Here is a 71,312-nt window from a genome sequence, read left to right as displayed (position 1 = left end):
GAAAAAGAATGTGAAGACAAACATAGGTGTATATATATATATATATGTGACTGAAACATGTTGTACACCAGAAAATTGACACATTGTAACTGACTATATATCAGTAAAAAAATAAACAAAGCAAGTGTCGTAGATGTAAAGCACCACTTTCTGTATTAGTGGAAGGGGTCACTCACAAGATAGGTTCAGCTAGCAGTGTAATTAGTATTTGTAATTCTTTTGCCTTCATTACATTTTTGCATAGAACAACAATGCAAAGAAATGCTTATAGGAGGCCATCAGGCAAAAGAAGATGCCCTCTGAGAAAGCACTGAAGTTTAAGGTACGTACCTCTTCTCTTGTTAGATTACATTCTGAAAATAGAAATGAAACTAATGAGTAATTGTTACTAATTCAATGTTTCATTGAAGGAGAGCTTGAAAGCCATTGAGAAGGTGAATGAACATTTGAATGACATCATTCAGATTGTTCGAGCTAAGCTGCAGGCAGTGAGGGACCAGAACGCCAAGAACCCACACCTGGTGAGAGCTGCCACGTTGACCATAGCCGGGCTTCTGAGGCTTTTTGTGCCCTGGGCGAGCTGCGTGCTCCTGCTCCTCCTGCTTTTGACCACAGCAGAGTGTGAGAGCCCAGGAGCGGAACCTCCCTGTGAACAATGACCCAGAATTTCATGGACTAAAACCTCTGTGACTTTTTCTATTTCAGAGACTAGGAAATATGTCTTATTTTCACAACCTAGAGAGTTTTCTCACCACTCACACTGCCCTCCAAGTTACACAGGAGATGCCAGGAAATACCTGAGAGGTGAAGGAATTTACTAGACTAGGTGCACAGCTCCTTGCCCTGTTGATGTTAAACAGAGAATTTTCCGTGTGAATTTGGGTAAACTTTGTTTATATTTCACCAGGGACACTCATTTGTGAGCTCTTTGACATGAGCAGTTTCTCACCCTTGCTTCCCCTTGTCGTCCAGTCGTGCCCTCCATTGTCCAGGGAGGAGGAAGCCTGTGGAGGCGAGGAAATATCTGTGCCTGGAGGTCTTTTTTCCACATTTCTTTATGGGCTTGACATTTTTCCTGGGCCCAGCCTGGATCAGCTGCCATCACAGGAAACTTAGGGGTAGTTGTGGGTACTGGCTGAGAAGGGACAGGATTCCAAAAGGGTTGAAGAGAAGCAACTGCCCATCAGAACAAACCAAGACTTTCTGGAAGAGATTGGCAGGCTGGCAGTGGAAGAGGACCAGCTGAAGAAGGAAATGCAAGGTGCAAAGGGTTGCTAGGATGCCCGGTGCTACAACTTGAAGGAAGAGGCCCTGTCTGCTGTATGCTAGGATGCTAGGATGCCCGGTGCTACAACTTGAAGGAAGAGGCCCTGTCTGCTGTAAACTCTCAAATGGAGCACTGTCTTCAGCCCCAAACCAAAATTCAGGGAAAGTCTCAGATGCTTTCAAGCATGTGTAAGGGAATGTATAACACTTGCTTTCCTTTCTTTATAAAATTTATATGTTCAGAATCATTTCACTGCCTTAATATCTTCTGGAGAGAATGCTCATCAAAGTCTTTGGACATGTACCAGGGCTAATATATTTATTTTCTATGGTTTGTTTTGCAGTTAACAAAATACTTTGTTTCTGGGAAAAAAAAAGTTACACTTTTTAAGCATATCACCCTGAGTTTTCATTGAAATCTTAGTACATACTTTATTTCTGTCCTGTGTGAAGATACTGGAAAAAGGAACATCTCCAGAGAACTTGAAAGGTGCTGTTTCAATGAACACTTCAGGAATTTGAGGTAAATGCCTCCAGTTGCAGCAGGATTTCCACTGTACACATTAGCTTTCACAAGGAACAACAATCTCATGTCTTAGAAGATTAAATGTTGATATCTACTCAAATTATTTTTCTTGGGAATTTAGTCACCAATGAGAATGTTTTAAGTTGAAATTGCTCTTGATAAATCTCATGTCTGTGAAGCCACAGTGAAATCTGAAGAAATGCATGTGTAGGAGGACGTTCAGATCAGCAGCAAGAAGAGAGTAAGGGTTGTTACTCACCCCCAGAGATGCTTACCTCAGAGAACCGAGCATCACTGAGTCAGTGTTTAATTGTGCTGTAACGCACGGAAAGCAGATGGCCCATCTTAGCTGATTCCAAGCGTATGATTCCTCTCATGTTAAGTATGTTCACATTGCTGTGGATCAGTACTTCTTGAATGTCTTCTCATATCTACCTTACAGCCAGGTGTTTCGAAGACCAGATCTGAGGATTCGATGCAGCGAGCTGTGACAACTGGGGACTGCAGCCTGGAAGGTATGTTGCTTGTTGGGAAGAAAACCTTACATACAGGATTCCTGGGAGATGTTGTGGCTTCAGTTCTAGACCCCTAGAATAAAATAAATATAATAAAGAGAGTCAAATAACTTATTTTTTTTTGTTTGTTTGTTTTTGTTTTCCAGTGCAAATAACAGTTAAGTTTACACTATACTGTAGTCTATTAAGTGAGCAATACCACTGTGTCTAAAAACCCCAATGTTCATAACTTAATGAAAATACTCTTTATTACTAAAAACTTCTAGCCATCATTGGAGCCTTTAGTGAGGTGTAATCTTTTTGTTGGTGGATGGCCTTTTTTTTTTTTTTAACTTTTTTTTATTGAGTTACAGTCATTTTGGTGGATGGTCTTGAATTAACGTTGGTGGCTGCTGACTGGTCATTGTGGCAGTTGCTGAAGATCGGTGTGGCTTTTGCAATTTCTTAACATAAGACCACAATGAAGTTTGTGACAGGATTCTCTCTTCCTTTCAGGAACAAGTCCTCTGTCGCAGGCAATTTGACACATTTTACACACAGTAGAAATTCTTTCCAAAATGGAGTCAGTCCTCTCAAACCCTGCGATAATTTATCAGCTAAGTTCATACGCTCTTCTAAGTCCTTTGTTATTTCAACCTTTTTCACAGCATCTTCACCAGTAGATTCCATCTCAAGAAGCCAATTTCTTTGCTTGTCCATAAGAAGCAGCTCCTCATTCATGCACATTTTATCATGAGGTTGCAGCCAATCAGTCATATCTTCAGGCTCCACTTGTAACTCTAGTTCTCCTGCTATTTTCAGCACATCTGAAGCTCCTTCCTGCACTGAAGTCTTGAGCCCCTCAAAGTCACACATCAGGATTGGAATCAATACCTTCCAAACCCCAGTTCATGTTGATATTTTGACTTCTTCCCATGAATCACGAATGTTCTTAATGGCGTGTAAAATGGTGAATCCTTTCCAGAAAATTTTCCATTCATTTGCCCAGACCCATCATTGGTGTCACTGTGTATGGCAGCTAAAGCCTTCCAAAATGTATTTCTTAAATAATAAGACTTGAAAGTCATAATTACTCCTGATCCATGGGCTGCAGAATAGATGTCGTGTTAAGCATGGAAACAGCATTCATCACATGCATCTCCATCAGAGCTCCTGGATGACGTGCATTGTCCATGAGCAGTAATATTTTGAAAGAAAATTCTTTTTGTGTTTTGTTTTGTTTTCTGAGCAGTAGGTCTCAACAATGGGCTAAAATATTCATGTTGTAAATAGATGTGCTGTCATTCAGGCTTTGTTCTATTTATAGAGCACAGAGTAGATTTCACTTGATTCTCATGGGACATAGGATTTTCATAATGTTAAATGAATATTGGCTTCGTTAGCCGCTAACGGGAAAATCAGCCTGTCCATTGAAGCCTTGATGTCAGGCGCTGACATCTCTCCAGCTGTGATGGTGCTGGGTAGCCTCCCCTTGCAGTTCTCTGCATTGAAAACCTGTTGTTTAGTGCAGCCACCTTCATTAGCTGCCTTAGCTTCATCTCCTGGAGCACTTGCAGCAGCCTCTGGGTCAGCTCTTCTCGCCTTACCTTGCACAGGTATGCAGTGGAGATGGAATCTTGCCTTAAACTTCATGGGCCAACCCCTGCTGGCTTCACACTTTTCTTCTGAAGCCTCTTCACCTCTCTCAGGATTTATAGAATTGCTGAGAACTAGGGACTTCCGCTGGATTAGGCTTTGCCTTAAAGGAATGTCATGCCTGTTTTAATTAAAATGATAAAGAACCAAATATTTCAGGAACTACCAAAATGTGACACAGAGATAAGAAATAAGCAAATGCTGCCAGAAAAAATTGTCACCAATGGAATTGCTGTACTCAGGGTTGTTACAAATCTTCAATTGTTCAAAAATATGCATTACCAGGGAGGGCAATAAAATGAAACATGCCTGTAATAGCAATGAATTTGCACTGGGAAGGTAAAAAGTGGATTCCTGCCTTCAGAATTCTCTCCTTTCTCCACTCCCCAGCACAGCCAAGCTCTTGAGTGCACATGTGCACACACAAAGCCAGTTGTTTTATGTTTATAGAGGGTAAAAAGAAAATGCAAGACCACCATGCTGCATCGGGATCTCTGAAAGAATGTGAGGAAGACGGTTTCCAAAGGCAGGTGAAGAAAGTACGCGTCCTTGATGAAATCAGTGGACAGAGAACTATGGACACTGAAGGGTAAGACGTTCCCGTGTTAATTATGACAATGTGTGAATGAATGTGTGGAGTTATGTGGATATTGTAATATGTTTCAGAGTACTTACCACCATATTTTCTTTACCATATTCAATCAGTACAGATGTGCATTTATTTTTCGACCTTGATTTCTGTAATCTGCTGCTTCTGTTCATTCTAACTGGTTACCAGAGTCTTGTTTGTACTTAGTTTGAGATTTTAGCAGGTTCTTGGACCAGATTTAGTCACTTCATTATCTGGATCCCCCTAGGTCCATTTTTATTTTCCTTAGGTTTCAACCACATCAAAGTGTCATGACTTGCCATGTGTCTATCATTTTTAATAAACTCTAGACATTGGGTAGAAAATAGAGAAAATTTGAGGCCTCGTGTGAGGTTAACTTGCTGCAGAGAAGGTGGGCATTACAGCTGGCAGGTGGTCAGGGAGCCAGCAGTGCTACATCCTGTTAACCTGGTTAGCAGCTGAGATCAGTCAGTGCAGCCAGCTTTCGTGAGGCCCGTGTGTCTCCTGTCCACCTTTGTTTCTGGCATGTAGCTCTCGTGGATCCCAGCTAAGTCCTGTGGGTCTCTCTAGGGATCACCTTCGCTGACGGACCGTGAGCTCCAGCTGCCTGACTGTGGTGCCCGTGCGTAGGGGACACCGGCTGCTGGGCTGCTCTGCATCTCAGTGGTTTCCTCTGCAGTTATCGGTTGACCCCCGGAGAAGGTGGGCCCAGTCCTGGGCTTTCTTCTTCTCCATCTTGGCCTCATGTCCCTTTCTGGCTTGTTAGCAATTTGGTACATTCGATCATGGATTTCATAATTTGTTCAGAGTTTCCTGTCATTCTCAGGGAGAGGTCATGGACATCACACCCATTAACCCGCTTTCAAAAACAAACATTTTCTTATATTTCCTAAAGGATCAGGTTTTGCTCCAGGTTTTGACTGAAATCTGGGCTCTCTGTGGGAGAAATCAAACAAGTCATGAACGCTTGTTTACCCTAATGTGTTTGGTTGTGATGACTTGGTCAGACCCTGATTCCCACGTTGAAACACAGTGAGCTCTCGCTGTCCCAGGCACAGGAGCCTGAGCCTGGTGGGGAGGCGTAGAGCACACCTCACGTGGGCTTTTCCTGTGTGTTTACTTTATGCATAAATGATTAGGGGTGGGGACGCTGAAGGGAAGCCCGGATACCAAACACTTGCCAGAGGCCTGGGTGTAGTTTTTTCATATTTATTAGTGGGGGTACTTTAATTCTTTCCTGTGTATTTATCAGCCTGAGCATTTATGGGGAAGGGCGAAAGGAACATGGAATTCTTCCCTTCCAGTTTCTGGGAGGGAAACTGGCAGAATTTCAGAGTTTCTTTCCCCTCTCAGGAAGGTGGACATGAACGGATGTGAGCTGGTGGGAAACCAGCAGCTGTTGGCAGCAAAGGAGGAGGCAAATTTGGCTGAAGAGGAGACAAGATGGTACAAGTGAGTTCAGCTCCTCTGCACCTGCGGCTCTGAAAACACCTGTTGGATTTTTTGAAAACTTTTCTAAAATGTTTAGACACAATATCATAAACCGACCCAAACAAAAGACATTTGTATACATGGCTTCACACAGGAGGAAAAGTGTTAAGTTTTACACATGTTAAGTTAAACGTTTAACTTTAAAAAGTATTAAGTTACTAAGAATTTCCTGGTCCCAGTGCTGGCCAGACTGAGAGGAGAGACAGTTCACAGAGATGTTTCTGAAGGTGCTATAAACCGTTCTCACCCTGAGGATAGCAGTTTAGTGTAGAGTCAGTCGGACCAATAAACATTCCCGTGCTGCTGGGGAGACCCAGGGGTAAGAAGTAGGGTCAGGATGTAAGGAAAGGAAGAATCAAGCTTTGTGATGAAAGATGCTCAGCACAGGACACGTGAGGGAAATGCTGAGAACGGGAGGGGGAATTGTGTCAGGGCAGAACCGGGCAGGCGTTCAGTAACAGTGACGGAAGGAGTGGCTGCAGAAACAGCTTTGCACCTGCCGTGCTTCTGCAGCCGTGTGCAGTGTGTCTTGAGCGGTGAGATGATGTGTGTGAGTGTGCAGTGCAGATAACGTGGACTGGGGCAGGTTATTTAACAGCATACCCAGCATTGTGTCTTCTCTGATGGAACAATTTGTAACTCATAGGATAAGACTTGAAGAATGTCACGGGCAAATGCGGGAAGCAGAGATCACTTGGAGACACCAGGTAACCTGCCTTCCTCCTGACACAGCGAGTCCTCAGCACCTGATGCAGACAGTTATTGTGGCCCTGAGAACCCCTAGCCATGGGGTATTTCTTGATGTGTTGACTTTTTCAGGTCACTCTTGCCGAGAAGAAGGCCCAAGACAGCTCGGTAAGAATTTGTTTCCTTCCTTCCCTTTGTGCACAGTCGGCCACAACTGAACGTGGAGGTGTTTTTCTCCCACAGCTCAGGGCTCAGGAGCTGGAGAGGGAAATCTCTGAATTGAGAAGGGAAAACTCTGACCTGAGAAGGGAAAACTCTGACCTGAGAAGGGAAAACTCCTCTGAGCTGAGAAGGGAAGTTGCCCACCTGAAACAGAGGTACAGAATTTTGACACATTTTTACGGGTGTTTTGAGATTTTTAAGGACTGGTTGTTTTGTGCCTAGTAGAGGAATTGGTGGTGTAATTTGTATTGAAGCCATTCTTTATCTTTAAGATTGGATGCAATCTGCAGACGGAGGCAGACAGAGGAATACATGAGGCAGGAGCCCACCCCAGGAAGACCGTACAGGCTGCACCCTCCCCTGAGAGGTAAGGAGCGCACTGTGAAGTGCGGCAGCTCCATTTCTGCAGCAGGAGCCGCCCAGTGGGCTGCTTGTCCCCATGGGTAGTTGTCGGGTTTCCTGGACACCACACCACACACTCACTGTGGGGAACAGGTTCACAGCTAGGTGACAAGATGCTGTTTTCTTTACATGCCACCAGCCAGCAGGGCTCTGTCCCCTGTGAGCGGTGGAGCTCACGCCCCTCCAGGGACTGCGGGCCGCCCCCCAGGCTCTTGGTTGCCTGGCGTGGCTGGCATGGCTGCTTTCTGTGCACTAGAAGACGTGAGCGTCAGCCCTCTATTCCCGCCTGGACACGGTTTTGAAGGCTGAATTTTCTTCTAATTTCAGGAAAATAACATGGATGAAATTTTAGAATGAAGGCAGTATAACGAGAAAACCATTTTTTTTCATTTGCCTTGGTGGTTAAATATTCTATTCAAGATCTGCTTTAAGGCAGCAGGCATTTCTTCACTAATTTTGCAGGTCCCTTCGTTCTTATAAAAAAGCTTGCACAGTGACCTAGAGTAGCCAGTTAGTAAGTGACATGACTACGTAGCCTCCCTCTCCCAGAGTTAACGTGTAACTCTAAAGTCTCCCACCAGCTACTCCATGTAACTCACCATTCTTTTGCCGATTATTACAACATGAGTCATTGAGTCCATTTCTTTCATAAATGTTTACGTGACATCTGGTCACTTATACAAGACATGCGCTGTCAGAGAGAAGGCTTTTAACAGTTTACCAACAGGCTGAGGAGGAAGAGGTGGAGCTCACAGTCAGGGGTTGTTGATACTCTTCCTACGAAAGACACTTCTTACTTTAATGTATAATCTGAATACAGACTGATTTGCCCTGAAGTGTGCTGGGAGTCCCCTGTGTCAGTGTTGGTTGCCAGGGATCTGAGCCCTGAGACCCCATCCAGGGTGATTAGCTACGAAAACACCTGAATCAAGGCCCTGTGGTGTCCTCGTCATGGGACAGGGGTCCAGTCTCCCCTCGTCCTCGGGGTCACCTGAGGTGTGAGGGAGACCTGCGGACTCTGTGAAGAGCCCGGGGCGTGGGCGGAGTGAGAGCTCCTGGAGGAGGGCACGGAGGGCTCGGCTCGTGCTTCCCCCGCACGGAATCTGTCAGATAGAATCAGCCTTCAGCGCTGCTCTCCCTTTACAGCTTCAGGGCCGGGTGGCAACCCTGTTAGGAATGGCACCGCCTTTCCGGCTCAGGAGGAAGAGGAAACCAAAGTAAGTAATTGTTTTCAGCTGTGGTCCAGTGGTCATTTTGTATTGAATAATACCTGGAACTAGCATTTTCCTTTTCAACAAACTTTTCCTGGCTTTGCCTATGGATTGGGAATTAGGGGATAAGTATGCCCTGTCATCACAGTGAAGTTTGATGAGAGTATTTTATCCCCAAAGCCTCCTGTGCAGCCCAGGCTGAAGGCAGGCCCAGGGCTGATGGAGTGCATGCAGCGTAGCTGCCAACTGGGCACCCAGTGCAGGGGAGGGTGCCCGGTGCCGACAGCTGCTGCATTGGGTTTCGGCTCTTGTCGGTGTTGGCGCTTTTGTCTGTCATCCAACCCAGCCCTCCCTTCTGTCCTGCAGGTCACCCCGTGGGCCGGAGGGCACCAACCTTTCCGAGGACCAGCCCACGTGGCCTGCCCCGTGAGCGGCCCATCGTCGCCCAGCTGGGCACCTGCACCTGGTCCCCCTTGGTGCCCTGTGCAACCTCGCCCTCCACCGCCAGCTGCTCTGCTCGGTAAGAGGAAAGCATAGTCCTCTGTTTCTTCCTTGAGTCACTGCAGAAGAAGGGCAGATCGCTCTCCGGGGCTTCCCGGTGCACGGGCGGCCCTGACTGGGCTCACAGCCTTGTCCCTCTGGTCCCTTAGCAGACGCACTTGATGGACCGCGTCTTCCCCGTCCTGCCCTGGGGAGGGAGGTGTCTGTTGTAGAGGGAAAGAGGGTCCTCTGACGGAGGGCAGACGTGTCGGTTCTGCACACGGGCCTTCAACAGACACCACGTTCCGGGCTCCCTGGAGGAGAAGCCCGCCCCTGTCACTGTCTGCAGCGAGTGGAGCCCTGACCTTCCACAGCCGATGATCGGTTATGGAAGACACACCCGAACCCGGGGCCTGTGGTCTCTTCAGTCAAGGGTCCTGAGACCTGTCTCCCACTCGGTGTGATATGAGAGCGATTGTCATATGGGAAAGAAGGCTCAAATTTTTGTTTTGCTTGAGTATATTCTACTCTGAAAAGCCTAATCCTCCAACCTTTCTGTGGTTTTTTTCCGGTTCAGAACCTCGTGTGTCTCCGGTGTTCCCCGGTAGCTCCCGCCCTCCTGAGGCGACCACGGAGGCCCAGATAAATTGGGAGGTCGTGTTCGGTGGATGTCTCTCTGGGATATGTAATGTTTTTTTTGCAGCAGCAGCCTCTGTAGGCCTCGTCTGCAGACTGTGTGTTCTGTTATGAGTCTGGCATGTCTTTCTGTTTTCAAATTCATACTCTTGCCCAGGGTCCATTGGTTTTTCCTCTCCCCCTGTCACCTTGAGTGTTACTTGCAGAAGCCATCAGCGAGGGAGTGCATGAGGGCTGAGGACCTCAGGCTTTGACTGTGTTTTTCTTAAAATAGCATAAGAATTGAAAGCCCTTGCTCCATACTGACTTCTCCTGGCTTGGCTAACTCCTTTTTTCCTCCTTCTCTTGGGATTGCTCCTGGGTCACTGAGACAGGTTCCTGTTGTCATTCTTTGAATGGTTTCCTGGCTCAGGCTGTGGGATTCTCCTTTGTAGAATGCCCATTCAATTCCTCGTAACTGAAAACTGAGCTAAGCCACCCCTCCAGCCTTACACCTTGGTGTTTGTGCTACTTTGAATCTTCCTGGGTGTGGTAAATATCACAGGCCATCACTGTCTCTTCTGGGGAGGTATAGGTGCCTTCCCCGCTGCCTCCAGTTGTACTCTTGGGCAGAAAAGCCTGACTCTCAGAGATGGTGCATTTATAGTAGGGAATTCAGTCTAGAAGGGAAAGTGCCCGCCGTGAAAATGCCTACTTCCCTGCAGGACCAATTTGCACCACAGTCCTGGCATCATGTTCTCCATCCCGCGGTGGGTTGGTTCTGCCCTTGATGCTGTCAGAGCTTCTTCTCTGTCTCATCACACACCATGGGATTTTCCACATAAGCTAAAATCCCGTTGGTGTTATTTGCAGGATTGAGACTTCCCCCTTCCCTTTCCCATAGGACAAACGTAGTGTGCTTTTCCTAGCGAACTTAAAATCCAGACATCCCTGCGTATAAGGATGATTGTAGCGGAGACTGACTCCCTTCTGAGGACAGCCTTGTCCCCTCAGAAGCACTTTGCCAGCTCCCCCACAGGACTGCAGGATGCCCAGCTCTTCAGAGCTCATTGCGCCCAGGGGAAGCTCCTGCTGGCGGAGGAGGGCCCTTTGTGAGCAGGGAGTAGAGAGGGTCTGGCAGGGTCCTGCAGACAGAGCAAGTACCCAGGTGCGGCTCTGATTCTATGTGGAAAACCAGGCCTTCACTTCCTTTCTTTCTCTGTGTTTCTGGTTCATGCAGACCATGCTTCTGTGGAGCTGGGGAAGGTGTCAGGGTGGGTTGTCCTGCACAGAGAGGCTTCCTGTTTGGGAGGTCCTACTTTATCAATTTGCTGGAACCTCTGTACATCGTCTCAGGCAGGACTCTCGCCTTCCTCCACTTACAGACACCGGCGGTGTCGTGTGGCAACAGTGTTTTATCCCCAAGGTCGAGTGTGTGGCCCTGTGCTGCTGTCTGGGCACCCGGTGGAGGGGAGGGTGCCCGGTGCTGACAGCTGCTGCATTGGGTTTCAGGTTCTGTAGGTGTTGTTCCTTTTGTCTGTCATCCAACACAGCTCTCTCTTCTGTTCTGCAGGTCACTGTGGATTCCTGATGTCCCAGTACTTGTGCAGGACCACTTGGTGTGCCTCGCCTGATGGGACACCCAGCGTCATTTCTCAGAGGCTATTCATCACCGCCACCCCCACCTCTGTTGTGGCCTATGCCGTCTCACCCACCGCCACCCCCACCACCACCAGTTACAGCACTCGGTAAGATGAGAGCATGTGCTTCTGCTCCCTTGTCGAGTCTTTGCAGAAGGGGAGATGGCACTCCAGGGCCTTGCGATGCCTGAGGAAATCTGACTTGGGACATTGTGATGTCTGTCTAGCTTCCCAGCACACACATCTGATGGACTGTGTCATTTCCCCATCCTGACCTGGGAAGCAGGTGTCTCTTGTATAGAACAGAAGAGACTTTTGACAGAATATCAAATGAATTTGAAGTCCCAGTTTGGCAGATGTGCCTCTTGCATGGACCATGTGATGTGCTCTGTGAGGGGTGAAGCACACCCCTAACTTCAGGGGCTCATGGGGTTGCCTCGAGGAGTAAGGGAGCGAGTGAGGGAGAGAGATATTCACAGCAGACAGCTTGTCACCATAGCAGATGTGCCCGTGCAGGGCCTCAGAGTGCAGAAGAGGGACACATGAGACACACAGGAGTGAATAAGAGGGTGTGGAGGGGAAGAAAGAAATTGAGGGGCTGCCCAGTGGGCGTTTGTTGGGTTCACTCAGATGGAGCTGGAAGGTCACTCCCGGCAGGGCGGGCAGCTCAGGCGGGCCGTGCGAATGCAGCGTGAGGTCCACTCAGAGCCACGTGTGTGTGCAGGGGACTCAGTGCAGCCATGCACGTATCCCCTTCAGAACCCAGTGCCTCCAGAAAGCCCTCAGTTCACAACCTCATATAAAGATGATTGTTCTCTTGGATTTCTGAAAGTTCTGGGTCTGGATGAAATTTCTGGATATCAGAGAAACTGAAATTTAGCTTGTTTTTTTCAGGGTATTTTGTGTGGCTGAAGTTTTCTTTTGCCCCAGTGATTTGAAAAGTGCAGGCAGGATTTAGATCAGCTGAGCAGGTGCCTTGCCCTTCAGCATGAGGCCGGTTCTTTGGGGGAATTCAGGGGTGATCAGGAGACACCCTGTAGGACCCCTGTCCCTACACCCCTGCTCCCTCCTGTCACCATGCCCACTGTCAGCTTGGCATCTCCACATTTATGTCACAAGATCCAATTTCTGATTCTATGAGTTCTTGCAGTTCATCCCCTAACACCAAGACTCAGTGGGACCCCCACAGGGTCTCAGCGTTGTTGTCTGTGAGCCGGGGGATAACGCTGGTCCCTGACGTCATTGTGAGAAGGGTTGGGTCAAGCACACACATTGTTTTGCAAAATGACTGGGACATATTTCTCACTCAGCATTCTCATAGTTTAAAAGAAAGTGTCTGCACACAGAATCATCAAAAGAGACCTTAGGAAGTACATTAAATTAAACTGAAGATATAAGAGCTCAGGCCCAGAGCTTACCATTCTCTGCTTTAAAGATAAGGCAAAAGGTCCCTTTCTTCTATTAAATATTAGGTCTTACTAGTTAAAGAAGGAAATATAATAATGAGAATGTGCACATTTTGAGATCTGTGTCTGAGATGTGAAAATAATTATTTTCATTCTGTATAGACACGGAGATGCACACACAGACTACAGTGTCCGTCAGAGGCCATACATACATTAGAGAAGACAAAATCAGGAAAAAATAAGATCCTATTAAAATAAATAACTCTTTTTGCCTTACAGCACAGTCCATTTGCCAACTGAAGGGGCCCCTCAGCTGTGGCAATGATGTGTTTAGAGAAGATGTCAGAGGTGCATTACGGCCCGAATGTTTCCCTGCTCCAACCTGCCCCCTCTGCTGTTCTCTCCTATTGTCACCCCTAATGAAATTGTCACAGTTCTCTCTGTGTCGGTGTCTGCTTCCTGGAGGACCAGTGGTCACACCCTCTTGAGGGCACGCAGTGATTCACGGGCACACAACTCACAAACCAGCAGGAACTAAGATGACAGGGCAGATGCAAAGTTACCCCTTCAGGGCAGCAGTGACCACAGGGGCCCCGGGGCTCCTCCTGGGTGGTGGGTACAGCCTGTGTCTAGATCTAGTGATGGCTGTGCTGCTTCAGTCTGTAAACACTCACTGGGCATGTGGGGCCTGTCAGTCACAGGGGTGTCCGGTCGTGAGCTAGATGACCAGAATGAAGTGGCCGTGTCTCATGGTGAGGAACGGATGAGGTGCAGGGGGGCCATGGGCGTCCAGTGAGAGGCCCTGCACTGACCAGGCCCGTGCCCCTGCCCCGCGTCAGCTGCCCGGCAGCCCCGGCTCCAGGCAGACCCTGAGGGGGGCTGAGGGCAGCAGTGCTCTCAGTGGGCCCCATGAGCACCCTTCATCCTCCCACAGCCTCCTGACTCTGAGGTGGGCGGGGCAGGGTCAGTTGTTGGGGTGCCACCACTGCCAGGGAGAAGGTGTTGGGTATAAAAAGAGTCCACTCCACTCTGTGCCAGCTGTCCCTGGAGCCCACAGGGCCCTCCCTCCTTCCAGGTGGGAGAGGCAGCCAGCCCTGCAGCAGCTCTGGGGTCCAGGCTGGGCCACAAACAGGTCAAGGTGAGACTGCTGCGCTGCCCGGGAAGTGGGGGGATCAGCGATGCAGCAGCAAATGCCAGCAGGAGCAGCTCTGTAACCGGGCTCCTCCACTGTGAGCAGAGCTGGGGCTGGAACATCGCTGTGAAGGTGGGAGGGCTGGGAGAGATGTGGCCCTGTGGCTCTGTGGTCCTGCACAGGGCTAGACCTGAGCTCAGGGCCTGAGGGCCTGGGGGAGAGGCAGAGAAAGACACACACAGGGAGAGACAGTGTATGAGTGAGAGAGAGAAAGGTGGGGGTCAAGTCCTAGAGAGGGACAGGAGGTGACAAGAGAGGGACACCAGGTGGGGGGAAGCAGAGACAAGAGGAGGCAGGAAGGAAAGAGGGAGCCAGCCCAGGGTGCGTGGTGGGGGACGATGGACCAGGGTGACTGGGAAGGGGAGTTGGCCCATCCTTCACCAAGCCGTGTAGCTGCCACTGTCAGGGCCGCAGGGACCAGCAGCCCGCCCAGCTAGACAGGCACCATCGGCCCTCAGGAAGGGCCCTCCGGCCACTTCCAAGGTAAGGAGGACCAGGAGGGCTCTCCCCAGCACCACAGCAGCACCATCTCTAGCTTCACAGAGACCCTGTGAGCAGGCGCCGTCCCGTCCCCCGTTCCACAGAAGGGAAACTGAGGCTCGGCCAGCCAGACAACTTGGCCCTGTCTGCAGGGTTATTCACTTTCCCGATGCTTCTTTCCCAGGCAGGCTTGTGCACCTGTCCTAAGAAGGGTGCCTGTGACAAGCCCGAAGGCCTGGGTCCCACCCGACTGCCCTCCTGTGCTGGGTGACCTGGGCAGGTCTCTTCCCCTCCTTGGGCCTCGACTGTATGACCAGCGGCCCTTCTCCCCATCTTCCTGGGTAGTAGGACCCCAGCAGGGCCAACACTCCAGGCCTCCCAGGCCCCTGGGTGGGTGTGGGGTGAGCTCTGGCTCTCGGGGGAATTCCTTTCTGGGCGAGGCGATGGCTCACGTGCGCTCACCACTTTTTACGGGGTCACATCCTGCTATTTCCGTCTGGAATGGGACTTATCTACCATGGAGCCTGAAACTTGGTTTTCCACATTTTTCTAAATTAGCCCTTGTGCAGAAGAGAGGCTCCCTTGGCCGGGGTGACAAACTCAGTCCTCGTGAGGAGGCCCTTCTTACTCCCCTCACTTCACTGCTGCTGGTCACCCCCAAACTCCAGAGCCGTGCTCACCCCCTTGGATTCCCTGCTCCCCCTCCCCATGCCAAACCCAGCCACCTCATCCTGCCCCAGAGACCCCTCCTCCTGAGGGAAGTTGTGGGGCCCTTAGGGTCAGGACTCCAAGCCCTGTGTCATGGCAGGGAACACCCCAGCTGATTGGTGACAGGCCTGGAAGCAAGGGTGGGGCCCTGAGCCCCAAGATAGGCTGTGTGGCCTTGGTCAGGTCACAGCCTCTCAGCCCAGCATCACAGCCTCGCACACCCCTCCAGGCCCACGTGCCTGAAATGTCACTCAGTCACACACACAGGCTTCAGCCCCACTCCCCACCCCCATGCAGGCACATGGAGGGCACACATGCACACACAGGGACATGTACACACATACAGGAACATACAAACATGCACAGGGACACACACACAGGCTCATCCCCCAGCCACCAGGATGCCACTTTTTCATTCTTACATGTTGCTGCTGTAATAAAATAATTAAAACATGAATATTCAAATGGTAAATGCTAGAGAGGGTGTGGAAAACAGTGAACCCTTGTACACTGTCGGTGGGAATGTAGTTTGGTACAGCAGTTATGGAAAATGGCATGGAGAGTCCTCAAAAAACTAAAAATACATTTACTATATGATACAATAATCCCACTCCTGGGCATATATCCAAAGGGAGCCTTAATACAGAAAGACACCAGCACCCCAATGTTCATAGCACTATTTACAATAGCCAAGACATGGAGACAGCTTAAATGTCCACCAACAGATGACTGGATACAGAAGCCGTGTCATGTATACAATGGAATACTACTCAGCCATAAAAAATAATATCATGCCATTTGCAGCAACATGGATGGCCCTGGAAAACATCATTCTAAGTGAAGTAAGCCAGAAAGAAAGAAAAACACCATATGACAACACTCATGTGGAATCTAAAATTAAACAGACATAGAAAACAAACTCATGGTTACCAGAGGGGAACAGGGTGGGAAGGGATACACTGGGAGTTTGAGATTTGCAGATAGTGACTGGTAAATATAAAATAGAGCAACAAGTTTATACTACACAGCACAGGGAACCATAGTCAGTATCTTGTAGTAGCTCATGGTGAAAAAGGACATGAAAATGATTATACGTATGTTCATGTATGACTGAAGCATTGTGCTGTACACCAGAAATTGACACAACATTGTAAACTGACTATACTTCAATAAAATAAAAATTTAAAAACCTGAACATTTAAAACGACCCTTGAGAGAAATGGCCCCATCTCACCAAAGGCAGGAAAACGCTGAGACACTATGGGGAGGAGGAGGGGAGATGGCGCTGAGAGGCCGGGGGAGCAGGAGGGCAGCTATAGAGGGGCACCAGGCAGGGGGCAAAAGCGGAGAAGAGGGGATAGCTGCTCTAGCCCAAGGAATGCTTGCCAGCCGGATGTGTGTCATGGCCCTGTGGCATTTGGACAGGCCAGGGTGGAGCAGGGCTGAAAATGGGCCACGGGCTGACCTGGGCCTCTTTCTGGCTTCCAGCTGGGCTGGGGATAGAGGGACAAGTGTGACGCGGCCTCCCCTAGCCAGTGTGAGCTGCAGACCTCCCTGGGCACAGGCTCAGCCAGGAAGGTCTGAAGCTTGGCCCCTGCCTGGGTCAGCTGTGTGCTTTCTGAATGACTGCTGGACCTCTGGTCTAAGTGCCACCCCACACTGACACACGTGCACACACACACACACACACCCTCCCAGTAGAGTGCCTTGTAGGAGATGCTCCATTTGGGGCCACCAGGTGACATAAGCTGGCAGTTGGGAAGAGGTACACACAGTGTGTTTGTTCCATTTGTACTTTTTGTTTCTTTGGTCAGGTTGGATATATTATTTGTTATGCGCCTCTTTGTCTTTATGTACTGAAATTTATTTATTTATTGAATAGAAAACATGACAATTAGGCAAGTTAAATGGCTGAGGGGTGACACACACACACACCGGGGTGCATCATGAACCTCCTGGATCTTGGCTAATGATGGAAGTGGACACATGAAGGATTCCCTGGTGTGACAAGTGAATGTGAGCATCTTGAAGCCCAGTCATGTGATGTTTCTACCTTAATGTTCTTTGAAATAAATGATTGCCTCCCCATGTTCCTGCTTTACTGAATTACCCACTGCGTTGGTGAGTCAGCCTCAGATACCAAAAGCTGCAAAGTAATATACCACATCATATGCTTTCACTCATGAAAAATAAATGTACTAGCTTCCTTTTTTTGAAGTAAATCATTTTAAATTTGCATCTTATATTTGGTTATCAAGAGGCATGCAGAACCCTCCGATTTTAATGAGAACAGTGATTTTGTGTCTTTTTATCACATATCTGCTTAATGTTAGGTGTGGTGTTGCTAAGTCAGATCCACATCTAGTTGGTTGTTTTTTTTTTTTTTTTTTCCGCATAATAGGAAAATCCTGCTTCACATAGGTGCATGGTAGTAAACGAAGCAGTACACAACCTGCAAGCATTGCAACGCTTGTCTACTCCTGACTCAGGCTGCTCCAAAAATCATTTCATGAAAGTTCAGTGAAATTTTGCTTCACCTGGGAATCAGATGTTAAATCAATCAGGCTCTCATAGTCCCATGACACTAATGAGGTTGGGTTAGGTTACTGTAAATAAATTTCTAACCCAAGCATTATTACCTTTTGTTACAGGAAAATATTAACAGAGTAGAATGCAAATCCCTGCGGTGCTGCACAGCGGCCCTGAAAGTATCTCCATCAACCATAGGATTAATTTGAGTCAAGTCACTGAGTGTAGGAAAACAAAGTTTTCTTTTGATGACATTTTATCAAATACTGTAAAAACTGTCACATTTTCCCCTTGCATTGACAGATTAACCTCATTTAATTTAGTAAAAATATCTGCAAGATATACAAGTCTTAGCAACCACGATGAATTTGTTAAACAATCAGATCTTCAAAAAGCAGAATCCATGAAAACCAATCGTTCACAACGAAGCTCAAAAAGGCTTACAGGCTGCTCCAAGCTCATGTTGACGGAGTAGGGGGCAGGAAAGAAGCTGGACTGGAAGGTCTGATGGGGAGTTGGGGTCACCTCTTCCAGCCTAGTCCCTCCTCGGGCCCCAACCCCGGCCCGAGGCCTCAGCTCCTTCATGGTGTTGATGGCGGCGAAGCACGTGGACCGCCAGTTCTGCATGTTCTCACCCGGATCCTCCTCCTCTGTCTCTTCTGAGATGCCCTTCTCCTTCTCCTTCTTCTCATCCTCATCAGCCTGAAAGGCTGGCCAAGTCTGGAGTCCTGCATACATCCCCGCACCCTGGTCATTCCCAGAGCCCTGGACCATCTGGGAGTCCCCCTTCCATTCTGACCATCTGCTTCCCGGAAGCCCTGGGCTCCAGGAGGCTCTGGGGGGCCCCCAATGTCAAAGGGGCAGGGCCTTGATTTGTGGAAATGGATGCCACGGCCCACAGAGGGTCATGACCTGCCAGCATGAACCACCAGCCGAGGCAGAACCAGCACCCGGGGGCCCTGCTCCCCAAGCAGCTCTCTCCAGCTGCCTCTCCGGGGCTGCATGCTGGCCGGAGTCCCAGGGGCTGGGGGTGTCTCAGTCCCTGAAGCTGCTCCCCTTGGCCTGATACCTTGCATGGTGTAGGGTCTTCTCTCCCCAGAACCCCCTGTGGTCCCCACACTCACCACGTCCACCGTGATGGCTGCATCAGAAGTCTGCAGGGGGGAAGCATGGAGACAGGGACAGGCCTTAGCCACAGGGCTGGACGTGGAGGCAGTGGCCCAGCCAGGGAGGGAGGAGGAGAGGGAGCTGACGCAGGGATGCTCCCTGTGCGCTGCGAGCGCCTGTCCTCACACAGCCAGTTCTGAGGCCGTGAAGGCTCTGCCTCACAGATGTTTCCTCAGACCTTCCAGGGCGGTGGCTGGCAACCCTGGCTGCACATTAGAATCACTGGGGGCTTTCAAAAGTGACCGGTTTCAGGGCTCCACCGAGTCTAAATGGGGGTGCTGGGCCCCGGGATGGCTGCGCACGGCCAGGGGATCCCTGCAGCGCACAGGCCGCATCAGAAGGGGAGGCTGACAAGGCACGTGGCCGGCGCTCGGTGATGTTGGCTATGGGGGGGTGCAAGGGCCTCAACAGGGAAGTGGACGCTCAGTGACACAGCTGAAGAGGATCCTGGTGACACGGCCCCACAGAAGCCCAGGGCCTGTGGGATGATGGGGAAGTTCGGGCCAGTGCTGTCCTCTGTTCACTGATGGCCTGGACACTCTCAGAGGGAGGTCAGGAGGCTGGGAGCTGAGGGGGGGTTGGGGTCTCCAGGTGCTGCCCCAGAGCCCTAGCCATGCCACCCGGGCCTGTGGGCCAGGCCTGGGCCTCAGCTGCTCCCCTTTCCACAGAGCCACACCCGCACTAGCTCAGCTGGGACTCTCTGGGGACCAGGATGATGGGGGTAAGGGAAAGTCATTTCAGACCCAGCTCAGGCTTCAGAAGCTAGGGGGCACCCCAGGCTGCATGAAGCACACGATGTGAGGAATGGGGTACAGAGCAAGTGATGGGGTGCTGGGGGAAGGCCCGAACTCTTTCTTCCACACTGTCTGGATTCAGGATGGCCTGTTCCAGGCTAGCCTCCATCCTGCCCTCCTTGGCAGAGGCCACCTCCACACCTGAATCCCCAGGTCTCCCTCTGGCGGATAAACAGCCCTAGTCCCAAAGGACGAATAAGGAGCTTCCACCTGGAAATTCGTCCCCAAGCCAGGCATGGGGAGGGTCTTTTGTGAATGGCTGTGAAGGAACCCAGGGACCCTCTGGAAAGAACACTGGTATTCACACAAGGAATCCAGTGCTTATGGTGTTTGTTGGAATAAAATAATTGCAGGCTATGACTTCACATGGTCACTGTTCTCCCTGCCTCTCACATGTGTACCATGTGTTCAGGCATGTGTCCCCAGATGCATGCCATCCCAGGACAGTCTAGGACAGGGCTCTGTGCACATGCAGTCAGGGGAGGCCCTGTCCCATCACATGCTGAAGGGGAAGGGACTTAATGTACTGTCTCACAGGTGGACTGGCCTGGCTCTGGTAAAGTGTCACATGCAGGTGCACATCCGCAGCCAGCGTGGGACTGACCCCAGGCACCTCACTGCGTCCAGCTTCACCATGGTCTCCAGCTTCTTGACAGGCACCTCTGGCTCCATGTTCACCACGACCTCCCCTGCGGGGTGAGAGGAGGGCCCCCCCATTGTACAGCACACGGCAGCCCTTGGGGAGTCTGCCTGGACAGAGAGATGGACAGACAGACAGGGAAGAGCAGGAGTAATGGTGAGAGTCATGGGTGGATGAAATGACCGGAGGTTAAAGCTGATTCTGGAGCTTTATGAGGGGAGAGGGAGGGAGGCGACAGCTGAGGGAGAAAAGATTGGCACAGGCAGAGGACGAGGTGGCCAGAGAGGAGGGTGGGCTGCAGTGAGTGACACAGTGGAGGCTGGGAGGGGTCCTGGGTCTTCTCAAGACCTGGCAGAGGAAGTCATCTGCCCTCAGGCCCTCTAAGGACACCTGGCCCTGGACCTTTCTGGCTTGAGAGTGAGGGGCAGCCCCAGGCAGCCTTACTTGGCCCCTGGGTGGGTCCTCCCTCCTGGCCTCCCTGACTCTGACTAGGGGATGAGCCCAAGGAAGAAATCCTTGGAGCCCCATCCGTGGGCCTCTGGGGCATGGCCGTCCCTGTGCTGTTCCAGGTGGGGGCTGAGTGGTCTGGGGGCCGGGAGAGGAAGCACTGCAGGGAGCTGATGGCTGGGAGCCCCCCAGGGTGCTGCAGCCAAGGCCCGGCAGCCGCCACGCTGATGTCCGAGGGCAGCTGCAGGAGCTCGTTCTCCGGGAGGTCCTGGGGGTGGGGGCTGGCACGGCCTGAGCCCAGAGAAGGGCCAGAGGCACCCGGCCCTGCCCAGCTGCCCGGCTGCACCCAGCTCTGCCCAGCGACCCCGGGGCCCAGATCTACCACTTCAGACCACTTGACGAGGGTGCTGAATTTGGGGTTCTTCTTGTAATTGTGAATCAGGGACGATGGCACCCCCTTCCCCGCACACTCGATGTCCACATTGGCCGGTCCACCTGGGCCAGGTTCATGTCCTTGAGGTCCCACAGGCCCCAGAACAGCACTTGCGTGAGTTGGAGGGAGGCGGGGGAAGAGGAGAGCCCCTCAGTCAAGGGCACCAGCTGTGGGTGCCAGGCCACCTAAGGAGGCCTTGGCCCCTGGGTGGGCAGTGCGTGGGAGGGGGCTGGGCGCAGACAGCTGACGAGGGGCGGATGTCCTGAAGGGGCTTCAGGGTGAGGGTGGGTGTTGTGGGCAGATGGAGGGCTGGGATAGGTCCTGGATGGCAGCAGTGTGATGGTGCAGAAGGGGCAGGCACTGGATGGGCAGCAGTCTGGGTCTGCTGCCGGCTCCTTGGTGTGACCTGGGGCCAGTCACTTCCCCTCCTTGGCCTTCATCACCCTTATCTGGAAAATGAGGCATGGCCTGAGGTTGCCGAAGACCACTGGACTCTGATGCCAACCATATAATATGTGCACAGACCCTTGATAGGGAGAAAGCGAGGGGGCCGTGAAGCCAAGCACATCAGGGCCTGTTGCAGGCAAGGACGGGCAAGGTGTGCAGTCCTCACACACCTCGTCTGGTACTTGCTGAGCTTTGGCCAGATGCCAATGGGCACAGGCATGATGGGACCTCGGTCCACGTCCACTGGACCATTGATAGGCAGCAGGTCGGCCTTCCCTGCTGGTCCAATCTGGGAAATGGGGGACATAGTGTCCTAGCCTGGGGAGAGCTCCCTCTCCTCATGAGTTATTTGCCATGTGACCTGGGGAGACAGGGAAAGCTGAACAGCCTGGGTTCCCAAGAACCACATCCTCAGCTTCCATCACAATGGGCCTCACAGCAGGATGGGGAGGAGACTGGCCCCCACTCAGTCCCCTCTTCCCTGCAGCCCCACCTGCCAGAGCTCGAAGGTGGCCAGCAGGTCCCCCACGGTGGCACTGCCCCGGTAGATCTGGTAGGACTCAAGTGGGGGCGGGAAGCAGGGTGGGCAGTATGCCTCACTGGCCAGCTTCACCACGGGCTTGGCAGTTCCGGCCCATGTAGTCGGCTTTGCCCTGACACGACAAACAGCCAGGGTAGCCTCTCAGCGCTTGAATTTACCAAGCATGTTGACATCCTGGATCACATTCAGTCCCCCACAGCATCATGTAGCTGCAGGGGTGATCATCCCATTTTACAGATGGGGAAACCAAGTCTCAGGCTAGCTCAGGCCAGGTAGGTAATGAACAGCAGATGCAGTACTCAGACTAGAAACGGGTGCGCCTGCCTCTAGTCCAGAGCTCACTCGGGGCACCCCAGTCCTCCACTCCCCCACTCCAGCGCTCCTGTGGAAAGCTGGGCAGATGACTGTGGTAGGTGTGGGCAGGGGCCGGGGAGTCCCTGGGGTGGGGGAGGCAGGGGACAGCAGGCCTTACTGACACATCTCTTGAAGATTCTGGGCCTGAGTTTGGGCTGTCTGTGCTGGGAGGCGGGTTGCCCTGACCCATCTCCTCCCTGAAGCCCCAGAGTCCCCGAGCATCAGGAAGGAGTCAGACTGAAGTGACAGGCCAGGGGACACCTGAGGTGTCCTGGAGGGGCTGCCCAACCTTCCAGCTTCCCAGCAAGCACCTGGCCGAGGGGCTCAGGGGAGAGTGGGGGAGGGGGCCACCATTGCGGTTGTAGTGAGGGGACGTTGGAGTGGTCCCTGGTGCCGAAGCCCACCTACACCAGTGTCCTGGCCATAGATTTCAATGACAATGATTGGGGGGTCGTCCAGGAACTCGAGCTTCCCCATAGCACTCAAGGGTGTCGAACACCAGCACCTGGTCCCAGGTGGGGCACAGGGTCTCATTCAGCACCTGTAGCTCAGGGCAGGGGGGATGGGTAATCAATGGTGGTGGGCGGGCAGATACCCGAGCAGGAGTCACCCCCAGCCACTGTGGTTTCCAGGGGACTCGGGGGCGGGAGGGACATATTCCCTGACTCTTCTGGGAATCTTAAAATTAAGGTTGATGTGAGGTCTGCTCCCGACCCTGTTCCCTCAGCCCCTGCCAGGTCTTCCCTGTCCTCCATGCAGAATGTAACTGCATTAAAGCCTCCTCCATGTGGCCCGGGTCCCCAGGTATCTGCCAGGCTTCCCTCTGAGGGTCTAGGGTGCTGGCTGATCTGTCTCCCCAGGCCCTAGAAGCTCACAGGCCTCCCCCAGTGCCTGCAAAGCCAGTGCCACTCCCTCCTCCCCCAGCCCTCACTTCCATGCACCGACTCTGGTCGATAAAAAGACTCAGGTGAAGAGTCTGAGAGGCCACTGCAGTCAGCTGTGCAGAGGCTCCGAGCCTGGTACCTGCGGGCAAGGGGCTGGAGGCCTGCTTCTCTGTGGGGAGCACAGGCCGGGAGGCTGGGAGCAGGTGGCCGTAGTGCTCTCCCAGGGTGAGGGCTGGAGCCAGGGGCTTCCCTGGGCCTGGCTGCAACCTGCCTCACTCACTGGTGCATACCAGGCTCCTGGGCAGGAGGGAGTGCAGGCCCAAACCCAGGGCCGACTGGACTCCCTCAAAGCCACAGTGCAGGCCCCACAGGAAGTCCCTGCACTGCCTGCTGTGGCCCAGCTGCAGGCAGGGCTCCAGCCTGGCTTGCACTGCCCAGCCCACCGCGCCGAAGCCCCACTTCCCAGGCTGCTGGGGGTGGGCACAGGGTCAGCTGCTGGAGCCTGTGGGGTGAGGAAGGGGCAGGGGGCTGCAGCAGGCCGTGGTCAGAGGGCCTCTGTCCCTTTGCAGCCATTCCACTGGGCTGTGGGTTTGGGAACAGAGTGCCAAGGAGGATGGGTGGGATGGGACCAGCTGTCATTTCTGCTCTCTCCACCTCTTCTCTGAGCACCCCATCAGCTCAGGCCAGCCAGACCCGGGGTGGGCACGCTGCTCCCTCCAAGGGGAGACTGACCCCTTGAACAAAGCCCTGACCCCACCACCCTCTAATCTCGCTTCCCTTCTGGCACCTTGAGGAAGAGTGCCTTGATCTGGTGCGGTCCTCACCCAGCTCCTCCCCCACGATGGAGAAGAGCAGGTCCTGGGGGGGCACCAGGCTGAGGCCATGTGCTTGTCGTCGCTCATCATCCATATGAAGACATCGGGGATGCTGTGCGAGCCTGCGGTGGGCAGGTGGGGGCCCGTAAGGGAGAGGTCCTGCCCCTTGGCCAGCCCTGGACCCACGGAGGGAAGGACCCCTGATGCTGGGGTTTCCTTCTCCTCCCACGGACCCAGGGGTAAGAACACCCAACAGGGTGAAAGGCTTGGTCACCCCCGTCCCCTAGCGGCTGTCAGAGCAGGAGGGGCCTCCTGGGTGGTCTGGCTCAACGCCTCCTGTGCAGCCCCACTTCTGCCTCGGGTCACTTGGGTTTGGGGCTGGCATCCCCTCTGTGCATGCCTTCGGGGGGCACACCTCGTCTGCCAGGAAGTGCAGCTTCTGCAGGAAGTTCTGGCTTAGCCTCAGCTTGTCCCACACTGTGTGCCGCTTCACCTGTGCCCGCAGGGACTTTGCCTATTGCCCCATACTCTCCTGCGGGGTCATGGGGTGTATGTTGGGTTTAGTCCATGACTTGTGATGGAGGCTGGCCCTAGGGGCTGTGACTTCAGAGCAGATGTCCCCCCACCTTGAGTTCCCTTTCCACCTCCAGACCCTGCCCTGTCCCCCATGTGGTCCAGCGGCATCCGCACCAGCTCCTGCACGCGGGACTTGAGGCACTCTCTGTCTACCCTGGTGTGGGACGAGGAGCCCTGGTGCTTGTCAGCCAGTGAGAGGAAACGGCTGGGACAGAAAGTGGGGAACAGGGCTTAGCAGAGCCCACCTGCCAGCAGGAGGCCTGCAAATGCCTCCTTCACTGCCAGCCCCCTCTTCTGCATGCCGCGCCACCCCCGGCCTATTCAGCAGCCCTGCGGCTCACCAGCAGCCACAGCTCGGCTCCTGCAGGATGCCACGCTGTCGCTCAGCGTAGGACTTGTCCGTTTTGATCATCATCCAGGCCCTCTTCCTGTGAACCAGGAGTGTGAGCCCCAGCCTCCATCAGCTCCCCCAGATGTCTTACCCCGTTCATAATGGGGACAAGGGGCTAGCGCCCTAGGACCTCCCATGAGCACTGTCCCTGGAGTGTCCCATCGTCATAGGGAAACCACCAGTTTCTCTGTTTTCAGAGCCTGGAGGCCTTCATGTTCACAGGGCTTCAGTTCCTGAAGGAAGAAGCCACTTCTGGCCTGAGTCTGTGGTCTGGTGGACTCACAGGGGCTGGGCGGGACTCAGGTCTAGATGTGAGCGGTGGAAGGTATGCAGGCCAGAGACAGAGGGATTGGCCAGCCGCCTCCAGTGATCACAGGGGCTGGGTGGCCCTCAGGCCCTCTTCCACTCTTAGGACTTGGGTGGGGACAGAAACTCCTGCTGAGGCCGTTCCTGCAGAACTTCACCCACCCGACAGCAAGCTGCTGGGCAAACAGGCCTCTTGTGTTGCGAGGGAAACTTCCAGGCTGAGGGAGGTCATCCGAAGCATCCCCCTCCCCAGCTTTCCCCTCCCTCCCCGGCCTGGCCACGACCAGCTTGTCTGCGATGTGTCCACGATGCTGGCTCTGCAGAGGCAGTGGCACTGGTCTGGCCATCAGCTTTTGATGCAGATGCAGGGCTTGCACTCCAAGTATGGCAGGTGGAAGTAGTTCCTGGGGGGTGGGGAGCAGGTGGGAGGTTGAGGCCTGGGAGCCCAGGGAGGTGGCAAGGGGAGCGGGCCATGAGAGGATGGGGGCAGCAGGCAGGGCCTCCCAGCACCCTCTATCCCGCTGGCTCACCAGTTGGTGGTCTGGGGCCGCATGGGTGGGGTGGAGGAGACTGAGGCTAAGTCCCCAGCCTCGTCAGACTTGTCATCACTGTTGTTCTGGATCAGATCAACCTCCTTTTTGTCCCCTGGATCCTTCCGAGGCCAAGGCCGCTGAGGGCGTGACAGGCCATCAGCTTCATTCCCATAGTTGCCTGGAGGCAGAGGAGGGCTTGCGAGTACCTAGGGTCCCCACCCTGCCCTCCAGTCCCAAGCTTTGTGGAAGGGAAGAGGGAAAGTCAGGGAAAGGGGAAGGTGCTGGGGTCAGAGCCAGCAAAGACAGGACAGAGCACTAGCCAGAGAAAGAGACCTCCCTGGGGCCCCGATGACCGCTGAGCTCAAGATCCCGCCCGGGAAGTGCCCCGGACTCCCACCCTCTCCTCGCCCACCCAGCAAGGCCTTGCTCCCTTCTGCAGGGGGCTTCTTTCCTGCCCGTGCTCCTCACACAGCCTAGCCCTAGGCGGAGCTAAGGTGCGCCCGGTGGGGCGTGTGTGCACTCAGGGACGGACGCTGTGTGCTGTGTGGGCCCCTGAGGACACGCGAAGGAAGTGGTCAAAGTTCCCCTCCCCCCAGGGCTGTGGCGCAGGGCCTGGCAGTGACCACCCAGCACCCCCCACCCAGGCCTGAAGACCCCTCTGTGAGCCCAGCTCTCACCTAAGGTGACCTCACAGATGATGGGCTTGTCTCCATTTTACCAATCAATCATTGAGGCCTCCAGAAAGGTTCCAAATAGAAAGAATTCTCCCACTTTCCACATGCAGCTCTGTGGAGAAGGTGGTTCAAAGTATCCTGAGAACTTAGCCGGGATGTTGGGCCTGGGGCCAGGCCTCCTCCTACCATCTCACAGACAGGCCCTGGTGGCTAATGGTGGGGGATATGCTACCCAGCTGTGGAGCTGGGAGCCCGGACACTGAAGGTCCAACTCCTTTTGCCTCCCAGCCTGGATGTCCCTGGGGGAAAGGCTGCTCTGTCCAACACGAGGACAGCCACCGCCAGGAACAGGGCAGAGGCAGGGCTCCACCTCAGGACCTCCAGGCAGAGCAGTCGCAGGCACTGGAAGGGGACACTGCTTCCTGGGCAGGGAGGTCTCATCCTGGGGTCCAGCCCCCGAGGCAGGCAGGGTGGCCACAGGCTGAGCCTGGGCCCAGGCTGCTGGGGCAGGAAGGGGACTGAGCAGGGGGCTCCAGAGGACAGCACAGCACCCCCCCCCAGCAGGGGCCTCACCTCTGAGACAGGCGTGGCCTGCTCCCCCTGCACCTCCGAGGGGCCGGTGAGCTCAGGGTTGGAGGTATCCAGGACTTCCACCCCCGGGCCCCGCATGAGGTGGGTGAGAAAGGACATGGCCTCCCCCAGGCCCTCGTTCTGGTCCTGGTGCTCATCGGGCAGCATGTGGTTGCATATGGAGCTGCAAACGCTCACCCAGGAGGGCCCGGCGTGGGCAGCACGCCTGCGGGCGGGGGCAGAGGGTGGAGGGGCTTGCTCGGGGTGGGGGGACCTCTTTGGGGGGCTCCCAGCCTGCACCTCCTGGTTGCTGAGCTGAGGACCTCATGCCTGGCTCAGGGAGTCACCCGAGGCCAGAGAGGGCCTGGGGGGCGGCTTGAGGCTCTCAAGGGGCTGCGGAGAGAGCTTGTGTCTGCTGTGCGCGGTGACGGGGTGGCTTTCTCACATGCATGGGGCACTGTCATATGTCACCTTATTCCCTATGGGGCCTGAGCCAGCGGTGGCACCCACGTACACCCACATCCAAGTCTGTGCAGCGAAGTCGTGCTGCCCGCTGCCTGGTGCCTGCTCCCGGGCCACCAACAAGCCACTTAAAGGACGGCTGTGTTCCACCACAGTCTCACCTGCTTCCGCAGACCCCTCCCCTCCTCTCCAAAGGTCCTTCCTCTCTGCCTCTGCCTCTGCCTGTTAAACGCTCTTCCCCCACGAAGACCTCCCGTTTCCTAGTCCCAACTATTTTTCTTCTGTTGGGATTTGTCATGGCTCATGTGAAACTTGGATCCAATTCTGCTTTGTGTCTTTTCTTTGGTTTTGTTCTGCCTAGTTAATAAAAAAATTACAGCATTTTAAAATTTGAGATATACTTCATGTAACGTAAAATTCACCATTTTAAGTACACATTTCAGTGTTTTTTAGTGTGTTCACTATGTTGTGCAACCATCCAGGACATTTCCATCCCCCTCAAAACAAACCCCGTAGCTTTCAGCAGGTCATCCTCACTCCCCTCCTCCCACCCCTGGGAAACCATGAGTCAATTTGCTGCCTCTATGGATTTGCTTATTCTGGATATTTCATGTAAACAGAATTGTACAATCTGTGTGGTCTTTTGTGCCTCATGCCTCAGGTTTTGCACATTTAGTAGCACATCCGTCTCCCTCATCCCCAGTGAGCACTGTGAGGACAGGATGGATTCCTCCCTTGCTCTGTATCCCTTACCCAGCTCAGTGCCCAGGTCCTAGGAGGGGTGAGACTTTCCAAGTCGCCACAAGTGTGCAGGTAGTTTCTAGGGGGGCAGTACGCATGTGTATGTGATGTGCATGTACATATGCACACATAGATAATTGTCATTATTTCATCATTTTACAGATGCGAAAACAGATACAAAGCTCACACAGCTTCTCACTGTCAGAGCAGCTGATCTTCGAATCCAGGCAGCCTGGCTCAGACAAGCCCAGGCAGCTCTGTGCAGAGCTGAGTCATGAGTTTCCACCCTTCCCCTGAGGCAGAGGCTGCTGGTAAAAGCCCTGAGCAAGCCCACTGCCGCTCCAGCCTCCAGCCAAGGTGCGGGATGGTGGGGGCGTGTGTGGGAGTCTCACTGACTCCGCCCCTTCAGCCCCACCCCCACCCCACCCCCCGGCCTCCTGTTACTCAGCTTTGTCTCTGTCATTGGAAACCTTGAGCAGGTCAGTGAAGTGGGCACCCTTGGGCACGTCGTTGACCTAGTCCGAGTCCCGGATCTGTACTTTCGTGCACTTGCAGAGTTGGGGGACAGGTCTGTAAAGACCACCCGCTCATTCCACAGTGGCTCATAGCTGCTCTTCTGCACTGAGGTCTTGCCCTGGTGGGAGGGGGTGAGAGTTTGCGTGTGTGTGAGCACGTGTGTCTGCGGGTGAGTGGGTATATATGTGTTATGTGTGGCTCGTAGCAGCTGTGCACGTGTGTATGTGTGTGTGTGTGCACGCTCCTCTCCTCACTCTTCCCCCCTACCAGCCTCTCAAACACTCCTCCCTCACAGTGTCCCCCCCGTTCAGCTCTTGGTCTCTGTGACCTGGGGGCAGGGAGGAATCCCTAAGGCCCAGACTGGCCTGGCCCCCAGCCCCTCTGAGCTGGAGCTCCGCTCATATCTCCTCACTTCCAGAGGTGAACGCACCAAGGTGATCGAAGTCCAGTCTGGTGGCTTCTGATTCTGCCTCATGTCTGTCCCCAGGACCCCTTGACCATCCCTCTGCACCCTGGTGCCTGTCACCCCACGCCCCAGCCTCCTGCTGCCTGTGCCCCAATCCCTTCTGGCCAGCAAAGATGACTTGCACATAGGGGTCAACCAGGTCCTTGTTCTCACCAGTGAAAGCCTTCTTCACATCGGCCATGGGGCCTGTGTTCGTGTGGGGCAGCCCCTTTGCTCGGTAAATTTTCACGTAGAACCGGGCCCACTGGCGTTCAGGGGGCACCCCCTCAGGGAGCAGCAAGTTCCTGCCTGCGCATACAGTTAGGACTGTGGTGGCCAGACCGGGCGCCCAGACTCCTGCCCCAGCATCTGCACACCCCTGGGGCCCAGGACAGCATGTGAAGGACGGCTGAGAAGGACCACACCAGGACTGAAGATGCTCAAGTTGATGGTTCCTGGTCTCTCATGGGATCCTAGGCAAATCTCCCCAACTCTCTGAGCCTCAGCTTCCTCACCTGGAAGACAGGAATAACAGCCGCCTCCCAGGAGTAGGATAAGGCTCCCTTCCAGGAGTGTGATAAACAGGTTAAAACACATGAGCACTTTGTAAACCGCAGAGGGGGAGATCCATCCTGGTAACACTGTCCCCTTTCCTAGCTGGGTGTCACATCTTTTGTCTCCCACACAGAAACCTCACCCGTGGCCACCACGCTCCCTCCCCGGCCCACCGAAGTCATGACTCACTGGATCCCAGCACTTTCTCCCTCTGTGTTCAGACAAGGTCCCAGAATACTTCTCAACAGCCACTGTCAGCTGCTTAAAATTGGCACAGAAAACAAAATGGCTTTGCCCTCCTGGGTGTAGACTCAAGATCCAGCAGCTCTGGGAACCTGCCCCTTTTTTTCCCAAGTTTCTCACAGACAGAAGTCCAGATGTCAAATGACTGTCATTCCTGACTGTCCCCTGTGAACCCTGCCCGCCTGGCCTCAGGCCTTTCTGTCCCATGTGGAGAGTCCGTGGACACTGACACTGGCTCCTTCCAGGGACAGCTGGGCCATCTGAGTGTGTGGCTGAGGGAGACAGAGGGAGGGCACAGTCTCTGGGCCAGGTCCACCCCAGACGCCCCCTTGTGCCCCTGGAAGGGCCGGGCCAGGTCGCCAGGGGCCGGGGGAGACAGGCGCCTCAGCCCTTGATGCCATCCTCGTCCATCTGGCTGGCCTCGTGGGGTGTCTTGGTGTCGGCCCCCTTGCCCACCACGGCGACGTCACACCTCCCGTGGCCCCTCGGCCCCGCGGGGACGTGCGCGGGGGCCGGCAGGACGGCCTGCCCGCGGGGCAGCCGGGGCTCTGCGGCGGTGAGCGGGGCCCCGAGCCCGGGACGCTCCCGCCCTCGGGGCCGCCGCGCAGCCCGGAGTGGAGCACAGTGTTGGTGCGTGGAGTCCGGGCTGTCGGGCCCAGCGGCACTGGGGCCACAGCTCCGCCTGCTTCTGGGCCAGAGGACACACGGTCCCCGAGCCACAGCCCGGTCATGCCACCGGGGGTGTGATGTGGCGGAACTGGCGCCTCAGGAGCAGGGGGCTGGGGCCTAGGCTGCTCCAGAGTGTCAGGGTCTTGCTGGAACTGATGATTGTGGCACGGATACAGGAACAGGTAGCCAGACGGCTGGGTGGGGAGACGGATACAGGGTGGGTGGGGGGCTGCCAGGCCAGCTGAAAATGTACACGGATGGATGGGTGGATGGTAGATGAATAAATGGATAGAAGATGGATTAATATGTGGACAGGCGGGTGGGTGGATGAGTGGATACACGGGCAGGTGGACAGGTGTGCGCATGGCTGGCTGAACTGGGCGACATTTAGCAAGGAAGGAGAATGAGACTCAGGAAGGACATAAAATCTGCCTTCAAAGGTAAAGGCTATTTGAAGAGGGAGTGGGTTTATTCTTTCTGTCCTTTCATAGAGAGATCAGACTAGGTGTTTTTAAGGTCTCTTGAAGTTTCCATGTTCTATGGTTTTGTGATTTTTATGTGTATAATCTTGGGTTTTGAACTTCAGTTTCCTGGCCTGAATGATAGTTATAACGTGCACCAGCCAAGTGTCTGCTAGGGTGAACCACAAGGAATCGCCAATTTGTTCAACCTAGTAGTTTAGTGGCACCTCTGAGACACAACTTCTCTTGGCCTCATTTACCTCTTCTGTAGAATGGGGAGGAACGCTGATGCCTCCCTCACTGTTTGCTGAGGGTCAGATGTGATAGTCACACATTGTAGTGTCACTGTCAAAGGGCTAACGAGGTCCTTACTGTACCGCCAGTGACAAGTCCACTTGCAGGGCTTGGGTGGAGCCCAATGCCAGCTTGTGTGCCTGTGGTTCCTGGGCTGGCCGTGTGCTTAGCTGTTGTCTGTCAGGTCAAGGGCACTTTCTCTGCCTGGCCCAGCCATCATCACCAGCCCTCTGGGCCACCCCTCGGAGTTCCTTCACTGACCCCATGGAGGTTTGACTCCAGGTTACCATAGACACAGCACCACAAGGCTGGTCTCAGGTGGCCTGGGTCCCTTGATGGATGGTCAGTGGAAGTGTTTGAGGGCCCAGCGTCACTGCATCTGGTGCTGAGAACTTCACCACCGACCAACTGGGTGACTGGGGAAACCCGGGTGCTGCTCTAAGGTCCAGGCTCCCCAATTGTAAAAGGGGGTGATGCTGCCTACCTCGTGGGGCTCCTGTGAACCCCGCAGACTGGGTGCAGGTAGTCATTGTTTTTGTGTGCAGACAGGGCTCCCCATTGCCCTGCACACCCCATGGCTGTGTGTACTTGTGGCCCCATCCGAGTTCACGGTCCTGGCCAGGCTGAGACCAGGGGCTGGCAGGGTGTGAAGGACAGCGTGCCCCAAGCTCCCAGAGCCGTGTGCACCCACACTGACCAGGCCATGCGACTACACACCAGGCTGGCAACACGTGGTTCCCACGTCCATCTTGAAGGACCCCACGAGGGTGCCACTGCGCAGCAGGTTCTTGGAGTGAGTCACCTTCCAGGCAGATCCACCAGCCGCCAGTCAGGAGGGATGGGGCTGAGGCTTTCCACCGGGCAAAGAGTTGACTTCCAGTGGTGCCACCTCACTTTCTGGGGACCTGAGCTTCATGGAAGCAGGAGGGCATCCGGCAGGGCAGGGGTGGCTCTCTGGGGCTTAGCATCAGGCTGTCCTGCGTTCTGTGTTTTGTGGGCTCCCAGGTACAGGTGAACAGGTTGTACACTCTCCAGAAGCATCTGGCTGATGGAGTGAGTGGGGCCCAAATCCAGCCAGTGCTCGGCTTGCTCAGATGTGTGTCTGGGTGCAGGTCTGCTTTTCTGTGGCTGGCCCTCCCAGAGGGGGTGCCCTTTGCAAGTCTGCACAAAGGTGCAGTTGGAGCCCCACCTGCCAGGGACTGTGCGCCACTCACCGAGGTCTTGATGATCCTATCGAACATACCATCAGGGGAGATGTGGAAGTCAGAGATGAAGCGCTGGAGAGGGAAGGCCCCAGACCTGGTGTCTCTGGGCCGGCAGAGGCTGAGTGCCGGTCCCCTCCCTCCTGGCAGTGCCTGTCTGCACCCGGGCCATGTCCCCTGAGCCCCAAAATGTGGATGTGCAGGAGGAGCAAGAACCACTGGACCCTGCTCACCCTGATGCAGCTGAGAGCTGTGTGGCCCTGAGCAACACATCCTCTGAACCCCAGCTTTGTGAGCTGTCAAGTTGGGGTAATGACCCACCTTAGAGTCTCGTTACCGGGCTTGATGAGGCACACGAGATGCTGGAAGGTACACTGTGGCTATCGGGGTCCCACAGACATCACCATTAAAGTACAATGCTGCCTGCACGCTGCACCCCAACTTCAGAGGTGTTAACTTTTACAGTAAGCTGAGCCTTAGAACTGAGAATGGATGAACTTACTCGGCTGTCAGTGTAAATGCGGTGGCTGTGACCCGTCCTCCCCAGCTGGGAGCTGCCACGCACAGGTGCAGCTCCCCATGACTTCTCCTGACCTCAGCATACCAGCGCTGGGAATAATGAGGGTGTGGGCAGTGAGCAGAGGGCCCACTGCTTTGGTGAACTTGTGGGAAGGAGAAGGAAGAAATGTGGCCCAAGTACTTGGAATAAATGAGAATCTTCTCCCAGCTGCTGGAGGCTCACGCTAGAGCATTGTGGGTAAAAGTGCCAACTTTAGAGCCAAAAAGCCTGAGTTTTGGGGCAAACCACTTCTATCCTGGGCCTCAGTTTACCCCTCTGTGACATGGGATTAATGATCCAGAGCCACCCTGGGGAAATGCTCCGGGGCACCATTCACGAGGTTGCTGGGAGGCATGGTTATAAATCTAAATGAGATGATCCCAGCCAAGCACTCAGCCCAGGTCATGTCAGGGCACAGTGCATGCCAAGTGCTGTGCATAGCAGCTCTCTGCCCAGGTGGTGCTGACCACGGGGGCTGAAGCTCTGGAGAGGCGGGTGGTCCACGCATCTAGAAACACAGACGGTACCTGACCCCTTGGGGAGACACCCCAGGCGAGTAGGTGGGAAATTAGGAAAGAAGGTGGCCCAGGACAGGGCTCCAAGCAGCAGCAGCACTTGAGCAGTGGGCAGAGGGAGAAAGGCGGTGAGGACAGGAGCTGGCGAGACAGGGGAAAACGTGAGAGGGCAGGAGAGGTCCCCGGGGCGGGGGCAGCGAGAGGATGGAAGGATCTGGGCAGTCAAGGGAGAGGGGACGATGGTGGACCCTGAACTTAGGAACAGCCAAGTCTGTGGTGAATTGGCTGTTCCTAGTTTCAGGAAAGCTGGGGGTCGGGCAGACGTGACTGCAAGGAGTAAAGTGAGGGAAGTGTGGTCACTAGGAGGTATGGGGGACTGAGGAAAGGCACAGCTGGACGGACAGACAGACACACGTAGGCAGGTAGATGGACAGAGAGATGAAATGCTTCTAGCTCCTGTCCTCGAGCAGGACAGTTCTCCTCGCTGCACTTAGACTCTGGAGTGAAAGGCCTTGCAGGCCAAGGAGGAGCCAGAAGCAGAGCAAAGGCAGAGCTGGTGATGCAGAGGGGAGGGTGTCGTGCTAGATAATCTGGGACGTAGAGAGTGATTCCAGACAAAGGGGAGGGGGGGTTCTAGGTAGAAGGAAGATGCTGGTGGGCAGGACTGGATGCAACCACGGAGAAGGGGTCTTGCTCTGGCCTGTGGACAGCCAGGTTGATCGGGAAGAGTGATGATTGTGAGCCTCCCTTCTCGAAAGACAGGTCTCCCTTCTCGACAGCCAGGCAGGAGGGTCAAGGCCAGACCGAGTGCCCCAGAGCTGTGCCCGCCCTGGTGGAGGGAGGGGCTCAGCTAGCACTCTGAGCCATCTGCGCTCATAGTTCTTGTATCTCTGGAGCTGATTTCCCTTTTGTAATTACCTATGTGATGTTGATTATTTTCACCTCCCTCTATCATGTTTAGCGGTGTCAAAGGCAGGTTCCCATCAACTCAGAGAATTAGAAGGAAGCAGTCCACCTCTGGGACCAGGGGGATATTATAACAGGAAGAGGAATTTAGCCCAGAAAGAGAAGAAAAGGGAAAGAAAATTCCAGCTTCGGGGCTGGAAGGAATCATGGGAAGATAGTTTAGAGCTCTGGTTCTCAGCTGGGGACAATTTCAACCCCTAGGGTGCATCTGACAACCTCTGGACACTTCTTGGTTGCTACCCCTGAGTGGAGGATTGCTACTGGTGTCCAGCGGGTAGAACCGGGGACGCTGCTCAGCATCCTGTGATGCACAGTGCTGAGTGAGAGGAGCTCGGGGTGAGAGGAGAGAGAAATTGAATAAATCTGTTACTTGGGTTTGTGAAAAGGAACAAAAATGTGATCAGGTATAAATTGAAGATAGTCCAAAGATGAGCAGAATAAATAGTCTTAGTGGATATAAATTTAGAGTTTGGAAAACAGATTCGAGGCTAGAACTAGGAGGTATCCTGTTTGCAGCCCTCGCGTAGCCAGGCATGAGCCTGGTGCACAGCAGGTGCCCCGTGGCTGTCTGTTTCTTCATTTGGGTAAGTATCCATTTGTCAGAGTGTCACCAAAGACCTCCAGGTACATGCCAGTCCCTGGGCTGGGCTACAGCGATGCAGGAGACCAAGAGCCTCCCAGTTTAAGACATGAACGATCAACTGCAACTCAGCAATGTTACTGTCAGAGAGAGAGGAATGCCCTGATCTCTGACCTAGAGAGTGCATGGAAGGCTGCTCAGTGCAAAGATATTTGAGCTGGGCCCTGCAGAGTGAGTAGGAGTTTGCTGGGGAGCCACAGAGCGGGGAGAACAGCTCCGTGTCCTTGGAAAGGAGGAAGGCATTTGAATGAAACATGAGGTGTGTGGGTTCAGTGCAAGGTGAGCCCTCCAGTCACCCCAACATGGCCTCGCCACTATCAGATAACCACGGAAGGCTGTGGGTGCCTGTCTCCATAGCTGTTCAGGAAAATTAGACCTTATCGGGGCTGGAGGCTTTTCCAGTCAGGGATAAGTCCTGACATGAGGTCAGAGATGGGAGCCTGAGTTTCCTGGATCCTGGGAAAGTTGCCACACGGGGCTGAGGGGCATCCTGAACAGTGAGGTCCCAGTCCTGCGGGAAACCAGCTGTAGGAACAGGGCCCATCTGTGGTTGCTTAGGAGACTTCGGCCAGGCCCCGGCCATAGCCCGGGTCCCCGTGAAAGGTGGCTGCGTGCTTTCTTCCTGAAGGGGCGCAGCTGGAGGCTCCCACAGCTGCCTAAGGGACGTCCTCTCACACGTGGCAGATGGTGCCTTCCGCCCTCACCGCTCCTCAGGAGACGCTGAGGCACGGGACAAGGATGCCTCACGTGGGCTGGCCTGGCTCCCCTCACTGCCTGGAGCCGCCAGGAGAAGCAGGCGGGAAGCCCCTCCAGAAAAGGGAGGGCCAGGGCCCCCCTCCCAGTGATCTCTGACTTAGTCCGATGTGCATCAGGCGTCTGCGTGGCTTCTCTCCCCAGAGCTGACTATGATGGGTCCCTCCCGGGAGCCGAGGCACAGTGCTGTCTGGGGTGGCCTTCCAGGGTGGCAGGCAGAGAGCTGGGCAGAGACTGGACAGTTCGGGCCCTCCTCTGTCTATAATGATCTGCGATCCTGGCGCTTCCCAGATGGAGGCCTCAGTCTCCGCCCCGCAGAGAGAGGTTCAGTCACCCGTGACGACAGCGGGCAGGGAGCACATGCACACAGAACTGACTCTGTCACTTAGCACCTGGGCCAGGTCCTTCTCCAGGAGCCTCAATGTCCCTTGTGTAAAATGGGCTTGATGGTGACAACTTCTGACAGTTGTGAGAATCAGAAGACATAACGCCCTTAGAAGAATTTAGGAGATGGCACAGCACATCTCAGGTGCTCGTTATGGTTCTGGGTCCACCATGGGCCGGGGCCACCATGGGCTGGGGCCCGGGCCTGGGAAGCAGCTGGAAGCAGGTCTCACAGGAGCAGGGCTCACTCACAGGCACTGCTGGGAGCGGCGCAGGAGGCCCTGGGGCAGTGTTCCTTTCTCAGGGTGGCTCGTGCTCAGACCAGTGTCAATCTGGGATCCAGACCAGGGGTTCAGAGGACAGGGCCCTGCACATCAGTGTGCTGGGGGTTGGGCCAGGGCGGGCCGGGGTCACCCCAGCTGGTAGCCCTTTGTGACCCATGACTCCCAGCTTCTCCTGTTGGGCACGATGAGCCGGTGCCCAGCCCCGGTCACCCTTTAGAGGTCCCTTCCCCGAGGGCAAGGACACTGACCTCGTTGTAGGAGGGGCAGTTAGCACACTCCTTCATGGATGTGCACTTCTCGTCGTCCCCACCGCCCCGCACACTACGGGGTCCACGTTCAAGCCCACCAGCTGCCGGGCCCCGATCACGGTGACATCGACCTGTGCAGGTGAGGGTGGGGGGTGAGAGGGAAAGCCAGTGAGGCTTGGAGCTGGTCCTGTTGGAGTCGGGGGCTGGGACAGAGGGCCAAAGGGGGCAGGAAGCTAGCACTGGGCTTGGGTGCCAGTCTGAGCGTTGCCTCGAGCCTGCTGTGATCCTGGGCTCTTTTCCCACTGAGCTCAGTGTCCTCATTTATAAACAAGGGGTGTGGGTGGATCACCTCCCAGTCAGCGAATTACCAAGGGGGAGGGCGCGGCAGTGCTTGAAGACCCCGAGGCCCCGACCACACTCCAGACCAACCCGATCCAATCTTGGTGGATGGGGTAGGAGGCGTGGGGCCCAGCATCAATATTTGTAAAGCGCCCAGTGGATTCCAAGTGCTCTGAGTTCTCCCCCGGCATCAACGACCCGGCCTCACAGAGGACTGCAAACTTACGTCCCAGGTTTCATGCACTCAGGAATGAAGCTTTCTACATTAACATGAATTTCATTTTCTGCTCCAGCATGTCCCATCTTTGTGTGTGTGTGTGTGTGTGTGAGGAGGTAATTAGGTTTATTTATTCATTCTTAGAGGAAGTACTGGCGATTGAACCCAGAACCTCCTGCTTGCTAAGTATGCACACAACCACTTGAGCTACAGCTTCCCCTCCAGCATTTCTCACCTTAACCCTACCGGCCTCTTTTTCATTCCTGGAATTTGGCCCCCTTTCCACATTCTTAGTTTCCCCTCTTTTGGAGAGTTGGTATTTTATTGTTTAAACTGCTAAATATGATTTTACTACCGAGAATGTCTTTCCCTTTTACATAAAAAAGAATAACCATGAAAATCATCATCTGCTGTGTCCATCAAAGTCTCATAAATATTCTGAAGGCCAAGGAAAACCCACACATCAAAACTAATGATGCTTAAAAAAGAAAAATAAGCATCTATGTCTATAAGAACGTTGTCAAGCAAGTATATAGAACTGGAAAGTTAATATGTACTAATTGAAGTAACCCTTGAGCTGTGAAAGCGAGCGTTTCTGTGTGGAACTTGGCATCCCAAAGGGCATGGAGCTGACCTGGCGCAGTCATCACTGCTCCGTCAGGGAGCTTAGAAGCAGACAGAGCCAGCTCGGAGGAGTTTATTGTGAAGAAAGTAAACAGACACTAGAAGACCTTCCAGAATATGCTTAGCATAGTACATGATAGAGTTTTAATCTCTACGAAACTTCTTATACCAAAAGTTTTTAAAAATCTTATTTTTCCCACAATGAACCCATCCACTCCTCTCCCTTAAAAATAATCAAAACCAAACAAACAAAAAAACTGTTTGTAACTTAAGACTGGGAGGCAGACAGACACAGTTGGGCATTATAAGGTGCTAAACATGTTCCATCAGGAGACTGACCTTCCCAATGTGAGTGGTTGGCTGGTTTTTATGTTTTTCATCCAAAGGCCTAGCCATAATGATAGGCTTTTTGCCTCCAGTCCTTTCCAGGACCCAGAGTTTCCACCTTTGTCCACTGAGCAGAGCCAACAATGGTGGACAACCCAGGCTGGAAGCCCTGAGAGCCAAAGGGTAGGAGGTAGAGAGGGGAGATGGCAGAGTGTTGAAAGGAGAAAAGGGTGGGGTGGGGTGAAGATGCTCCAGCGGGTGATCTTGGCTGGCAGAGAGGTGGCTCTGAGGGGACTCTTGAGGGTGCATACTGGAGGTTGCTGCATGGTATTAGATGGGGAGGGGAATGCCATTCCTGCCGCCCCCCCCCCACCTGGGGTGCTATGGAGGGGAAACATATAACATGGACTAGAAATTTTTAAAAAATTCTGAGGAAGGGGATTAACCATCCTTTCCTTCCATTCTTCAGTCATCAGCAGAGGACTCGATCTCTCTAGGATGGAACATGAGGTGGCAAAGACAGACAAAAAGGGACCAAATGACCCACCGACCCAAGAAACTCTTTTGGTAATTGGCTAGTCCATCCTCTCCTTCCAAGACATAAGGGACATAATCTCCAGGTGGCTTCATGAATGTCATCACAGGGAACAATGAGTATAAATCTATGCCTCTGCCCTGGGAGAACCCAAGTCGTGGTGCTCTGTGGCCAGCCTCTGAGGGAGCTGATCATGCTGCAGGGACATCTCTGGGAGCTGGAGATGAGGGATGGTGGACCAGATAGTACTGCTCTTTTGAAACATCCTTTACCTTCCCCCATCTCCAGGTGACAGGGATAAGACATGCCCAGATTTTCATTTTGAAAAGGCCACCCCAGTGGCGGCATAGAGGATGACACAGAGGCAGCAGCATGAGGGCAGAGAGACCAGATAGGAAGTGGGTGCCATATTGCAGTTGAGTTGGGGTCTAGGGTCAGTGGTGGTGAGATGACATGGAAGTGAAAACTGGAGAGATGTTTGAAGGAAAAAAACAAATATGGCCTTGGTGCCAGGAAGAGAGGGTAGTGACTGGATTCAAGACTCCATGACCCATCAAGAACATCTCGGCCAAACTCCAAGTTTGCCCATCTGATGTTGGAAACTGCATATTCATAGGAGGAAGCTGCGGCTTCTCTCTTTTAAAATGCCAGTAATCAGGAAAACGTTTCCATATTACATGCATCCTAAACAGATGAAACAAAGGGTATAGGTACCCCATAGTCTTTTCACTTCAGGACCTCTTTTCAGTGCCACCCAACCTGTAGGATGGTTCTGAGCCCCGAGGATCCTTCCCGGATCTGGGTGTAGCTAAGCTCTCCCCCTTTCATGGGCTGAGGTCTTTCTAACTAAGCAGAGCCAAGTTCTCCAAGACAGTGAATTTCATCTGATAGCTCTTCTTGCTTTATGCATTGTACTCATTGAAAGCAAGAAAGATTCCACATTTGCATCTGCATCACTCTCTCTCCAAGTGTGTTAACACTCACACTTGAGATATCTACCAACCTGTCAGGGAATATTGTGTTACCAGGTTAAATACAATAGTTTGGTTCAATTCAGAATGTTTACAAAGTGTTTGGAGGGAGACCATTCCAGTTCACTCAATAAAATTGAGGGTGTGGCCCTGCAAAGCTGAGGATCAGGTCCCAAGCTGGGGAGGCTGCACTGGGTCCTGTTGCCCTGGGTGGCCCTCTCCCAGCAGCAGCCAGCTGTGCTGGTGCCCGGTCCTGCCTGCACAGTGGCCACACTAACAATCTGACAGTTACAAGTCTCTCCTTTTCTCAGCCATTTGGTCTCCAGTTTTAGAAACACACAAATAAAAAAATTAAGTGTTAATTTTAGAAAATACAGTGGAACAAAAAGAAGGGAAAACAAAGCATCCACATTCTCACCATCTATAAGTAGCCAGGACTGACATTACTTCCAACATTAAAGTAATACAAAATGACAATTTAAAAAACACACTAAAAATCTTCTTTTCATAGGTACTTGTATTCTAACTGCTGGAACGTTTGTGTGCGTGTTCGTTGGCCTCTTTATAGATCCCCAGCTCCCTCTCACTGACGCCGCCCGTTGCTGGACGCAGCACCGTCAGGGGGCCTGTTCTCAGGCTCCTGGCTGGGGTTGTGCTTCTCTACTTACAACACTGCTGTGGGGCCTCCCAGGAGCAAGCTCACTGTGAGAACTTGCATTCAGCGTGTGGTTCTCTGTGACGCCCAGATCCACGCCTCAACATCTAGCCGTAACCCCCCACTAGAGCAGAGCTGCAAAGGCACAAGGCATCTAGTTGCCCCACCTAGCTGGTAATCCTTGGGCTGCCCAGCATTTGGCTCCATCTCAATGTCTGGCTTGGATCTAAGGAGGAGAATGTCCTGTCAGGCTGGGTGTAAGGGGACTGTTTGCAGGGGAGGAGGAGGGCACTGGCAGTGGTTAGACCCTGGAGAAAGACAGAAGGACAGAATCATGGTCGTCAAATACTCCAGGACTGCCAAACAGAATGGGGATTAGTTGCTCTCAGAGTTTCCAACCAATGGCAGAAGTGACAGGGAGATAGACCTTAGGTCAACAGGTTCCAGCGTGGGCCTGGGCACCTCTGTGATTTCCCTTTGCCTGGAGGTGTTCAATGATCTGGGAACAGGCCCCGGCCTTTGTAGGAAGAGAGATGAGAAAGACTTCCAGGAAAAGAAGAAAAGGGCAGAGTTAGGCAGGAGCTGTCCACGGTGCCTGATTCCACCCCACCCAAACTCCAGAAAGGGCAAGCTGGGTCCTGCCTGACTGGATGAAGGCAACTGTGGCTGGGGGGCTCCTGCCCTCTCGCCGCTGTTGAAAACGTTGGTGGTGAGCGCTGAGACGGCAGCTAGAGACACAGTCAGTATCCGGCCCATTCCAAGACAAATGGCAAGGCATTCAATGTCCTCCCTCTCCACCACTGATGGTTCATTTAGGGAAGAAGAAAGGTGGGTTAGGTGGGCTGGATGATGCAATACTGACAGTCTCTCCCCGTTGGCTTTGGCATCCAGAAAGCTGAGAGTCAAATCCCAGCTTTAGTTGGCAGCATCCGCGTAGAATGTTATGGCGTAGAAGACCATGGCTCTTATCTTCTTCATATCGATGGATTGTTCGGACTTCATGTCAGCGTGTTGGCAGGAAGGCCAGCACCGCCCTCTCGAGGCCTCCCTGAAGACACATAGAAGCATAGGACACAGTGCAGCCCATCTCTTTTGTTTTAAAACACCTTTATTTTGGTAGGATTTCTGTGCGGTCAATTAAACACATCTAACGTGTAGTATTTGATGAATTTTCATAGATGTCTACAACCAGAAAACCATCACCACCATCAAGATAGCTACCATTTCCATCCCTCCCCAAAAGGGGCAATTTTCCAATTCCCATATTTACCCCTTCCCACCCCGTTCCCTCCCTGGTAACCATAAGTTTGTTTCTCTATGTCTGTGGGTCTGTTCCTCTTTGGTTGTTGAGCTCATTTCTGTCTTTTTTTTAGATTCCACATGGAAGTGGTATCATATGGCATTTTTCTCTCTTCTGGCTCACTTACTTCACTCAGAATGACCCTGTGTCCATCCATGTTGCCGCAAATGTCATCGTTTCATCCTTTTTCATGGCTGAGTAGTATTCCACGGCAGAAAGAGACCACTACTTCTTTATCCAGTCCCCAGGCGATGGACGTTTGGGTTGGTTCCATGTCCTGGCTATTATATAGGGCTGCTGTGAGCATTGAGGTTCATGTGACATCTTGAATTAGAGGTTTCTCCTGCCATATCCCCAGGCGTGGGAAGGCTGAATCATAAGGTAAGTCCATTTGTAGTTTTTTAAGGAAACTCCATCCTGTCTTCTCTAGTGGCAATGCAGCCCGTCTTACTGAAGCAGAGCCATGCTCAGAAAGTAACGGGTATTTGTAGAGGTCAGACATGAAGTGCAGTGAGCTTGGCCTGTTCCAGAAGAAGAGGGCAGTCTGGGAGGGCTGGAGGAGAGTGACCAGGGGAGTGTGGTACAGGCAGGATTCAGACCACATGGCGACATGACAGGCTGGGATAAGGAGCATGGGCTTCCAGTCATGCCTTCGTCACCGTGGGGCACTGGTTCCAGGACTCCCCACAGATGCCAACATCCATGGATGTTGAAACCTCTTGTAGAAAATGACATAGGACTTACATGGAATTACATGCATCCTCCCATGTACTTTATTTTTTACCTGGAAACATTTTATTTTTTGAGTTATAGTCATTTTACAATGTGTCAAATTCCAGTCTAGAGCACAATTTTTCAGTTATACATGAACATACGCATACAGTCATTGTCACATTCTCTTTCGCTGTGTCCTCCTGTGTACTTTAAATCATCTCTAGAGGACGCGCGGTATGTAAGGCAACGTGAATGCTATGTAAGCAGTTGCCGGTGTGTGGCAAGTTCAAGTGTTGCTTTTTTAAACTTTCCATTTTTTCCCAAATATTTTCAACCCACAGTTAGTTGAATCGGCTGGATCGCGAGCCCCTACATACGGAGAACCCCCAAGCCCTTCCCACCTCCTAAATTTCCACTGGAAGCGCTGCAGGGGACCCAAGAGAGGAGAAGAGCGCCCTTTAGCGGCTGAAAACGCTGAGGAATTCCTTCAGCGTATGCAGCGCATGAGAGAAAGTTTCGGGCCGACTGGCGCAAAAGGAGGGCCTGCCTAGACAGGAAGGGGGAAGGACGGCAGTGGAAGCCAGCTCGCACCCTTCCTGGAGCTAGCTGGTAGCAGTGAGGGATGCCGAGGGACTGGGGACACGTCGCGTGGGGGGGCAATCCTGGCCGCCAGGTGCAGTGTTCACACAGCCGGCACCCAGTTGGCAGGATCAAAATAACAAGGAGTGGGGCTGGGGGGAAGGGGCTGCCTCAGCACCGGGATCCTGACAAGGGCCAGAGCGCCGTGACCTCAGCTAATGCGGCTCCCCTAGTAAGCCAGAAAAAGGAAACTCTGAGGCAAGATATTGCAGATTCCACCGCAGCCACACAGAGGACTAGATCTCTATTCTGACACAATGGAAGCATCGGAAACAGGAATCTTCCCTTTTCTCTTCATTTTGACCTTTGGACAGGGAGCCACACATCTCTGACAGAAACCATCTTTACTCCGTTAGAGAGATCACTTTTTCAGGAATAAGCATGGAGAAAAAGAGTACGGTGATGATGTAGCAGTTCAAAGAGGAAGCCCATCTGAGAAACGGTAAAAACATGCTTCTCAATGAAGCCGAGTTATGGCAAAAAGCAGGAGGAAGGTTAAGGTAACCTCTCTTAATATCCATTCAGCAGACAAGACTAGCTAGTCCTTAAAGGCAGCACTTTAAATCAGGAAAGTGTTTTTTTGTTTGTTTTTTTGTTTGTTTGTTTTTGGATATGAAAAACAATGCTGTATTTTAAAACAGAGCTTGGGGCCCTAGATACGGAGAGTGTTGTAGAGTGTTTTAGAGTGTTGAGGCTGAGAGCTGTTGATGAAGAGAACATAAAGCTGCGTATAGACAGGTAAGATTTCCAAGTCCACTGCTCAAAAAAATTAGCCAATCATGTGTCCATTTGATTGGGAAAGAAGTAAGTAACTCAAAAATGGGAAAGACATGGGATTAAATAGCGGTAGTGAACAATTAAATCCAAGATGTTTATACCTATATTTTCATTGTGAATGTAACAAACTTTAAGCAAATGTCTAAAAAGCAGTAACTGTAGCGCGCGCGCACGCACACATGCACACAATTGGGAACAGCAAAGAGGTAAAATATGGAAAATCTATCATGATTGAGAAACAAGATCTAAAAGATTATTTCATTTTTGAGACTGTTATAGCAACACTGGCCAATTACATATAAAGTAATGAACTTAGAGATGGTTTATGAAAATTTAGACCGAATTTTCATTGAAAGGCAATATAGCTTCCAAATGATTGAAGAGAAAATTAACCTCAAAAAAAATTAATCAATCCAGCTAAGATGGAGTAACGGAGAACATGGTTACCAACGTAGAATAAACCCAAAGATGGATAAAATATGTGAAGCAATGATTTGTAAGACATGTGAAAACGATCATCCACTAGGACCTCGTCCTGCCGCCTCCATACCAAGGCTGCGAGGCCTCCTACTGCCACTACCAAGGATGACCACCACCAGGTGGCGACATTGCCTTCCTCTGCTCCTGCTGCAGAGCCAGTCCTGAGCAGTCCTGTTCCAGGTTTTGGCAGGCCACTCCCAGAAGCGCTCTCGTGGGCCTTGGTCCCTTTTAGCCACCAGCAAAGGGATAGAGGATGAGCAGTGTGCCTCTTTACTCCGCGAAGATCTAGGAAGCTATCTGATTTGTGAACAGCCCTTTACCGTCATGTGCTGTCTGGTACTCTCCACCCGACTTGCAGAGTCCGCGGCTTGGGCAGCCTGCACGCTGGCCCCGACCCATCAGAATCTGTTCCCCCGGCCGAGAGGCCACGCGCGGTCGTGAGCAGGGCTCCAGGACTCTGGAGCCGCGCCTCTTGGCCTGCGTCCTGGCCATGGGCTCGTGAGCTCCATGCCCTTGGCTGAGTCACTTCACGTCTCTAAGCTAGTTTCCTCATCAGTACAATGAAGGCATAATCAATATGGGGGAGAAAATCAGAAACCGGGGGGGACTACATCTCTGGTGATTGAAGATTATTTTCATTTTGAATTATACAGTGAGGGACACCTTACAATTTTTACTACTTCAGACTTCTGAAGGACAGCTTCTACTATTCTTAAAACTAATGCGTGCACGTACACCCAAACACACGTGCCCACACCCTCTGCCCCACATACATGCCCACGCACACACACTTGGAGTCATGGACCACACTCACCTCCATTAACATACACACAACCACACACATCCCCAGGTGCACGCGAGCGCACACGCACACACACGTCACACACACCTTTGGCGTCATTCTAAACCAACTTCCAATCGAGGGTCTCAGTGTCCATTGTTTCATCCGCTCAGAAGCTCCTGACTTCGGAGCATGAAGCAGGAACCCCTCCTCTCTGGAGATGATCTTTGCCTCTTGCAGTCTCAGCAGAGCCAGCATAACTGCTCTGGACCTTTGGAAGTGCAGGGCCAGAGCATACCTGGGAGTTCCCATCCTATGTAGGTCAACATTTTAAGTGCAGTTGGCTCTAAACTCCTGCCTTTACAGCTACACATTCATTAGAAGGGGAAAGGCCAGGCTCAACTTTAGAATTCCCAGACTCAGGGGAGTCCCGCAAAGAAAGTGACAGTGTGCGGAGGGCCGATTCCCAGTCTCTGACCACTAGCCTGACCCTTTTCTTCCCAATGCTGTGTCCATCCCTTGCCCCAGGGGGCCTTGGATATTCACAGGGGGACCCTCAAAACTCACATCCGGGCTATGCCCATACCCTCCATGCCAACAGCTGCCCGTTGGCCTCCCTGTGAGTCCTGGGAAGTTGAACTCTGGGGAGAGCCGGTGCAGACACTACAAGTGGGTAAGGGGCTGCTGGGTCGGGGCATTCGGGCTCCTGGGTTTCCAGAGCACGGAGTGGAACCAATGGGCATGTCCCCTTGGCCCTGCTGACCCCACCCCGTGGAAAGCGTGGCCAGAGGGAGGGTCAGGGCCAGAGGGACCCTCTGTAGTTCAGGACCCAGGGCAGGAGGGGGTGGCCCTTAACGGTGTCTAAGGGCAGAAGCCCTAAGGAAGGACCTGAGCAAGCTGTAAGGTATCCACATTCCCATCAATTAAAAGAACAAAAGCTCGCCAGAGGCGAGGGTGGGAAGGGTTTTGTTAGAGCAAGGGAAGGCGCTTGCCAAGGTCTGGCCAGAGAGGGCTGGGAGGCTTGCCAGGCTGATGAGGAACCGAGAGGCCATCAGCCTCTAAAGACCGCCCGAATTCCTCGGGGTGACACTGAAACGCAGTGAGACACGGAAAACACGATAAACACAGGCCGGAAACTCAGCAGCCTGTTGCTTGGTTCACCGTCCGTCTGTCGTCCCCTCTGGTAGGAGCCTTTACTGCATCACCCAGGGCTGACCCAGCTCAGGATTCCAACTGATTCCCCACAGGTAGCATCACTTGCTGGTGACACAAAGCAGGCACGTTAGCCACCTCCCAAACACTGAGGCTTCTCCTGGGAGGAGCCGGCGGGGCCCCAGTCCAGCCTCTGCTCCACCATGCTCCTTAGTGCCACTCCCGGTTTGCTGCCCCGGCCTCAAGCTCTGGCTGGAAGCTCGCTGGATTGTCGATAATTGTCCCCCCATGCACCACGTCTTAGCTTGGGGTCCAGATGTGACCATGGCTCTAATCTTCTTCCCATCGATGGATCGTTCGTGCTTCATGTCATCGTGTTGGCAGGAAGGCCAGCACCGCCCTCTTTAGGCCTACCTGAAGACACATAGAAACTTAGGACACAATGAAGCCCATCTCTTCTTGTTAAAACACCTTTATTGTGGTACGATTTCTGTTCCGTCAATTAGACACGTCTCACATGTAGTATTTGATGAATTTTCATAGACGTCTACACCCCGAAAACCATCACCACCATCAAGATAGCTACCATTTCCATCCCTCCCCAAGAGGGGCAATTTTCCAATTCCCATATTTACCCCTTCCCACCCCCTTCCCTCCCTGTTAACCATTAGTTTGTTTCTCTATGTGTTTGGGTTGTTCCTCTTTCGTCGTTTTGATTCTTTCTGTCTTTTGTTTAGATTCCGCATGGAAGTGGTATCATATGGCATTTTTCTCTATTCTGGCTTACTTACATGACTCAGAATGACTATCTCTGTGACCATCCATGTTGCCGCAAATAGCATCATTTTATCCTTTTTCGTGGCTGAGTAGTATTCCATGGCATAAATTGACAACCTCTTCATTATCCAGTCACCAGGCGATGGACGTTTGGGTTGGTTCCAAGTCCTGGCTGTTATAAATAGGGCTGCTGTGAGCACTGAGGTGCATGTGACTTTTTGAATTAGCTTTTTCTCCTGACATATCCCCTGGTGTGGGAAGGGTGGATCATATGGTAAGTGCATTTTTAATTTTTTTAAGGAACCTCCATCCTGTTTTCTGTCGTGGCAATGGACCACGTGTTATTGATGTAGAGCCATGCTCAGAAAATAACGGGTATTTCTAGAGGTCAGATATGAATTGCATTGAGCTTGGTGTGTTCCTGAAGAAGAGGGCATTCTGGCACGGCTGGAGGAGAGTGACCATGGGAGTGTGGTACAGGCAGGATTCAGACCACATTGGGTCGTGCCAGGCTAGGATCAGGAGCCTGGGCTTCCAGTCATCCCTTGGTAACCTTAGGGCACTGGTTCCTTGACTTCCCCCTGATGCCCCCATCCATGGATTCTGACACATCTTGTATAAAATTTTAGAGGAGTTGCACGTATTTTACGTGCTCCCACCCGTGTTCTTTAAATCCTCTCTAGATTACTCACAGTATCTGTGTCAACGTGAATGCTATGTAAGTAGTTATCATCCTGTGGCAAATTCAAGTGTTGCTTTTTTAAACTTTCCATTTTTTTCTGAATATTTTCCTTCCACAGTTCGTTCAGTCTACTGGATAGGGGGCCCCTAGATATGGACAGTGGACTGTATTCTCAGTCTAATCTAAAATAGACTACCCAAAGTAAAGCAAACCAAACCCAAATGAGCTGTTTTAATTAACAGCACTTAGAGCACTGGTTCAGTGACTCAAGTCTCCGAGCTGACTATTTTGGTGAACAGTGTTCATCTACAGGAGCATGTTCCAGAACCATCTATCACCTCAGGTGTCAGCTTCTGTTTATTCTGTTGCTTTCTTAAGCTGAACTGTATCATTACCCAGAAGCTCCTGGTTTCCCACACACTGCTGTAATCTTTTCTGCAGGCCACTCATTTCTTATGTGTTTCTTCCAAAATTATTATTTCATATAATTTTTCACCTATAAGATAAAGGAAATCAATAACCTGAATGTAATTTTTCAAAATATGGAAATAACTAAATTAAAAGATTTCACATGAAAACCAATGCCTATTTAATGAAAGCATCATGAAAAAATAAGGGGCAAAAACAAACAAACAAACAAACAATGGATGTAGCAAAGTTGTGCACAGTACAGTGTGTTAGTAAAAGAAGGTTGTGTTCACAGTCTGAATCCTCAAAGTTTGTATGATTTTATTTAACACGACAAATACATGATGGGAGCAATGATTATTACTGTATTTTGCAGAAGAGGAAAGTACATTTCTTACGAACAGGTTAGTGGATTTTTTGTAAGTATCTTACACTGAAGATCATAAAATCGCAGAGAAAAGAGCTTTCCTTTGGCAATAAGGGCTCCTCTGATCGACCTTTCCGGCCCTGTGCCCTGCCCGCCTGCAGCCCAGGACAGGTGCGCTCAGTGACACGCCCACGAGACACAGCTGCGGGGCCTCCCTCCTCTCCTCCCAAGGCCCTCCACCTGCCAGGACCCAGCTCAAACGCTTCTCCTCCCTGAAACCCTTACCAGGAACCTCCTGTTTATTTCTAATTTTTTTTAAATATTAAACTTTTCTGCATTCTTACCTTACTCCTCCTTTGTTTTCCCAGGTGGGGAACACCATATTCACCCTTGTGTCTTCTACAAACACAGCACGGTGTTGTCTGTTCACCTGTCAAACACTTGAGAGCTTATGTTTCAGGCCCAGGGATAAAAAGGGAGTCCGGCCCTGGAAGGTCGCGGTCCAGCTGGGAGGACTGCAAACAGCTGCGCACACAATGCCATGAATTCAAAATAATTTTTGAGTTTCTTCAACTCTTGCAATTATTGCTGCTGAAACCAATCAAATGTACATACCTCTTAATAACTAATTTTCAAAAGTTTCTAAAATTACAATATACTTCTAGGAATAGCATTTTGCTTATATTAGTTGCTATAACTTACACTCAAGTTCAGCACAGTTACGAGTATAAAGTACTCATCCCAGCTCTGCGTGCTTCCTGTGGTGCGTGCACCTGCTCTCTGGTTTGGTCTCTCTCTTTCTTCGTTTTTCCCAAGTCTGCTTCAAGAGCTTGCTTGTCTTGCTTCAGTCTTTTGAGGTCTTCCAATAAGCCTGTTTTCTCTTTCTTGATATTCCTAGAAATACAAAAGCAACTTATTCCTAATCACGACAGATTGCGTTATAGGCTCTCTTTTACCCAATTCGTCCTATTCTGCTGCTGGTCATCTTTCCTACATTTCAGCTCTGATTTTACCTCGCCCCCTCCAAATGATGACGAGCTTCCCAGAGCCCGCCAGAGCCAGCTCTGAGCATGTGCCCAGCACAGCCGCAGGGCCCTCCCCACCGCTGCTCTCACTGCTCCCGGATGACGACGACCCCCTAACTAGCCCGCCTCTTCCACTCCCAGCACCTGAGGTCCGCCTTCCACACAAGAAGAGGTGAATTGTTTTGAAGAGTCCATTAATATCACTCCTTCATCTGAAACTCTCTGGTGGCTCCCCTCTGTTAGGGTAAATCTGAAGTCCTTATTACCATGACTTCAGTGTCGCAAAACCCAGTGTTGCCCGCTCCTCTGATGCATGTCCCACAAATCTTCCCCCTCCTGCTCCACTCGGGCTGCAGAGACCTCCTGGCTGGCTGGGAACACGCTCAGCACACTCCTACCCCAGTGTGTTTGCACTGACTGCTTCCCCTGCCTGCAGCTCTGCCCCCTGGAGCCGGGTGTCTCGCTCCTGCACTGGCTCAGGACTTCTGCACAGGTGCGGCCCCAGGAAGGCCTTCCCTGATCCCTCTTTCTAAAATGGCAGCCCCCAACCTGGCCCCCAGGTGTGCTGCTTTATTTTCTTCTCAAAACACTCATCAGCACCTGACACTGTATATATTTACTTAAAAGCAAAACTTGATTTTGCTCACCTTTGTATCACAAATGCAGGAAAAATAAAGGCTTGGCCCAACATTCCACACAACTCTCAATATCCTCATTCCTCTGCTTCACAGAGTCACACTTATCCTTCAAGACTGAGTTCAAGTGCAGCTCTTCCCGATAACCTCTCCCCACCCCCCCAAGAACCTTCCATGTCCCTCCAGCACAGCACTCACTGCTTTGTTTTCCATGACCCTGACCTGTGTGCAGGCCTTTTCTCTTTAACAAGCTGCAAGCTCTGTGGGGACCGAGACTGATGTCACCACCTGGTTACTTGATGGCACTAAGCAGAGGGCAGTTGCTCAGTAAATGAATGTGGGACTTAACTCAGAACTGCTGAAGAAATTCTCGGATTCATGGCAGGACACTTGGTACAGTTCAGTTTCAAAATAAAAATTGTCAGAAATTTTGTATCACACTACCTTAAAATCCAGCCTTACCAAGAAAATAAATCCATCCATAAAGCCCTGTATTATCATGGGTTTTGGCTTCATCATTTCATTGTTGAATCTTCTGTGTGATCTTCTGTGGATGTCATTTCAGGAGAGTTACTGAGATTCTTCAAGATTTTACTGTGAGACACACTCAGGGGCCTCAGGCCGCCTCTCTGACCTGATCTTCCACCACTCTGGTCCTTACTCCTTTCAATACAAAATATTCAGTTCTTAAAAATTCAAAACTAACTCACAGTGGAACTCTGTGTCACTGAAGATGAAAAGTTTATTTTCTCTAAAGAGCAAAACACTAAGTGAGGAGTACACTCTAAGGGAAACGCTGATGTGGGATCTAAAAGAACGCAAACCCTCAGAGTGTTGACTTATTAGGAATATAAAAATACTTCCTGCCAATTCTCAGAGGAAAAAACAAATCAATGTCCCACAAAGATTTGCTGCATTTTCCTGTGGGGTCTGTGCCCCCTGTCATGTCATTCTAGACTCCCTTCTGAGAAGCACACATTGCCAGTCAGACACATGGAAACTAACCAACCAAATACAGTCCACTACCTGAACCTTAGAATCAATTTTTTCTGTTTTTCCAGAGACATTATAAAAGGACGTTAGGACTCCATATATGATCATCTAACCCCAATGTACTAAAGAAATCATTTATTTCATTGTGAAAATTATTTAGAGCTCCAGTTTTGGAGCCTGGAATAGATCTTCTATTTTAAAAAACAGGCAATATAAGATGTGAAATTTTGAAACACTTTACTGAAGCATTTGGGAAGAAAGCAGATGTAAATCATCATGCTTCAGAACTAGGCAGATTAGCCTTGGCCTAGGGAAAGGAGATTTCCCCCTCTACTTACTCAAAAGTGCCCTCACTTGCCAACCTGTGTACTTTCTAGCTTTGTCTGTACAATGTGTGTCTTTTTCTATTTTGCATGAAAGATCAGTGTGAGCTAACAGCAGCCCTGCCTCAATGCCCTAAGTTATCTTACAGAAAAATGGAAGAAGTATGTGAATATGTGTAACATACATGACATTCACAGCCAAAGAAGTTTCTTCTGACAGCAGTCCTATTTGCAAGTTTTGGTGAAATGGTTAATCACTTCTTAAAAGAAGGCAGGACCCTAGCTTGCCCACGGCTGTTGGTTCAGCTCCTTCACTTAACATGTTAAAGGTGGATGTAGTAACATCCAAAATCCCTTACAGTGTGAGCTCTGCCAGCCCGCCACAGTGAGTGTTGGTTCTCACCACTGAGGGTCCCCTCCTCTGGAGAAACATCCTCACCAAATGGCAGCCCCTGCCCGTGGCCTAGAGATACCCCCACCCACTTCCTAGAGCACACTTCAGCCAGGGACTGACTGGCTGGGGGGCACAAATGGCTTTCCCCCACTTGCATCATTTGGGGACCAACTCTGGGGTGCAGTCTGCTCTCCTGAGCTTCCTGGTGAGGGAAGAATGACGCCAGCCTCTGGCTGAGACCACGGTCTCACTTGCCCTCCCTCCCCCTGCCCACCCCCACCTTGCATCTCTCACTCCCCTTCTCCTGAGAGTTATCCTGCAGGAAATCACCTCCACAAGGACCCCCAGCTCAGGCTCTACTTGTTCGGAACCCGACCTAAGACAGTAAATGATACTGTATATTTATTTTACCATTATTACTAAAAGCACCATTACTGAGATGCATTACATAAGCGTCCCAGGCTTAATGATGGATCAAGAGGGCTGTTCAGCTTCCTAAAACTGATGTCAAATTCAAATATGAATAAGCTGAAAATACTGAAGTATGTATTAGTTGTCTAACGCCAAAAGAAAACCCACTGAAAACTAAAAACATGAAAGTTACAAAACTGAAAATCAACGTAAAATTTTTAAAATTTCCAAGTATAACTAAATGTATTGTTAATATAACAATAAAATGCTTAGAAAGAATCGATTTGATTTTAAGAATTTAAAAAGGACTTACTTTCAGGATGCTAATTTGCTGAATAAGCTCTGGTTTTCCTTGAACATTCACTCTTCATTTTTCTTGTTCATGGAGATCTTTCACTTGATTATACAATTTTTCATTTTCCTTTTTATAAATAGAAAGTTACATTGTAGTTAAGTCAGCAGGACCTATATAACATTAGCATATGTGCTCATGAAAGGTACATCCTTTAAATATTTTTAGTCTTTAAATTTCTTCAGTTTTTGAGTAAGCTTTAAAACCTTTTTCAAACTTTCTATTTTCTCAGAAGACAATTTTCTAGCTGAAAACAACTGTTTCCAAAATGCTCCAAATGCTTAGTAAACAAAAAAGTTGCAGAACTTCCCAAAGCCAACGAGCCTGGCAGTATAATGTACTGCGTTTCACAGGGGTAAGCGGGCGAGTGACTGCAGGAAAAACCACATCCTGATTTTGCACATCAGGGATGGAAAGGCCAGGGGGGCTGTTTGTGTGATAAAAAAGAACAAACCCAACTCCGTATTAGATCTGTTCCTTTGACTTTAACCCTGTGCTCTGTTTTCTAGGCTCAATCTTGCCAGCTCTGCACCTTTTGTGGAACAATGTTGCCAATAGCCTGAAATATAGAGGAAAGCCTGTTCCCAAGGCTCTGACTTTTAAGGACACTAACACATTTCCATTCACATAAAGATAACAAGTTGCAGAACACAAAATAACATTTTTTTTGTTGGAAGTTTACAGGGGCACCATGATCTGACCTACGTGGACAGCTGCAAGAACACAGGATTCCAAGAACAAAGAATTCTTATGTCAAGAAGTTTGCAACAACCAAGCAAGTAGGAAAGGAGCCTGAATTCTGACTTGGGGAAGATGGTTCTCCAGGACCTTAATCTGCCATCTTCTTGGTCTGCCAGCTTTCTGAATGGCTTTCTAAATAAAGTAACTGTTCATTGCCCCAAGACCCTGTCTCCTAACTTACTGGCTTTTGTGCAGTGAGTAGAATGAGTTTGGACTTAGTGACATTTGTACCTTCTTTTTTTCTGTTTTTGGCCCATCTTTCTGCAGTGAGGAAACTGGATGGAGCCACAGTGAGTAGACAGGCTTGTTTCTGGAACTCTCTGCAAGCAAGGAGGTAACGACTAGGTGTTTCCATGAGATCAGGATGAGGCAAAGCAAAGCCTAGACCCAGCTCAGCACCTGGCTTGAGCTAAAGAGGGACTCAGACAGTGAGATCAGTGGCAATCTGTGCTTAGATGTTCTGGTTTATTAACCTCTTTAAAATTAAAAGTCTGATGAAAACCAAGGACCTTTGTGAATCTAATGAAACTCTGAACTGTCTCACCACACCTGGCCTAATGCCTGGCAGATAGTCCGTGCTTAATTCTGCAGAATTCTTGAAACCCAGAAAAATATGTACATATGTTGATACACAAGTTTTGTGTTCTGTGTGTGTGTGAGGGGTGGCTGGCATACTCATGGGTCTGTTCCTTAAAATGCCATGGTCCGTGGGAGCTCAGAACTGCAGGCAGAGGGTCTGGATGGCTCTCAGTGCCTCTAGGGCCGTGTGTCCTGCGAAATCAGTACTATCTCATTTGCAGTAAATGCGGTCGCCTCTGATGCGGTAGCACTTTCTCTGGATGTCCCTGGAGTGAAAGCGCTTCTTATTGGCAGGCTCAAGGCTTAGGCTACTACTGTCAAAGGGGAAAAAGGTAATGAGATGGAAGGGGCTGGGGTGGGGGAGAGGAAATGAAGGTGAAGCTCGTGCTGGAGATCACCAAACCTGTCCTGCCTGCCTGTCAGGTTAGCGTCACCAAGATGCATCACACAGAACAAATGTCTGACTTCTACAGGACACGTACATTTTCTCCCAATTTTAAGTCAAATTTTTTTCAATCTCAGGGCATTGGCAATTAATGCCCAATTCATATTTCTGAATATAATATCAAAACTAGCCAATATTATCTACTGAAAATCATTACAAAAAATAAAAGAAAAATGGGACAGTTTCTAAGGAAACATGGCTATAACATTAGTCATAGGCAATTCGCATTAACTGGTTACTGTGCGGAGGGCACTCAGGTTGGCCTGCACTGTCTTTTTTATGATTTAAATATATATATTTCCTAATGAGGCTTTAATCTCACACAAGTGGCTTTTAAGTGTAAAGCAAGAGAAAACTGGTAGCCAAGGAAAGCCTGCCGGGCCTCTGTTCTCCGAGCCCATGGAAGGCCCCGCCGGCCCATCCAAGCCCTGACCAGTGGGTTTAGCAGCAGCTGTGACAACAGCCCCATGTCCCTCAGGGACAGCCAGGGTGTAGGCCCTGCACTCTCAGAAGCCTGGTTTCCTACGGGGCCGTGGGCACCTCTGGGCCCCTGGTTCACTACACCAGTGAAAACTCCCTTAATCCGTAGTCTTTTAACTCTGACTTGGGAAGGGCGGCTCCCCTGGCAGGCAGGCTGGGGGCAGAATCAGCCTGCCTCTACTGCAGGGCTCGGGGAGATGAGGCGCTGTCTTATCTTAATTTCACAACCACTCTTATGAGACAGGTACTGTCAGTCTCATTCCCATTTCACAGATGGGAAAACTGGCTCAGAGGGGGGATGTGACTTGCCTAAGGCTGCACAGCAGGTAGTGAAGCCAAGCCTAAAACCAGACTCTGAATCCAGAACCCATGCCCTTAACCACTTCAATTCTGCCCATGACAAATGTACAGACCAGTCAAATGATTATTACTTCCTCATATTGCCAGAATTCCCATTACCTGTTAAATGGACACAAATATTTTTAAATGCCTTATTTTCAAAACCAAAGGATCTCATAACAAACTCATCATGTGCTGAAGAACCCTACCTGTTGACGTCCCTGTACAAGTGTCTCTTGTTCCTATTTCTGTTTTTGATTTTATTTTTCCTCTGTGGCAGGAGCCGATGTTTCCTCAAAAGGCAACCACCTTTGTTTCTTGTTTGATTCTTCAATGCTACTTCACTAAGAAAATGCAGAAATTATTTTATTTGGGAAAGGAAATGATGAAGAGAGGAAGAATAAAAGAAAACACAAGGTGCACAGATCTAGAACTGTCTTACAACCACACTGGAATTAGTTTAACACCAGCGACAGTTAATTCATTACAGGATGTTTTGTGCTGATGGCTCTGATGATGTAATTAACTCAGAAATGCTACACAGTGTCATTCTCTGAACTTAGCCCTTCTACAGCAATCTTTCTGAAACTCTGTCTTCCTTGAAGGTCACCACCATGAACTAAGGGATTTATTTTCAAAAAGGACTGCTAACAAGAGAAGGATCAATATGAGCCAGTTTAAATTCTTATTTTTCCCCAGGGGTTTGATTTAGGCTCTTCTGTTGGGAGGCACTCTCGGGAACCAAGTCACTGGCAGCAAACGCTTCAAGTCAAAGAGCCACAGGGACAGAGGGTGACAATGCATTTAGCAGGGAGTACTAGTTCTTTTTCCATAAATAAAAGAAAAAGTAGGACAATGTGTCTAGTACCTTGGCTCGAAGTATGAAGGAAAAGCCCAGCTGGGCTAACAAGCTAAGTCACAAATCTAAGTGTAACAAGTGTCGGATTACTGATCTGAGTTCTGCTGGGCTAACTCGTAAATCTGAAGTTTAGTGTCAGTTTATTGGGCTAACGAGCTAAGTCACAAATCTAAGTGTGATAAGTGTCGGTTTACTGATATAAGTTCTGCCGGGCTAACTCGTAAATCTGAAGTTCAGTGTCAGTTTACTGGGCTAACAAGCTAACTCATAAATCCAAGCTCAACAAGTGTCAGTAACGTGATCTGTTCTGAATTGATAAGCTTCAGTGTACTGACTCCTTGCTTTTTTGTTGTTTGAGCCTTATTGGCTAATAGCCCCATACTTGTAATTAACCCTATAAAACCTCGTGTGCATGTCTTGGAGGTGCTCAGAGCTTTGGAGCAGAAGCCCCTCTGAGCCCGCCGGCATAATAAATCTGAGTACTCCAACCCTCTGAGTGGTGCTTGTTTCTTGGCTGGCCTATCATTTCCATAACAGAAGAATATAATTGTCTTGACTCAGTTGGAATAGTTCCTTCTCCTGCTGTCTCTAGTTCCTCCATCTTATCTTCCAAAGCTCTCGCTCTTTTTCTGAGAATGTGAATGTAATCCACTGCCCAAGTGCCTGTGTCCCTCTGCATTTTCCCTCTGCTTCCTGAACTCTCAAACATAGTCAGTTTTGCTTCCTTGTTCCCACCACCATAGCCTGAAGAATCCTTTTAAGGAAAAGCATTCCTTTGGTTTGTAGAGTTATATATTAGATTTGAACACAGTGGGTTAGGGAAAAAAAAAAACACAAATGAAAATGACATGGTTAACAGTGTTCTACTACAACAGAAAATCAATAAATGTTCAGTAAGAGTGAGTGAGTGCAGTATCACTCAGTGCAGAAGAAATTTCATTATTTATAATTTAGTTTTAACATATAATTATAGACCATACAACCATTATGAATATTACTGTGAAATTCAACACCTACATTCAGAAACTGAACACAGGCATCAGTTTCTGAGGGGCCCTCAGACTTCTCGGGGAGCCACACAGCTTTCCCTGTGGGAGGCTGGAGTTGCTGGCTTGGTGAGTCCTGCTCCAGATATTCCTAAATGTCATGAACAATGGATAAAAGCACTGCAAGTACAAACTACGTTGAATGTGTATTTGGCAATTATGTAACAAGAATCACTAATACAAACAGGAGCACTAAGACAAGTGAGGATCTCAGAGCAGGCAGGTGCATAACAAGTGCCCTCACACAGCTGTCCCCCTGCACGCAGGACCCTGCACGTGGGACCCCTGCCCAGAACAGGCTTCTACTCCATTTGACATGGAGGCCAACTGACCCAAGGCTCATGTCCAATGACACATGGAGCTAAATAAATGTGAGGAGAATGTGGATAGGGATAATTTCAGGTTTTGTCACTTTTAAATAAATTACTCTTTTAAATGTTCACAGAAATATCTAAAAATATCTAAAAGAGGAATCAAAGAGCAGCTGATAACTTTATGAAGAATTTTAGTTCAGATTAAGTGGGCTTTAAATGACATTTTTCTATATAAAGTATATCAAGGTATAGTATCACCGGAATAATATAAATTGCATGGAAACTATAACAAGTTTAAGTTTGATTAAAGAAATAAATGATAATCCTGCTCTAATACTGTGATATCATTCATCACATTAGAAAAAATGTTATTCATGTATATTTTGGTCAAATTTTTGGCTTTTAAGGTACCTCATAAATCCCCAAACAGCAGAAATAGTTCTAAGGCCAATAATTATTCAGTTAGTAATACAAAAAGAAAGTTTCAGGGAACTCCCTAGAAGAGATCTGGAGGCCCGTACTCAAACCCTGCAGGTCCTGAACTGACCCCCAGTGAACGTTTCCCTGACTGCCTTCGAGGTAAGTGAAGAATTAAAATTTTATATCTTTAATATAATTTCTTTAGGATGTTAACTTTTTAAATGCAAAGTTTACTTCTTTCATTAAAAGTGAAATAAGTGGTTCTTAAAGATTTGGAAACTACAGAAAAGTCAAAAGAAGAAACAAGTCCCCAAAAGTACCTCACCCCAAGATTTCCTTCAAATCTTTTCCAGGTTTTTTCCTTATAGAGTAGTAATCACATTTAATTGGGCAGTTTGATTTAGAAGGTTTTCTGTAGAAACCTCTTAAAGCATTCATAAAGGATCTGTTTCAGTCAATGTAAAATCAGGCCATTAATCCCTCCAAGTCACTGGAGGACGATTAACGTGGCCAGTGAAGGGGTCAGACCCGCCAGCACTGTGATTCTCCCCAGGACGAGGCAGAGGGAGTGTGGCAGGTGTTTCTTGCTCCAGCTGCGGTCAGCCAGTGCTTTCACACCAGAATTCTCCCTTCCTGAGTTCTTCATTTTGATTTCTCTAAGTTGTTATTTTTCAGTAATAGTACATGGCCAGTATCTCTTCCTTTTATACAGGAAAGAAAAGTTGCTTAGATATCAAATTCAAACATGAAAACACTGCAGAATTTGGGACTTCTGAGCCCTTCTTAAAAAAACAATGGATTAAAAAAAATTCAGTCAAATTATAGGGCAATCAAAATAATTCCAGAATGGAGGCGCAATGGCTAATGGACTGGTGAAAGGTATTCTGGCTCTGTAATAACCAGAACCAAGATCCACTTTCAAACGCTTAAGGGAATTACAGCTGCTGGAGAGAATATAATAAATATATTAATTATAAGTAATATAATCATACATAAATATATATAATGATATATGACACATACATTATATATAGTATATAAAATAAAGTTATAAATAATATACTTATTTTTAAAAAAAACCAACAAAAATGGGTAGGAGTCATGTGAGTGGGGGATGTAAGAGTTTTACTACGTATTTAATAGAAGGGAAAATTGATCGTGTATAAAGTTGGAAAAAGCAGTTAAAAACAACAATACAGCTTTGGTAGTCTTTCAGGGGTTTTCATAATCTATGTTCTTGAAGGACCTTTTGGGATGTAACATTTCTCAGGATGAAGTTTCTTTTTCTTCTTACAGATTTAAGTAAAATGAAACCTAATGTTTTAATGAAAAGAACTGATAAAGTGTGATCTGTTCTTATAAAATGCTTCATCCACTTTTATTTGCCCACGTGCCTGCCTGTCTCCTTCCTTCCAGCTCTCATCCCTGCTTCCTTCCATCTGCAGAAAGACACACACACGAGAGGCATGGAATGAGGCTCACCCACTATGACACCAGCTGTTTCTGGCTAAATTATTGCTTCCTTTTTACTTTTCTGTACTTTTGAATTTAAATAATGAGCAACTATTCCTTTTGTGACAACAAACATACTAATCTAAAAGTAAAAACACAAGAGTAGACAGTCAAAGAAAATTAATTTAGAATAAAAAGGAAAATCACCACATGGCAGACACTGCTAGCTGCCAACCTCCTCTTCCTCCCCACTTAAATTCTGCCCCTGGCAGCAATGTGCCAGTTAAAAACACCCCTCTCCCTGGACTCCATGCACCCGGGGTGGGGTGGGGGGGCAGGGGCCCAGGATCAAAGTTCTGACCAGTAAGATGAAAGCAAAAATTTCCAACATCGGGCTTCCAGGACAGCGACTACTTCTCTGATTAAGCTGCTGAGTTAGTGGGTGTATACCTTTTAGCTTTCACCCTCTTCTTCCTGACAGGGCTGGAGGCTGTGCAGCCATCTGTGACAAGGAAGACTGAAGTCACAGACTAGGGATTTTGCAGCAGGAAAGAAGAGGGGGGCCTGGTTCCTTGCACAGGTGCACTGGCTCTGAATTAACTGGCCCAGGCTTCCTGGTTACGTGAAAGAGAAGACTTCGAACTGCATCAGCGCCAGTCACGAGGGGCTGCCCCCTGGGAACCAGGGCTGATGCCAAGCACAGTCTCTAGACTTTCTGTACACGCACTTTTGGCTCAGAGGCTGCTTCTCTGGCACCCAACCTGTGACAAGTAACAACCACCCCCAAGGAATTCCAGTTCTTTGGAATAAAACTAAAATCACTCTGGGCAATTTTCCAACAAAAAGATTTTTTTTTTTAAATCCTACTTAACAGAGACTAATGAGAAAAAGTAGATCAGTACAAAAACAGAAAATCACAGTTTGCCATTGTACTCAAATAAATATGAATTTTAGTGATGTGTTTTTATTTATTTTGGCAGTAGCAAACACTATGAAATTTTGAAATCAGGGAAAATGTTCATAAAAATATTGTTGCCTTCACCTATCAACCTCTATGCCATCCCCCTCGTTTCCATCGACTGTGACCTGACGTCTGGCTTCACTCTTAGTAATTTCCAACTGCGCACCAGAGACCCTTCAACTCCCTCCCTGTGCACGTCTCTCCGCCCCAGCTGCTCTCTCCCACTGGTTTTTCTGGGTCTTTTTCTGTTACCAGTAAAGCAACTGTGCCCGAATCTCAGTCTTAGGCATTTACCCTCTAGCAGTCCTACCCCCACCAGGCGTGCCCTCTGGCACCTGGATGCCCACAGCGCTTGGGCCCCCAGGACTCACTCTGTTGATCCTGTGTGTCTCATACTGTCCACACCCCCGATGTCTCTTCTTCCTTCACGACCCCGCTTACATCCCAGACACATGGACAGCTCCTTCCTGCTCTTCTCTCAGTCCACTGCACTCATTGGGCAAAAACCACTTCTCTTGGTAAATCCAACTACACAACTATCAACACCCGCAGTCGTGCGGGAGAAAGTGGCTGTACACTCACAGATACACACACACACACACGCCCCCCTCCTGCCTGCCTGCTCCCAGCTCACATTCACGGTCACCAACCTGGAGCAGACTTCCTGCTGCTGAGAGCCCAGCCCTCCAGGAGAGCCCCCCCCACAACTGCTCCCCTCCAGCACCCTGGCCCCATCCTCACTGCCGCCTCATCACAGCACGTTTTACTTCTCAGAGGAAGTGGAGGCAACCGGAGGAAATCACCCCCATCTCTCACCACTTCTGCCCCTACCAGTACCCACACCCACCTCTCCCCTCCTCCTTTCTGCTTTTCCACAGGTGAACTGTCCATGTTCCCACCTGAAGCCAACCCTCCCACTGGGCCCGGGACCCCATTACAGCCCCTCCTCTCGAGGACTTGGCTCTACAACTCCCCTCATCATGCACTTCTTCCTGGCTACTGCATCTTTCCAAAAAGCACATTCTATTATTCATTCATACCATGATTTCTCTCATTAAATTCAAAACAAGGCAAATGAAAAGTCTTCCTGACTCCACCCTCCTGCCAGCTATTCCCCCCTCCTCCCAACCTTTTACACCCTTTCCTCCAGCAGGTCTATACCATTAAGTAGCCAATTCCACTTCTCCTGTTCCCACTCTGTTTGCCTTTCACAGCCACCTGCCCATGGAAACTGCTTGTCCAATGCCGACGGCCTCCTTCCAGCTAAACTCCAAGGTCAGCTGTCAGTCCTCATTCTCTCTCAGCAGCAGTGGACACAGCAGATCTACTCTTCTCTATATAATCTACCCACATGGCTTCAGAAGTGCACGTGCTCAGGTTGCCTCAACCTTGCTCTGTCCTTGCAGGTTACCCCCTCCCTCTTTAGGTCCGCACGCCCTGGGCTCAGGCCTTGGGTTTGCTTTTTCTCTCCAGATATGCTCCCTTGATAATCTTTTTGTTTGTTTGTTTTGTTTTTTGGTTTTTTTTGGGGGGGTAGGGAGATAATTAGATTTATTTACTTAATTTCTTCTTCTTTTTTTTTTTTTTAAATGGAGATACTGGGGATTGAACCCAGGATCTTGTGCATGCTAAGCATACACTCTACTATATGAGCTATACCCTCCCCACCTCCTTGATAATCTTTGTCAAGTCTCAGAGAATATTACATCTAATGAAGTTAGTCAGATGGAGAAAAATACTATAGATCACTTGCATGGGGAATCTCAAAAATAATACAAATGAACATATATGAAAACAGAAAGACTCACAGACAGAAAAGAAACTTGTGGTTAACAAGGGGAGGTGAAGGGGAGGACAAATTAAAGGTACAGGATTAATGGACACAAACTACTGTACATAAAATTGTTAAGCGACAAGGACTTACTGTACAGCACAGGGAATTCTACCCAATGTCTTGTAATAACCTGTAACAGAATATAATCTGCGAAAAAATTGATTCATTTTGCTGTACTGAAACTAACCCAATACTGTAAATCCATTACACTGCAATTAAAAAAAAAACCCATGGCTTCAAAAATATTCATTTTTAACAACACTCGATACCTACAGTCCACACCTCCCTCTCAGCCCTAGAATCCCATCTAACTGCCTCCTTGCCATCTCCACTTGCACACAGAACAGGCATCTCAAAATTAGGATCTCAGCAGCTCAACTCCTGGTCCTCCCTCCACCCCCAAGCCCACTCTGCCTCCCACTCCATCCCAGCTGGACAGGAACCGCATTCTTCCAGCTGCTCAAGCCACATACCCTGCCATCACCCATGAGGCCTCTCTCACAACCCCAAACCACTCTTTTAGACTTTTGACTCTATCTTCTAAATACATCCCCATCCAATAGCTTCTCATTACCACCACTGCCACCACCCTGGATCGGGCCCCATCACTCCCAGCCCAGATTCCTCAAATCCTCTTTTAACTGGTCTCTGTGCTTCTTCCTGTGCCCCTATGGTGTGTGTCTATATTTGTGAGCATATGGTCAATGGCATCAGCCCAAGAAATCTGTCTAAAGGATGCATCAGGTGAAGTCACTGCCATGCTCGCAACTTCCCAGGCACTCATCTTTCCACACTGAGTGAAAGCCCATGGCTGCTTCATGCCCTAGAAAAGCCGACCGTGCCTGTCCCTGTGATGCCTGATCTCCCCTCCCCCTCCCCTCTCTGCCCACTCTGCCCCAGCCATGTGGGCTTCTATGTTGACCCCCAAAATGCCAGGCATTCCTCCCTCTTTGGGACTTTTGGACTGACTGTTTCATTTTTCTGGAATATGCTTCCCACACACACCCACACAGCCAATCCCAATTCCTCCTACAAGTCTTCGTTCAAAGGGCTCTCTCACCGAAGCCGACCCTATCTTATTTCAAGTGGTGACCTGCTGGACTCCACCGACACTCTCACTCTGCTTTCTATTTCTCCTTAGCATGTAACATCATTTACTGATTTGTATGCTTGTTGTTAAGTGTCTGTCCCTCCTTATCAGATGAGAGCTCCACGAGATGGGGGAGGGGAGGTGGCGCTGCCTTGTTTACCAACGTACCTAGAGGGCGTCCAACAGTGCCTAGACCCAGGTCGGTGCCCAAAAACACATGTTATATGAATGAATTTGGATAAAGTAAACTTCAGAAATGTTGGGAGTTAGTTTATCTAAAATAAATATAATAGAGTAAATAAATATTAAAAACAAAATTTCATTCTCTTGCTCTCAAAGGTACAGACAGGATGAATACTCCTAAAACATGAATGAAAAAACCTCTACACTCCTCTTGATGATTCTAAGATTTGGGAAACGTTCTGAGTGTTTTTCTTAACATTAAGCACTAGATCCAGCAGAGGGTTAATTACTAACAACAATGACTAGAAGACAGCCACACAAGCAGGTGCTCCACAGAAAAGGAAGAGGAAGTAAGAGAACACAAGGCGCCTGTTAGGGGAAGGGATCTGAGGTCCCCACGTTAAGACCAGGAGGAAAGGATGCTGCATCAAGCCAGCAGAATCTGATTCCCATGTGCACAGAACAGCCACCACTCCGGCTGCTCTCCTGCACGCGGACAGAGACAAGCCCTACAACTGACATGCGCAGGCTGCTGCAACGGACGCACAGCCACACAGACAGGAGAGGAGAGGCTTCACTGCTGAAAGAATTCTAATAGAGTCCACGTGGTCCTGGGATGGATTGCTGCAGGGAAAGGCAGGGGAGACACTTTAAGCTGGAAGTGAGTTTCCCAGTGAGGCTAGCTCTCCTCCGTCACAGCAGGCAGCAGTGATGGCCTTGGTCGCCTATTTGGCTGAACCACAAAGCAAAACATGAAGCACTTCTGGCTCTACTGCCCTCCCGGCCCCGCCAGAGTCTAAAGACAGCAGGAACCCTGGTCTGACTTGAGCATTTCTATTCCTATTAATAGTGCCGTGGGCTCCTACATGGGAAATCACCCTTTCCTCCCGCCAAAATGGATGATTCCACCAGGAAATAACTGAGAGGCACTGGGATGTATAAACGCACGCAGGTGATTGATAAAATATCCAGACTCCCAACACTAGATCAAACTCACATCCGGATATTTCTCTCTGTATCCATCTTCATTTGTATGTTGCCCTTTGCATTCTGAATTGATAGCTCTTTTCTGGCAAACATTTTGGATATTACAAAGCCAACCAGATGAGGAGGGGTTTGACTCTCCAATCTTATATTCACCTCCCATACTTTCTGGGTCTCATTCAGGAAAACCTAGAACTAATGATAAAAAAAGATAAAAAAAAAAAAACTGAACTGAACTGAACTGAATCTATCTTTCAGAGATGGAATGTAGCACCAATTAAACTTAAGATTAATTTTTTTCTACAAAGAAAGAAAGTTCACAGAAGGAAAGAAGGAAACAGGGAAAGTAGAGAATAAGGAAAATGAAATAATACATTATATGTACATAATTTTATTATGAAAAGTGTGTATAATTACCTTTTTTCCTAGCTTGATTTGAGGCAGGGATGGATCTCAAGTTTTTGCTTTTCATAATGCTCTTTGAAGTACTCTTTTCAAGAGTAGAAAATGTCTTGAATGGTGAGCTGAGTTTGCCATAGTCTGAGATCCTCACTGATGCATATAATCCACTCTGGGGTGTTCTTTTAAACAAAGGAAGGGCACTTCTGGCCTTCCTGTGTGGTAGCTATGTACCAGTCCCAGCCCCTGCTTCTCCAGAACTCAGTCAAGATCTAAAAGTCTGTACACAAGTACAAAGTCTTCAGTAGTTAAACATCAGTGACAGTTGTAAATACGATTTAACAGATGGCAAATCCATAGTGATTACTGAAGAACACGGTTTGTAGAAGGCAAGCAATGACATTCAAATTCTCCAAGCCTAATTCACCAGAATTTTAGTATTCTGAAGCACATCTTCAAAGTCAGGGGTAAAAAAAAAAGCAAAATAATAAAACAAAATAGGCTTGCCAGAGAGCAAGACATGTAATTACAAGAATGAACTTGGAGGAGAGTGGGGAAGAGCAGAGTTGAAATGACTTAAAGTCTTATATTTTTTCTCCAGCTTTCTCAAGGTAAAAACTGATTAGCACCCTGCCTTATTCCACAAGGAACTGGAGATAGTTTATGGTTAGTTTATGGTAAACACATAGATCAAAACCGTAAAATAAAAATGCAATACTGGGGTCACAGAGACTATAAATCAGAATAAATCAAGAACACAGAAACAAGAAACAGTGATGTATAAGTTTCTCAACAGTTGCTAACAGCATTTATATGAAATGCCAACTCACCTTTTGCAAAACACATACTGGTAAGATTGAATAAAAAGCACTAGAATAAACTTAATTTTCTTATGTTACTCAAATTCTGGACTATGTTTATTTAAAAAATAAAAAATGTAAAGAATGGCTTCTAAAAGAAAGTTAATGCTACAGTGGCATTTTAAAATCTGGGGACAACAGGGTGTTGTAACAGCTACTGCTCACAGATACCCAGGATCCACGTGGAGGTTAGTCTGTAATCAGTCCCGCTGGCTCACGAAGTACATACCTATCAGCAGTATTTATGTAACTTCATTTATCACTATGTCAATTCAATATAAACTATAAACACTTACCTTATGTATTTTGTCATCCTGGGGTAATTATCAAGGACTGACAGATTTTTTTCTTCAAAATACCAAGGTACACTTTATCTATTTGTTCTTCCACAGTATTTACTCTTGGACAGTTATTTTCTGTACCTTCATTTGTTGACTTTTGTAAAACTATATGCTCTTCATTTTTGTCCAAAAATTGGTTCACATTTTGTGCTTCTTGAGACATAGCATTTGGATTCATCTTAAGGGGTGAAGGGTTAACAAATTCAGTTTCTTTATTCTCAGCCAGTTTCTTATAGCTATAAAACAAAACAGGACACAGAGGATGAACCCTGTATGACTTCTCAAAATTAACATATATGAATACACATGATATACAAGAAAACACATTTAATTATTAACATATATAATACTATTAAATATATTTAATACCTGTAACTCTCAAATTAGGTCATTAATGTTAAATATATTACAATTCTGGTTAACAGAGTATACTCACATAGTGTCACATAATTGTTTTAAACTTCAGATAATAACTTTAATACAGTATAATATTAGGGATTTCATGGTTGACTTGAAGACCTACTTCAAAGGAAAGCCAAACCAAGTAAGACTGAGATTGCTTTTGTTTAAGAAAAATAAAAAATGAATCTAAATGGCCCTTTTGTAATATATCTTTTATCCATATTATAAAGTCAACATACATTTGAGGCAGGAAAAACATTTCATACCTTTCCAGTAGAAACTAAAGAAGCAACCATAATTTACATCAATGAAGCATAAAATATAAATATTAAAATGCATGAATTTCATCACAGTGTAAGAAAATCTTAAAACAAAATCACTAGGATTTTTAAATGAAATCATTCCTGTGGCTTAAAATACTTTAATGCAATGTAACATTTCAGAACATTACATTTTTAAAATATGAGAAATACCCCTTAAGGAAATGTTATAAATGTGGGTGAACATCAGCATATTATGGGGGCTCCAAAAATATGGATATTGTCATTTTCAAATCACCTTAATCATGGTCAATGAGGTCACTTCATTTTGTAATTTATAAAATAAGATTAAAAAAAGTTTAAGAGGCTACCGATTCAATGAGGTAGATTGGCTTCTCAACAATTGCTAGAAATAACTGTGAGAAGTAGCTGGGATGGTCAGAAAACCTAAGCGCCCTTCCTTCTTCATGGCGGCAGAACCCAGCAGGCCGCTCACTAACACTGCTCCCCATGCATTGCCCCTCACCAGCTGAACCGCACTCCACTCCGCCTCCAGTCTACAAGGGACCATCACCAGTTCTGGCCTTTAGAATGTGAGGCGATGGTGACCAGAAGTTAAAATTCGTGTCATGGGCTTAGTGGTCAGTTTCTGGGTGGCAAGGAAACTGATACTAGAGGCTGGAGAGGGGCAAACTCACATTTTATGAAAAGTGACAAAACATTTGCTAAGCTGTCACCTACAGTGGTTTACAAGGCCGACCACTGGCGCCTGAGCCTGGGGCCCTCAGCAGAGTCTGAGAATGGCAGGAGAGGACAGGGAATGTTGAAGTGCCGGCAACTACTGGCAACTGCTGGCAAGATACTATGTGAAACAGATGAGCTCAAGACAGAATGGGCTGGTCTTTAATGAAGGAATCCAAGGGAACAGAGTCTAGAAACTCAGGGCCTCTTAGGTTCACTCTCTGCATCTGGACTCAAACAGTAAGATTCAGCACTGAAAAATGCTGTGAAAAAGCAAGATTTCATGAGAACTCCTGGTTGAAGAGTGTCTCAGTTCCTTGGCAAACATCACATTAGAGGTGTCGTCTTCAAACTTAAGATTATTGCTCCTCATAATAACCAGACAGCTGCAATTCAACTGAGAAAAAAGCCAACAAAAACTAATGTTCTGTAATTATAGTTACTGGCACATGGGACTGCCTGGAACCAAACAGATCAGAAGCCTAAAAATTTTTTGAAGGAGCTGTAATGACAAAGATGATAAAGAAACCACAACTCTACTTAAAAAAAAAAAAAAAAAAAAAAAAAAAAGCTAGAGACTTGTCTGGCAGCCTTAGAACCACCTACCTGCAGGCAGAAAGTGGGCGGAGAAGAGTGCATTCTCAATGGGCGTCCCCTCCCCCCAAAACCCACGTCGGTTGTAGCCAGTGGTGAAGGGACACAAGACCACTGGAACCAGGAGCTCCATGGAACAACACATTTATAAAGCAGTTCCTCCTTAAGAGCAGAATAATGGCCTAATTAAGGAAAACGCCCAACTTGAAGGTAGGGGGTCTTCCTTAGGTCTTTCAGTGGCTCTCAAAGCTGTGTTACTGATTGCCGTAGCTTCCTCACTCTTTCCTTTCTGGATAGGAGTGTTCTTGCAGATTCACTGTCATATATGGGGTGAAGTAGGAAGTGACTTGGCTTTCAATTCACTGATTAGTAGACAATGAGGAGCTACACCAAAACCTGACAAAGAGAATCTTGCTTCACCTGGAAATCCTTACCATTCTGAATGGGACTCTGGGCTGTTTGCTTTGGGGAGGGGCTGAGTAGGCCTTTGTTCAAGGAAGAGTAGACAGGATATCTGGCTGTTAGAAGGGGAGTTTCTGGTAGATACTGGCTAGACTCCTACCAAATGCATTTACATTTCTTTCTGGGCACACAAGCAAACCACACTTCCTAGCCCTCTTGGACCTAGTTTAGCTGGATGTGCTGGTTTTTACCAAAACAATGTGGGCTGAAGGGAGGTAACACTCCTGTGATTAGGCAGTTAAAAGGAAGCATGCTAACCATCTATTTCCTTTCCTTATTGACTGATAAGGTCAGGAGGACCTCAAAACCATGTGTTGATGACAGAAAGCCTCCTGGGTCCCTAAATGACTATGTGGAGCAGAGTCCCACCCCCAACTCCACTGAGACATGTGGAATTAGGATGTGAGCAAGACAGAAATTGCTGATGATATTAAACTACTGAAATTTCAAGGACTATTTGTTACAGCAGCTAGGATTACTTATCCTATGGTTTTCTAAAGGGTTTTTGGATACACGTACTCTACTTTCTACTACTGACACTCCTATAATTATTGTTATGCCTTTAATTTAAGTATACTTGTTTTCAGCTTTTAAGCACCAATGTAAACATCTCTATTTAGAATTCACATTACTAAAATTGTGTCAGTTATGCCAACAAAGATGCAAGATGTGTAGAAAAATCCCTTCAGTGACCCAAGTGTAGCCCCAAACAGCAGTGATAAGAGAGCCCAATTAGCTCCATAAAAACACTAACTAGCACCACAGACCAGGGGAGAAGGCTAGACTCAGCGGTCAAGTAGACAGGGTTTAGGGTGAGCCACAGCACATCCCTTTCTCTCAAATAGCACATGCAGTACAAACAAGGCCAGGAGATCACTGCAGGTGGATTTCATGATGAGCATGGGGTTCAAGGAGGGGCTCAAAAACTTGTCTGTTGAAAACACAAATGAACAAATGATACAAGAATGGATGACAGGCTTTTCACAGAAATATTTCATGGAGTTCAAAGACCTGACAATCCAACTGCATTGCTGGGTTATGGCCATGTGATCTTGAACAATTTATTTAACCTCTTTAAGCCTAGGTTTCTTATCTATGAAATGGGGATGATAATGGAGACTATTCCTCATGAGGCTACTGTAAGAGTAAATGAAATCTAGTATGTAAAGAACCTTGCACAATATCAAGCCCACAGTAAGCAGGTGGTAAAAATGTTAGCTGTCATCATCTGGTTCTTGTGAGAGCCCTGCCACTAAGTTGTTCACCTCAGTCTCATCACTTGAATGATGAGGATAAAGATGCCTGACCTACTTATTATGTAGATCTCATAAAAAAATGGATGTGACACTTGTCTTATGACAAGGCTATTGTGACATGCTACTCTGTGCTGGTGAATGACAGCAAGGCCCCACAAGCTTCCATTAAAAGCTACTGGAGCTGGAACATTTTCACAAAGTCCTTTTCTCTTGTGACCAAAGAACTCACCCTAGGAGATTAAAGTATCTATTTTCACCTTTAAGAAAAGGTGAAAACACACCTACCCAGTAGCTAAGTAACTCCACTCAGAGGTATACAATTAACAGAAAGAAATGTGTGTTATGTGCAGGGAACGCTATGTACAAGATTTACCATAGCAGCATTATTTAAGGAGCCCCAAACTGCACATAACCTAAATGTCCATCAGCAGTAGAATAGAGAAATAAACTGCAGTATAGTCTTATGATAGTATCTTAAACTTCAGTGAAAATGAGAAAGCTAATGCCACACACAAAATAGTATACATCTCACAAATGCAATGTTGTATGAAGGCACCGGGGGGAGGGGAGAGCAGATATATAATCCTGTTTCTATTAAATTCAAAAACAAGCCAAACTAACCTCTGATCACAAAGTCAGAACAGTAGTTAACTCTGGGGTGAATAGATTATTTGACTGGGACAGGACACAGGGAGACTTCACAGTACTTGACAGGTTTGGATTTAGGTTATGGTTACAGAAGCGTGTTCACTTTGTAAAAGTTCATCAATATAGAAAAGTTCATTTCCGGTCAAGATGGTGGAGTAGCGGGACCACGAGCTCACCCCTCCTCACGCCTAAAACAAAACCACAACTGACTGCTAAACAGCCTCTTCTCCCAGGAGTTATGTTTTTCTTCTGTGAAGTGTTTTATCGACTTGGACTGCTGACCTCTATTTGAAATAATCCATCAAGGCATGAATCCTATTGTGTGGAAAAAGTCACTTCAAGAAGATGAAAATCTAAAACATATTTGAGTTTCATCTTACTACTACTTTTATTATATAAACGTAGTACTGAAAACTATATTTTATGTAGTTGAGTGCTAAGCTTTTAAATCAACTAGCTGATTCAGAGAGGAGTAAAATTTATTCTCACAGAAAAAAATACTAAAAAAATACTAATAAAGGTAATGATAATGATAATTATTTGTAATATTGAGAGCTTGTTAAAAATGGAGATCTGAGGCATCTCCCCAGGCCTACTAAATCAGAGGGTTCATTTTAACA

General features: G+C 49.3%; 3 long non-coding RNA genes and 1 pseudogene across 3 annotated transcripts; 1 reads left to right on the top strand and 3 right to left on the bottom strand.

Annotated features, from left to right (window-relative positions):
- The first annotated feature begins 9,004 nt into the window (after positions 1–9,004).
- Positions 9,005–13,143, top strand: LOC135321606 (uncharacterized). Its single transcript, XR_010381479.1, has 3 exons — positions 9,005–9,085; positions 11,234–11,408; positions 12,986–13,143. It is a non-coding gene; the product is annotated as an uncharacterized LOC135321606 (long non-coding RNA).
- A 4,859-nt stretch (positions 13,144–18,002) lies between these two features.
- LOC135321459 (otoferlin-like) lies at positions 18,003–45,194 on the bottom strand (annotated as a pseudogene).
- Positions 45,195–47,155: 1,961 nt separating this feature from the next.
- On the bottom strand, positions 47,156–49,425 carry LOC135321605 (uncharacterized). Its single transcript, XR_010381478.1, has 3 exons — positions 49,214–49,425; positions 48,490–48,590; positions 47,156–47,584 (listed from the first exon to the last, which is right to left on the bottom strand). It is a non-coding gene; the product is annotated as an uncharacterized LOC135321605 (long non-coding RNA).
- A 152-nt stretch (positions 49,426–49,577) lies between these two features.
- On the bottom strand, positions 49,578–65,414 carry LOC135321604 (uncharacterized). Its single transcript, XR_010381477.1, has 4 exons — positions 65,147–65,414; positions 55,796–55,930; positions 52,964–53,071; positions 49,578–49,763 (listed from the first exon to the last, which is right to left on the bottom strand). It is a non-coding gene; the product is annotated as an uncharacterized LOC135321604 (long non-coding RNA).
- Between the last annotated feature and the right edge of the window lie 5,898 nt (positions 65,415–71,312).

Source organism: Camelus dromedarius, chromosome 6 (genome assembly GCF_036321535.1).
Source record: "Camelus dromedarius isolate mCamDro1 chromosome 6, mCamDro1.pat, whole genome shotgun sequence".
NCBI lineage: Eukaryota > Metazoa > Chordata > Mammalia > Artiodactyla > Camelidae > Camelus > Camelus dromedarius.
The sequence above is the reverse complement of the archived record's forward strand: the minus strand, read 5'-3'. Positions and strand labels throughout refer to the sequence as shown.